The sequence below is a fragment of the Microchirus variegatus genome (assembly GCF_963457635.1).
Source record: "Microchirus variegatus genome assembly, chromosome: 4".
Classification (NCBI taxonomy): domain Eukaryota; kingdom Metazoa; phylum Chordata; class Actinopteri; order Pleuronectiformes; family Soleidae; genus Microchirus; species Microchirus variegatus.
In genome coordinates, this window is record NC_139805.1 from 21,478,833 (window position 1) to 21,550,324 (window position 71,492).

At 39.6% G+C, this 71,492-nt stretch overlaps 6 protein-coding genes across 7 annotated transcripts; 3 read left to right on the top strand and 3 right to left on the bottom strand.

Annotated features, from left to right (window-relative positions):
• Positions 1 to 752: 752 nt before the first annotated feature.
• tmem161a (transmembrane protein 161A) lies at positions 753 to 16,191 on the top strand (the record flags this gene model as incomplete). Its single annotated transcript, XM_083888227.1, has 11 exons — positions 753 to 815; positions 12,184 to 12,287; positions 12,370 to 12,453; positions 12,551 to 12,642; positions 12,732 to 12,888; positions 13,118 to 13,333; positions 13,421 to 13,564; positions 13,653 to 13,766; positions 13,887 to 14,061; positions 14,175 to 14,271; positions 14,448 to 16,191. The coding sequence occupies 11 exons, from the start codon at positions 753 to 755 to the stop codon at positions 14,750 to 14,752; spliced, it is 1,551 nt and encodes a 516-aa protein (XP_083744353.1). The 3' UTR covers positions 14,753 to 16,191.
• A 3,562-nt stretch (positions 16,192 to 19,753) lies between these two features.
• Positions 19,754 to 36,117, bottom strand: mef2b (myocyte enhancer factor 2b). Its single transcript, XM_083888468.1, has 9 exons — positions 35,927 to 36,117; positions 28,771 to 28,865; positions 27,368 to 27,571; positions 25,930 to 26,058; positions 25,651 to 25,828; positions 24,482 to 24,630; positions 24,219 to 24,333; positions 23,222 to 23,324; positions 19,754 to 22,203 (listed from the first exon to the last, which is right to left on the bottom strand). Exons 2-9 carry the CDS (start codon positions 28,822 to 28,824, stop codon positions 21,852 to 21,854), a joined length of 1,284 nt encoding a protein of 427 aa, XP_083744594.1. The 5' UTR covers positions 28,825 to 28,865; positions 35,927 to 36,117; the 3' UTR covers positions 19,754 to 21,851.
• An 8,336-nt stretch (positions 36,118 to 44,453) lies between these two features.
• tmem221 (transmembrane protein 221) lies at positions 44,454 to 47,900 on the top strand (the record flags this gene model as incomplete). The annotated part of the gene is made up of 3 exons (XM_083888742.1): positions 44,454 to 44,755; positions 46,048 to 46,133; positions 47,377 to 47,900. 3 exons carry the CDS (start codon positions 44,454 to 44,456, stop codon positions 47,898 to 47,900), a joined length of 912 nt encoding a protein of 303 aa, XP_083744868.1.
• Positions 46,393 to 51,217, bottom strand: borcs8 (BLOC-1 related complex subunit 8). 2 transcript variants are annotated; one of them, XM_083888744.1, is made up of 5 exons: positions 51,096 to 51,217; positions 50,771 to 50,883; positions 49,290 to 49,354; positions 49,090 to 49,192; positions 46,393 to 46,710 (listed from the first exon to the last, which is right to left on the bottom strand). In XM_083888744.1, exons 1-5 carry the CDS (start codon positions 51,130 to 51,132, stop codon positions 46,642 to 46,644), a joined length of 387 nt encoding a protein of 128 aa, XP_083744870.1. In that variant the 5' UTR covers positions 51,133 to 51,217; the 3' UTR covers positions 46,393 to 46,641. The 2 variants fall into 2 exon arrangements, with proteins under 2 accessions (XP_083744870.1, XP_083744869.1); XM_083888743.1 differs by having other exon boundaries at positions 49,090 to 49,197.
• A 216-nt stretch (positions 51,218 to 51,433) lies between these two features.
• Positions 51,434 to 54,071, top strand: rfxank (regulatory factor X-associated ankyrin-containing protein). Its single transcript, XM_083888651.1, has 9 exons — positions 51,434 to 51,533; positions 51,644 to 51,754; positions 52,335 to 52,430; positions 52,545 to 52,610; positions 52,935 to 53,035; positions 53,129 to 53,254; positions 53,654 to 53,720; positions 53,813 to 53,893; positions 53,980 to 54,071. The coding sequence occupies exons 2-9, from the start codon at positions 51,649 to 51,651 to the stop codon at positions 54,039 to 54,041; spliced, it is 705 nt and encodes a 234-aa protein (XP_083744777.1). The 5' UTR covers positions 51,434 to 51,533; positions 51,644 to 51,648; the 3' UTR covers positions 54,042 to 54,071.
• Positions 53,932 to 55,987, bottom strand: nr2c2ap (nuclear receptor 2C2-associated protein). Its single transcript, XM_083888652.1, has 5 exons — positions 55,947 to 55,987; positions 55,681 to 55,771; positions 55,355 to 55,460; positions 55,162 to 55,231; positions 53,932 to 54,665 (listed from the first exon to the last, which is right to left on the bottom strand). The coding sequence occupies exons 1-5, from the start codon at positions 55,982 to 55,984 to the stop codon at positions 54,545 to 54,547; spliced, it is 426 nt and encodes a 141-aa protein (XP_083744778.1). The 5' UTR covers positions 55,985 to 55,987; the 3' UTR covers positions 53,932 to 54,544.
• Positions 55,988 to 71,492: the final 15,505 nt, after the last annotated feature.

Consider the following 71,492-nt stretch of genomic DNA (forward strand, 5'->3'; position numbering starts at 1 on the left):
AACTATAATTACCGACAACCCACAATGACTGATTATTAGAATTATTATGGGGCTAAAAAATATTACATATTCAAATATAAATCACACAACAAAAAAACATATATACTCACAGGCCAAAAACTTGGACTAAATTCCACATCTCCGGTTTAAGTCCACGCAGTCATTTTACGCAACTTTCTTTTTTCTTTCTCTTTTTTAAAAAATATCTCACGTGCAACCACATAGAGCCTCAAAGTCCACGGAGACATGACAGAGAGAGAGACGCAGAGTCGTCACCTCACAGTCTGACTGAGCGTAAACCTGACCCAGCATCACTGAAATCTGTCATCGACTTTTACTTTTTTTTTTTGCTTTTTTGGCCGAAGAGGAGGGGAAAAAAAGTCAAGGCCGAGGAGGGGACACATGCTGCCGGCATCCACTCCTTCATCCCGGGGCTTCTCCTCCTCAGCACCACCACCTCCACCAGCAGCAACAGCAGAAGAAGATAATGATGACAGTGTGCGCGGAGCTGCTGCGTCCCTGCTCTCCCTCTCTCTCTCTCTCTCTCTACACACACACACACACACACACACACACACACACACACACACACACACACACACACACACACACACACACACACACACACACACACACTCGCAGAGGACACAGTGAACGACGTGTCCAGAAGCCCAAACATCTGACCATTAAGAGCCGGCGTCTATTGTTCTGTTTGAATGACGCGTCTCTCTCCTTGGTTGCATGAAGCGTCAATGTTGGCAGCCTTCAGTATAGAGATGGTGGTGGAGGTGGTGGCTGCATGGTGGGAGGGTGCAGTAAGGGGTGGAGGAAGGCACAGAGGAGACAGATGCAGCGAATCTAAAAAAAAAACAAAAAAACTTGGAGTCTCAGGGTGGAGGATAAAAATGCAGCAGGAGTCTTTAGCTCGACGCCACACACACACACACAAGTAAGGCACATATATATCACACTCTCCTCCTGGTGAGGTTCACAAACGCCGGCAGGAAGATGGAGACAGACCTCGGCAGTGAGCTCCAGGCACCTGCTGTGTGACCAGCTCACGCGGAGGAGACAACGTGAACCACATGTAAATATAGCAGTTTCCAAGCGTTGGTGGTGGTGGGTTGATTTTAAGATGCGTAAAAACGAAACGAGAGCTGGAGTCAAGGGAACAAACAGCGCGCATGCAGCGGCAGTGACGCGGGTGTGTGTGTGTGATGCTGATGTTGCCGCAGCCTCAGCAGATGCTTCCTCCACCACGGCTCCTGCGGGGTCACGTTGTTTTTTCGTGTTGCGACGTCTCCCTCTTTCTTCCCTTCCTTCCCTCCTCCCTTGCTTCCTTCCCCGCGCGCTCTCTTTGGCAAAAACGCGCCTGTGCCAAATGTCAGAGCTGCTGAATTATAGGTCTGTAAAAATAGAATGGAGTGAGGCTGCATGTGTCCACAGGAGCGTCAACGGGGTGCGCTGCTAAAAAAAAAACCGATCACATGTGTTAAACGTGCTTGTTTTTGCGCGCTGACGTCACGCGCCGCGATAGGTTACTCGACGTTCTCTATGTCCAATACGAGCGCGCGTGCAGAGCCGCGGTTTGCATGGCTCAGAAGCTCGTGCGTGGAACTCAACCACGATCATTTGTGCCATTTAGAACTAAGCTGCTGCTACACGCATTCACCCATTCATTCATTAAGAAAAATAAAATAAAAAACGGTCAATAAAATAAATTTTGAACATATATTTATACCATACATAAATATGTCCAGTGTGTGTGTGTGTGTGTGTGTGTGTACATATTTTAGACGAACAATAATTGAACAAGATGCTCAGGTTTGAATTACTAAAGGATCATAATATAAAATATTTAGGAATGTATTTTTGGACAATAAAGGTAAAACACAAAAAAAAAATACAATTAATTATTTGCCATTATGTTAAACTTTGGAATGAAGGTATTATATTATATTTTAATAATTATCAGTCTTACATGCTTGTCACTATACATTAAATGAAATGAAAATGATCTTAGTCTTTTTAAAGTATTTAAAGTCTTAGTCTTTTAGAACTTACTATACAAATTATGTAATGAAATGTATACATGCAATTATCATGAGTTATTCATCTGTACATAAATGTATCTTTTGTTTACCATGATTACTTTTATTTTATCCGTTATATTATTTTATAAGATCGTTTTATACATTATCATAAGAGTCTAATAATTCTCCATATTCAGAGGCACCATCTTTCCTTCTTTCCTTGTTCTTGTCATAAATAAAACTGGGCCTTTCATGAGCTGTTGTTTCTCAAATAAAACTAAACTAAAATGGTTTGAGGAGGAACGACGAAAAAAAAAAAAACGTGGTGCTGCTTTTATAGATACGACAAAATGATCGTCAACCCTCAATGACCGTCCAGACTAGTGGAGCTAAATAGTGACACCTATTGGCTGAAGAGCAGCACTGCAGCAGCAGCGCTCAGGCCTATGTGTCAGGTCTGATTGGCCTGAATCATCAACACGTTAAAAACCTCATTTAAAAAAAGAACTACATCGAACATTATTATAAGCATATCACAGAAATACAGAGGGCAAATTTATCAGATAAAAACATCAACATATTGAAACTCTGCAGATAAAATTAAGAGCATTTGATTTAGGAAAGCGTTTTCTAATTTGTAAATGTATTCACATAAAAAGCTAACGAAATCTGTTGAATTTTCCAGTAATGATTGTCTTAAAATGCTAATAAAACATATATAATGTATCAGTGTTGTTTAATTATCTTATATGGGTGAGGAGTATCGAATACATGTGCAGGTTCAGGCCTATGATGATGATGATGCACAAGCGAACAATTGCACTGATTTTACGATAATCACGTGATTCTGCTTGAAATACTGAAGGTCTAACCCCGAGAATAAAACAAAACAGATTTCCTGATGCAAATAAAATATTAACATATTAGATTTATACAAAGTATAAAGCTATGTAGTGTACAGGATGGACGGAAATCGGTTTTAATGTGTTTTAAAAATTACGCAGGTGTTTTTTGTTATATGATTTATGAAGAACAAAAACTACATGGTTTCGTTTCAATATAGGAATTTAAATCAGTATTTTAAACTGACTTCAGGATAATTATAATATTCTCATAATTTTTTTTTCTATCTATGCAGCATTATCATTATTTTAGTAGAAGTTTATTTTTAGCAAATTCTTTTACAACAGATTAACGAGTAAATAAATAACAAAAATAATCAGTCTTTATATGGGTAAAGTGGAGTCATTTACACGTTTTTTACCTACAGAAAAACTGTAAAATTAAGCGAAAATTACATGTCAATATATATAGTGTTACACTGTTAAAAATACATTTCTAATTTGCACTTATTATATTATAATGCACTTATTATATTATAATAAGTGCAAATTAGAGGAACATTTGACCTTGAAATAAAAACAGATAGAGTTGTTCACGTGGTGAACAAATGACATTGAGGTTTTAAGGTGTTTATAAATAATATCAACACGTTTTGTTATTATTTAATTTATAATTTGATTTTATCACTTTTTGCTTATTTTAGATTGTATAAAGACAACTAATGCTCTTCTTTCAGGCAAAAATAATGAGAAAATGTAAGTTTCTTTCTTTTTTTTCCTTCATCTTAAATGGCACCATAAAACATAAAATAAATCTCCCGTTTTTCCCCCCTCCAGAACGTTTAAAAAATAATGTTGAAAACTTAAATAAATAAAATAATGTAACACACACACACAGTGGCAGAAACCTTCAAAACCAGGTCTCTTCCTCCAAACAGTAAAATCTCTTACAGTTTCTCTCAGATTTGAATGAGTGCTGCTGTGACCTCGTCATGTGTGACCACACCGAGTCCCGTTTGCTTCAATTGCTAATAACTGACCAATTCAAGTGGCCACTTCTGGGAATTGTAATAGCCGCTGTTCAAAGAGGCTTGACCTGACGCAGTGACATTAAGGTGTCAGAGGTCACCGATGAAGGCCAACAAGGAGCAAATATTTGTCCTTCCCTCTGTCAGGCCAACAAATTAGCACTCGCAAGCATCGCACTTAACTGTTACAAATTGTTTTGTGCTGGTTGAGGATTAGTCCTCAAATGCATGTAAATGTTGGCTTAATGTAACAGCTATGAGTACATACTGAAACACATAATATATTATCATATGTTTAAGTGTTTTGTGTTTATGATTCTTTTTGAACCTGTTCTGTTTAATCTTCAGGAAACTTTAATAATAATAATAATTTTAAAAATAAATCTGACTGATTCAATAATGAAAATATAGAACATTATTATTGAGCAATTAAAAAAAATAGCATTAGATTTCAGCTAGTTATTTTTAAAATGTTATAAATCTAATTATTGGTCTTATTTCTCAGTTGCAATACTAATTCACAGAAAAACTAAACTAGAATAATGCGAAGTGGAATAAAAATCAGTGACAGTCACCTACGTTTTCAACAGACACACGTGCAAGTATAGGCTAAAGTATCAGCTCTAAAGAGAATATCACATGAGTGTATGAACAGGGAATCAGGGAAAACACTGTCACCACAGTCAAATAATATAATATTGTAAATGTGTTATGATGCAGTTCATATTTAACTTACACGTGGAAGCAAAAGACAAACAGCAGGTGTCATGTGTTAATTCCAGCATCAACAGTGCAACAAAACAATATTTCAAATGAAAAAAAATTGGAAAACATTTACAAAATAATTCCAATATTTGAATTAATTCCAACCTGTGTTCAGATGCTGAGTTTTCAATTAGAGGAATGAACGTAGATGATAACAAATGAGATTAAAGTTTCAAACACTTACTGTACTTGGGGTCTATGTCTTGTGCGGAGAGGGTAAGAGATGTTGGTCCATTGGTCGCCATGTGAAAACAGACTGGTGTCCTTACTGCTTTCCAGGTTTAATTGGGAGCAGGCTGGGGTTTATGCTAATGAGCACTGACATCAGTCTAAACAGCCTCCTCCTCATAAAAGGAGAGGAGCAAAGGGCTAAAGTCGCGCCTCTTTTCCCAGGCAATTCCATCGGTCAAGTTCAAGCTCAGCGCCAGCTCGTCACGATTGTCATTCAAAACACTTTAATGCAACAGGAGTGAAATCACTGGGTGGGGGGAGAGGAAGGGAGTCCTGCAAATACGTGAAATTTATCAAATCTCTGAAACGTGAGAAAATGAGACACAGTTTTACTTGATCGTCCATAAAAACAATAGCTGTGCGTGTTCATACAGTGGGCTTTTACGAAAAAGTTGTGGTCAAATGAAAAAGACTCACCTGACAAAACATCTTTTCTTGAAGCAAGATGTCAACGAGACACCGTCATTTGATTAGTTTCCAAAGATTCAATCCACATCCGCACATATGAAGAAATGTTATGATGTGATATAAATATGTGAGAGATTCTATAAAACGAGTTGCAAGTGTGTAGTCCCTAATCTGAGTGTAAATGCACATCAAAAATATATATACATTTTTTTTTATGGATTTTAAAGGTAGCAAGGGATTGTAGAAAATATACATTGATAGACCTTACAGCATTAAGAACCATGTATTTTGACTCCTCCAAGGTGTAAAGATATGAAGAACAACTTGAAAACATACAAAATATGTGTATGCATGTGTGTGTGTGTGTATGTGTATATATATGTATATATATATATATATATATATATATATATATATACCCACCTGTGCAGACTGGACTATTAAAGATCATTGGACATTTGTGTAAATGTGAAAATCATTCATGCTGCTGAGATGTGTAATTCTCCATGAATTTGAAAACACTGTGATGAGTCGCACAGTTCAGTCGGTGAATATGCAGATACACGAGACCTGGATTTCACATTTTAAAGGCTTTGTATGTGTGTTATTTTAATGTGAATTTCTCTGTGTGTTGTATAAATGCTTGTTAAACGATATCGCATGGATTGTTTAACCAAGCTGTACACTGCCGAAAAAGGCGAGTGTGTGATACTATTTGTGTTTTTGACTAATCAGACTCTGATTTTGTGATTTACTGTATGTCTTTTAAAATAATGCGTTTTAAAGGAGACATAATCACAGATTGCTTGACGTTCAGAATGGTTAAAGGTAAAGAAAGCATTGAAATCCCTATAATCTTAATAAAGGTTTTAAGCAAATGTCAAAACCTTAACATCACCACAACACCCAAATAATCAGCTAGTCACATTATCAAACACATCATTCACTTGCTGTTACTGATTATGCTTTGACTGAAAACATGCATCTCCCTCACATGATATTGTATTTCATCATATCATGACCATGGTATTTTATTTTATTTGATCACGCAGGAGAGATAATAAAGAGCGACCGGGGGTGAAAGGACTGTTTATCACCAGTGTCAAACCTTTACCGACTTCTTTTAGTCTCTACCACATGATATACAGTATGTCCGTGCCTGGTAATTAACAGTCATGAGTCACTTCTCTAAATAAATCCCCTGTGACAAAGCAGATCTGGTCGTCCTTTCGCTGGTTCCCACAGCTCACCCTCCACTGCAGAGGGAAAAGACAAAAAGGAAAAGAGCGGGGAAAATGAAGGGAGACGGGGAATAAACCACACTGGTGTTGGGAGTTTCCATTGACGGAGCACCATTGCAACATTTGCATATATTTAAATCAGGCAATGAATACCGCGCACGGGGGGAGCAAACAAAGACGAGCCAATGGGAGGGCTGCGTCCCTGCTGCGGGCTCAGAAGCAGCCGCCAGCAGCGACCTGGGAGAGACACAAGGAAGTGGTGTGGGAACCGTGAGGCCCCCAGAGCTGAGCAGAGGGAGGGGAGCCACTTGTAGACCTCGGCGAATTAGCATTTTATTTGTGTCCATTTTCCTCAGTAATTTCTGCCCCGCCACTTCAGCTACAGATGGCGAACATGGCAGAGGGATTAGCATTTGTGTCAAAGATGATAATGATGGAAGTGTTTTTCGAGCCAGACAGAGGCACGGTTCTTCTCACGATGGGTTGGGCAAAATGTGCAGAACATTAAAATTGTCTTTTCTGGTTGTGATCTTGACTAATTTCGGCATTTGGAAAGTACATTAGATGATGGTGGTATATGAGGTTATGGCAATTAATATCACAACATAGCAGTGATTAGATTTACTGTTGTGGCATTTCTGACTTACTCAAGTCATAAAGACACACAGTAATGTGCAAAAGTCTTAGGCCACCATTATTATTGTTTGACCATAATTGTTTCTCAATCACTTTATAGGAACATATCCAGAAAATACGGGAAACGTGTGAAATACTTAGTGTGACCTTGCACTCGAACAAAAGCATGATTATATTAAAACTGGTGTGCAACCCTAATTAATGTAAAAGTTAAAAACCTATGTTTCTCCAAATCCAATGCACATTTAAAAACAATAAAGTTGACCAAAGTTTCTCTACTATTTCATGTATCTGTTGTGGAAAAAAAAAGTCCATTACTCCAGGTTTATTCAAGATATGCTTGAGCATTAACATCCACACGTTGTTTGAGTTTGACTCATTGACAGTTTGACCCACTTTCAGTCACGTCGTTCCAATCCAAATGTCAATGATCACAGAATTGTACAGCGCACAATAATAAGAAATGTGGTGGTTCCCTGCGACTTTTGTACAGCACTGTAAAGAATAATTGAAAATAAGCTAAACATTGGGGCTGCATGGGCAATAGCTCAATAACAATATTTATCAGAATTGTATTTAATATCAGTTGAACAAAGGTTCATTATATAGCAATATAATGTTTATTCGCTGATCAAACACACAATGAATGACTGAATAATTGCTGCTACATGATTTGCATCAGCTTCTCTGTTCAAGAAGGTTTCTTTCACTGAGGAGAAAAAGTTAATCTTTCAAAGTTTCAGTTAACATTGACCATTTTTAAACTTTTTTTAATATTAACGCTTCTGGCCATATCACCCAGCCCTAGTTTAAAGTCAAATTAATAATGATACGGAGTCATAATTAGTAATTTTGCACACGCACCAATTAGTGATGAATTTGTCCTTACACACAGATTGGGTGCCTTGCTCAGGGGCAGCACAACACTTACCCTGTCCCAGGAGTGAACGGTGACCTTCCAGCTATACGAGCCCAATTCCTTTCCTCTTGGCCATGGGCTGCCAGTGATGAGCCACAGCACCTTAAGTTGAACTTCAAAGAAAATATGCAAAAGTGAAATTAAAAAAATTAAAACATGATCTCTTCTTTCACCCTCGCTCTGAATCACACACTTATCAGCGCAGGGTTTTACACCACGGTTGCGTGATCGCACACATGAAGATCAAACAGCATCACAGAGTTTGATATTGAGCCCAACGACTAATTTTATGTGATTTATGTTTACAGATGCCTGCCCGGCGATGCATACACGCCCACTGGAGAATCCGCTGCTTCATCGCACAAAGCTCTGTTTGATTAAATCCACGGCGCTCATTGAAATGTCATGTTCTTACGCACAAATACACAGGGCAAAGGATCAGACACATCTTCTTCGGCAGAAGGGGGTGCCACCAATTAGCAGGAGAGAGAAAAAAAATGGGAACGCAATCAAACCCTTTGGCAGACCACCCAAATAACATGGACGCACATGCTAAACACAGATTTGAATGTGGTGAATGGTTTTGGTAAAAGATTTTCAGAGAGTGTGCCTCGGGAAACACTGTGCACCGCTGGAGGCATATGGCCTCTGCTTTTGTACAGAGGAAGAGCTGACATTATGATGCATGTACACAATCTCTGTGTATGTTTGTGTGTGATGCCAAGTGACCACACATGGAGGATGCATTGATGCATCTAGAGCTGTCATCCTTCACCACATTTCATACCAAACACGTCACTGCTTATAATAATCTTAGGCTAAGAGATCATCTTAATGTATTAATAAATTATAAAGATTTTGTGTTAAATACTGCATGCACACTTTCAAAGATAAGTATGTTGTTGTTGTACTGTTCTTCCCCGTTTTATCCATCTAAATCAAAAAATAATGCTTTAATATATCCTGAAATTAAAAGGTTGCCCTCCTCTACATTCCCCCCATCCCAGGAGTCTGTGTTTTAATTCCTAAGAAGGAAGAAAGAGAAGCATATTAGAGACTTTAAGCCTCGCAATTTGCATTGCGTTTGTTGTCATCCAGTGAAATGTTGAGATCCACGATGGTGTGAGCATAAAATGTGGAGATTATCATTAGTAGAGCATTCAGGGGTGCTGAGGAAAAACAAGGAACTAAGTTGGAAAACATTTTTTGCATTTTAATTAAAGATCAGGGTCGTGAGCAACCTGGTAATGTGAGACTGCTGCAATGCTTTCCTAAGCAAATATGATTAAAATGTCCATGTTTCAAATAGAATAAGCAAGAATCCATCCTAAATTAATATTTTAAAAATCATAATAATATATTTCGACAGTGGAGGACGTGTTGGTTCCTCTGTGGTGACTCAAACACCTACAGAAATATTGCTTGATTAGTTAACAACCTGATGAGAACATTGAGCAGCCACATTGTTAACATTATTGATTGGAGAATAACATTGAATATCTGTATCCAGTGACACTCCTTAAAGCAACAAATACAGAGTCAGATTTGAAGTCATGAGCACTTTGGCTATTGTTGCAGTTATTAGACAGGATTTCTGACCAGTGCCACTTAATCAACTGGATGCTACTGTGATTTTCTGTTACGGAGTGGTGCTAGTTGGTTAGTAGCAATGGCAGTCATGGCATAAATTACCTTCTAGATCTAGAACTTTGTTACAACATTACGCATGGACATAGCTACATCAAAATGTATTTTAAAATAAAATACCAAATATACATGCATCAAAATAAACTACAAAATACGGCAGCCAAACCATGTATCAAAATTGTATTTTCAAAATCCTAAAAATACTTCCTTAATATATGGAGTTGTTAATCACAAATCTCAAGTATGCATTTCATAGGTTGCACTGGCCCTTAAAAGGTTATTCCTTAAATTGAGGAAAACTAAGTAAGTAGTTTTAAATCACAACAACCAAATTAATGCACGAGTCTCATTCAATTAAACAGTCGAGTAAAAATAAATCACAGATAATTTACCAAAGTACAGGACCATTACATGCCAGAGGTGTCATTGTTTTGCAAGTCACAAGTAAGTCTCAAGTCAAGTCCCAAGTCCTGCAGTTTGAGCTTCGAGTGCTTTCCAGTCCTTTAACCACAGCGTAATAACATATTTACACAAATCATGTATGCTTTTAAAATCTGTATTTAATTATTGAAATAATTGCAATTGAAATAGTAGAAAACATTAACAATGACATTGCATTCCCTATCCCCGAGTCATTTTTAACATTGAACTCATATTTTGCGTTTCGCATGCGTGTTTCTTGTTACGTGTGTCTATTTAAAGTTATGTCCGACATTACACACCTTTGCCGGAATTTTTAAATATTAAGGGTCACATTGACCGTCAAAAAATATTTTTTAGCTTAAACTCTGCTACACACAACGCAGACACAGCTATGTTAACATTGAGTTTACGACACTGCTAACTTAGTTAGCCCATAAACGTTAGCTTTCATTCATAATTTAACCGCTCTTTGTGTAACTTCAAATGTCGAATGAAGTTGGAACTTGGAGGTCTCCGTCTGTAATCCTCGACTCGCATGTTTTGCGTACTACAAAAAATTTTTGTTGACCACCTCGTAGTTTTTATACGGGAACGAAACTATCTTTGGTATATTTCTTTGCTAACCGGCGCGGTGTTTGCTCAGGGACACATTTCCGCTTCGTTGGTTGTCCTGCAATTTGATTGGACGGATGCTGACGGATCAAAACAACGTAGATCTAATTTGATTGGACGTTTGGCCGATAGCGCATACACGCACACACACAATGAAAGATACAGAGCGATGATATATTTTATAATTTTTGGGTTTTCGGGAAAGTTGCAAGGCCAAATGAAGTTACGAGTCACTGACGTTAAAGCCCAAATGCAAGTCTCTTTACATTTTTGTCAAGTCCAGTCTAAAGTCATCAAATCCAGAGTTCTCAAAGTCATGTGACTCGAGTCCACACCTCCGTTAATGCATGCTAATGTAGCTCGCTCACCTCCTGCCATTAGGTTGAACAAGTTTAAAGTTTACAGAGCTTTTCACGGAGCACCTGAACGCAGCGCCTGACGCCGCTAGTACATCCGGGACACCGTTTCCATGTGTCTGTTGGCTCAGCTGTCAACCCTCGACTCTTCTGCATGAGAAGGAGAAGCTCCCGTAGATAATCTGTGTACTAGAACCTCGTCTCCCGAGAGAAGAAATGGTAATTCGCACCTTGCTGCACTTGTATCTGATCATCGGTGTTAACAGTCTGCTGGAAAAAAAGTCTCTGTCGAGTCCATTTTGCTCTTGTCGGTTACTCAGCAGCGCGAGCTAAATTGCTAATGCTAAGTGGCTAGCTCACGTTTGCAGCAGCTTTGACAGGTGGTCAAACTATAGCTTCAACTCAACCTGTATTCAAGGTTATTTAACGCAATATTCTGCATATGGTTGTGTTGTAACCATTGCTCCCCCTTCATTTGATATATGGGAGTTAGTTTAATATTTTATTCAGAGAAACTGAGTTTCTTGTTGAAACTTTGTCGTGTCTTCTTTGCTGAGTCAACAAATAGTACTGTCCTGACAGACTGCCACAGTTGTAAACGAGACACTCCTGCTGCTGGGGGTCTCTGTGCCCGATGCTTACTTGCATTACTGACACATGCAGATGGGTGCAGGGTTGCCAGGTCTGCGTGATGAAACTGACCTAATGACCATTGAAAACCAGCCCCTTAAATAACCAGAAGTCTAACTATAGCAAAAGCATTACTTATACAAAGACGGCACACGCACCTTAAAAGGATTACATGCAAGTTCAACATAAGCAGTTATTTAAACTAAGTAAGTTATGATATTAAATGCAAATGTCTTGTGCATATATACAATTATATTTTGATTGTCCACATGTGGTTTTCCTTAGCTTTGTTTGGTCCTATCATACATGCAAAATAATAAGAAATAATTCAACCTGCAATATCGCTTCCCTGGATTGGGAGCTCCTGGGTAGGATCTCATAATTAACTGATTGTGTGTTTTAACTCTGACAGGCGCTGATGGGCATACAGTTAGTAGTCAGCTTGCTGGCTGCTAGCATTATGCAGAGGATGGCTCCACATTGCTCATTTGCACGGTGGCTCCTCTGTAACGGCAGGTATAGTCACTCTTTCACTGTTTGCGCACATAATGTGCACTTTGTGCAGCGTTTACAAATGCATGGCTGTTGTTTCTTCCAGTTTATTCCGGTTCAAACATCCATCAGAAGGGGAGCTGTGTGCACTGGCAGGGAAGCAGATGCCCAAACTGACCAAGAGAGACAGGTAGGTGATGTTAAAAGGTCACAACAAACAAATTCACTTAGTGTCCTTTTTTTTTTTTTTTTACGTAGTCATTTGTTCTCTTAATGTTGTGTCTTAGGAGACAAAATGGGGAAAACAAGCCTCTCACTGTGCCCAAAGACATCGACCTTCACCTGGAAAAAGCTCCTGTCAATGCTATTGACGCTCTCGGTACAAGAAACACTGCTTGATTGTAATTTACAAACACTTTAATCATAAAAACTGTAGGGGCCTGATCATTTTCTGTCTCCTTGTTTCAGTGCTGCGTTTCTTCCTGGAGTACCAGTGGCTGATCGATTTTGCAGTCTATGCAATGGGTGTCTTTCTGTTCACCGAGGGTTACTACAGTGTGGTAGATGCCACCAAAGAAGTCAATATCGGCTCCCTTTGGTGTGTTTTGACCGTGCTCTTCAGCCTGTATCCTTCAACAAAAAGCCAAAAACAAATTTTTGAACATCTACACTGATTAATTTTGAAGTTGCAGCATCAAATTAGATGATTTCTGATTTATAAAATAGTATACACTGGTACTAGTATACAGTGTTATTGTGTTCCTACTTTGGGTTCACAGCTAACATAACCTCATTATGTTATGATTACTGCTTTTTCTTGATGGTTCTGTTTACACTTAATGTGCAACACTCAGAAAGACCCTTCACACTCTCATGAGTCACTACTTCCGCTCCGAAGAAGGTGGTGAGCGATCGGTGTGCCTCGCCTTTGGTTTTCTCTCTCTGCTCGTGGCCATGCTGGTGCTGGTGGTCAGAGAAGACTACCTGGAGTTCGGCCTGGAGTCGGGCTTTTCCAGCCTCTTTGACAACTTTGAGGTGTTTGTCAAACAGCAGGGATACGCAGAGTGGTCGTAAGTATCTATCGACGACAGACTGTATCTGACAAATCTCTTGTGGTTTGATGTTGACGTGACAGCCGTTGTTTGTTTCCGCTTCAGAATCCCAGTAACTAGGCTCACGCTGAAGCTTGGTCTCGCCGCCGTCTGTGCGTACATTGGTGCTCTGTTGGCCTTCCCTGGACTGCGAGTGGCTCAGAGTCACCTTGACGCTGTGCAAATGAACTCAGGCCGGCCAATAATCCAGTAAAAACTCATATGTTTTACACTGCTAAAAAAACACTAATTTAGTAGTATTTATTTCTCTGAGCTGTGCTCCTTATCTTCCCCTCAGGATTCTGCTGCAAATTAGTTTCCTGTCTCCAGTCATTATTCTGCTTCTCTGGGTGAAACCTATTGCAAGAGACTTCCTGGCCAATGCACCCATGGGGAAGACTTCAATCACACTGTGAGTGCAGATAAATATTTGCTCATTTTTATCCACTGCGAGTAGCCTCATTTCTCAGAACAGAAATGGTTGTTTAGCAGGCTCGTGTTGACTTTTGCCTGATCTGATAATCTCTCTCAGAGTTCCCAGTGCAGTATTCGACAGCGTGCGCCTGTGGATCATTGTGGCACTGTGCGCGCTGCGCTTAGCGCTGACTCGCTACCACCTGCAGGCCTACCTCAACCTGTCTCAGAAGTGGGTGGAGCAGATGAAGAAGGAAGCGGGGCGGATCGCTGCCATTGACATTCAGAGAAAGGTCAGATACAGTATTTGTTTACGTCGTCGAGGAACAATGGAGAATCTATCGTCAACTGCCTACCTAGGCCGTAACTGCTTGTAATGTGTGACATAAATATTGTTATTTTTCAGGTTACACGCGTGTTTTGCTATCTGACTGTAGTCACTCTCCAGTATCTGGTCCCAACGCTGCTCATCCTTTTCTCCACACTGGCACTCAAGGCACTCGGTAAGTAAAATGGCCACTTTTGGACATCATCATCATCTCCTCTGGATAAAAGAGGATCTATAGGATAACACTCTCCTCCATGGTGTCTGATATCACCGTTCTCACTCATGTCACGTGGATTCAGCTTCATAATCTCAACGTAGCTCATATTAACTGATGTCTTATGATCCCTGCAGGCGACTTCTCCTGGGGAATGGGTGCAGAGGAGACCCCCGGTGTCACTCCGGCACTCGTGATCCCCACAGCAGCACCAGTGGTGTCGACCAGTTTCGATGAAGACGAGGAGGGCGTGGAGGACATGGAGGAAGACATCCAGGCCACGGTAGCTCACCTGTCGGCGATGTTCTCTGCTCTGCGCGCAGTCCTCACGCCGCTTTTCTTCCGAGGCTTCTTCGCCTTCTTAACTTGGTGGGTGGCTGCCTGCCAGGTCATCAGCTCTTTGTTTGGCATCTACTTCCACCAGTACCTTATGCAGAACTAACCGAGGAAATCAGAGAGAGCGAGAGAGAGAGACGTGCTGCTGCTCCACCTGCAGTGCAACTGCAGCCCTCAGATATTATTAAACAGTTCCAAAGGATACTTTGCTGCAGAGGTGGGACCTTTTTTTTATTCAAACACAACCACAGTCAAAAGCGTGATGGTGGTCACTGTTGGCTACCCTTTTTTTGCTCTGATATGTTCTTCAATGACCAGCAGGCTACTGGTGTCGAGACACTGAGGGAATTACAGCCTGTATTGTGAAGCCAGTTGACTACATCTGTTTTTATTTTTTTTTATCTGGCTTTACTGGGTCTAACACTGGCAGTCTTTGAAAAGTGTTATCAAAAAGCTGTCTCAGTTCACTCTGGGTTTGACTGAAAAACAACTGTATAGTATAGCTATTGCTTTAGAATATGTGAATGATATACACTATATACAATTATCTGATAAGAAGACTACTGACAATCCTGCAATAAGATCACACCATCCTTTTCAACTCGTGACCAATGAGTACTCTTTATTACACGAGTACTCGGTACTCACAGCTGGAACTGCACCCATCTTTTGATACTCGCAGTACAATATAGTTAGACGGAGGAAAGAGGAAGAATCGTTTCCAGTTTTTCAAAGTAAAGCTATAAATAATATTATAGACATGATACAAATGTTAAGCAGAACAAGTGTTATTTTAGTGCTTTTTTGTCTTAACAAAAAATGCCACAATATCCTTAAACAAGGGTTGCAACTAATGGTTATTTTCACAAGTGATTCATATATCAATTATTTTCTCTATTTATTAGTTAGTAGGTGCAGAAAATGTCAGGAAATATTGATTGATATTTTGTCCACAGATTTTAAAATATCCACTGTTAAGAAGCTGAAACTTGTTTTACATTTTATTAACTAATGATATCATCAGACCTTAATGCTGAGCATGTAATTTTCCAGAGATACTATACAGCATGGCTAACCCTAACCCTTTCCCACTTGGTCATGTTACCATGGTGATAGTTCCCACTTTTAAAAAGGTGAATCTGTTGCGTGATAGCAGAGTAAGGTTACTTGGAACATTAGGTTCATTAGAACATATCTACGCCAGTGTTAGCCAGATGGCGTTTAAGATATGAGACACTTTATTTTTGTGAGGATGTTTGATCTCCCGCAAAAGAAACCGATTCAAGAGTGCTAAGTGTTTATTTTTTCTTTTGTTTTTATAAATCATCTTTTTTTTTTTCTGCTGTAATGTTTTGATTGTGGATATTTAGTAAAACATAGATCCAGCCTATTTGAATCTGTGGAAACTTTTACTTAAAGCTGTGCATTTGCCAAGAGTTTGTCAAAAATCCTTAAGTGCCTGGAGGAGTTTGTTTTAAAAATCCCTGTGAAAAGGTAAAACCAACGCTCCTGAAAACTCATTTGTTTCGTAAACGCTAATCACAAGTTATATTTTAGTTGCTGTGTGGCCGATTGAACTTGTAGCTGGTACATTTTGTTTGCTTTTAACCAGTTTTGCATCCGTGTGTTGTATTTATTTATTTATGGATGTACTTCCTTAATAAACCTTTGGTTGTGTAGAAATGATACAGGTGTTCCAGATCTGTACTTTTGTTTTAATTCTGTTTTGTTTTTGTGTGATTTTTTTTTTTTTTAAATTGTAGAATGTATTTGAGTTGAAAGCTCTGTACTTTTCTTTTTTTTGATTTTCTGAATGCATGGTTTGCAAATGTTTGGCTGTAGTTTTGTTTGTATGGCTTAGTAAAAAAAAAAAAAAAAAAAAAGATACAGTATTCATGTCATTTTGTCATTTGTGCTGCGTCCACTTCACCAGGGAGCGTGGGAGACATCCCAGACAAAACATTTCCTTTTCAAAATCGGTGCTCCGCTTCACAAAAGACATCACGACTCATGACAAAGGAGTGTCTCGCCACTGAGCCGCCTCCTGACCTCTGACCCCGACCTCCAAAAGAAGATCATTTTTTAATCACTGTTAATTACTATGAACCGAACGACACTGAAGACAAAGGTGGGAGAAAAATTCTCCTCCAGCTAAGATACCAAACTTCACTGTTATTTTTAAACAAATGCGTTTGAAATCCAATCCAAATGAGATGAATTGGCTAAATGACATCATCAGACCTGGAGGGCCTCTGTTGTCTGAAAGCTGACGTGATTTATTGGCATAATCGTTTGAATTCTTCGTGCCATGAAAAGGTCGCTAACTTTAGGACGGAATGACCATGTCGCGGTTTCTTTAAAAGCACCTGTACATGCTTTGCTGGATGATAACAATCACATATGACAGGACACCACTTCATACCACATTATTCTATATACTTGATGTATATAATTTAACTGAAAGGTGACATGGTTGTCATATCGATAACAGAGATCTAGATAGAATGAACAGATGTTGATCTTTCAATGCAGCCAACGACCGATGTATGGTGTCGATAGATTTCCTAACTATCTAATAAATAATTTAAATAAATTAAAAAGATATATATTTAGTGAACAAAACGTATGTTTTCTCTTTTTTATTAAATAGTTTTTCGCCTGTGTTTATGCCCCCTTTTTTTTAATGTATGTGTTTTTTTCCCTGAAGCACTTTTATTTATTTGAAGGTAAAGTGCTTTATACATAAAATTTATTAATATTAAAACACTGGTCTGCACCTCCAGTTTTCTCCATCTTCTCTCTGTACAAGTACAAGAAAGAAAGTATAAATTAAATGTTAAATACACCAAGCAGGTCATAAGAAAACTACATTCTGACATTGGAACAATCAAAATTTTGAAAATGAAAATTGAAAGTTTGAGAACAAAAATGTGTCTGTTTACATACATTTGCAATCAGAATTATTCAACCCCCTCGCCTTAAAAGACATTATAGTGACGTGGATGAAAGATAATGACAATAAATGACCCAAAAACCTTTTAATCAACAACAACAAAATTATTGATACATACGAGTTATTTTGAGAAGTTGACCTGACTTAGAAGTTGAATTGAAACATGTATCTCTTCTAATCATTTTTAATGTTCATGTGCAGTATTATTCAACCCCAGCTTCAGTATGTTGTGGTACACACGCTTTTATAACTGCTTGTAAGTGCAAAAGCTTATAGCTCAGTGATATATGACGGCTTCCTTGCTGCGACTGCCTTCTTTAAATCCTACCAAAGATTTTCAATTTAAAATATATCTGGTGAATGAGAAGGCCATTCCAGGATCTTTTACTCAACCAAGCTTTGGTTGACTTGGAGGTATGCTTTAGATCATTGTCTTGCTGGAAAGTCCAATGATCACTCAGGTTCAATTTGTTAACAGAAGAATCATCACTGACTCACGTCCATGCTTGACCGTGGGGACTGTATTCTCCAGACATACTGCTGGTCCATATGTCCAAACAGTTCCAGTTTGGGTTCATCAATCCACGGAACTGTCTCCCAAAGCTCTGTAGTTTTATCCAAATTCCTCCTGGCATCTAGTCAATATCTGATGTTCCTGAAAGTCCTTGTTTATACAGGTGTTCTTTAAGTCTTAAACTTCCTTAAAATGCTCCCAATGGTGTCTCTTTGAATATTACATTTTTTGGGGGAAATCTTGTTATACCCAATGTCCTTCAGGTGCCATGAAATAACCTCCTCCTGTGTAAACTCCTTTGTCTTCCCTTTGATTGTAACTCACCTTGAATACCTTCATGGGTGGAGTTTTATGTTATGCATCACAGCTGAAGCTAATGAAGGATCATTATAGAGTTCTCATAGTCTTCATTATGTTTCAACTGCACTTTAGGACATAAGAGCTGTCACACATAATTGTGACATGGGTGTTTTACTCAAATAAACACAGATACTACATCATGCATGTTCTATGTTGATTTTGCGTATCACTCGACTCATAAAGAAGTTATTTAAAGCAGGATCTTGCTCTTTGAGAGAAATATAACTGATAAATCCTTTATATAAGTAATAATCAGCATATTAATCAAAAAATACAATTACAAAAATAGACATTATAGTGACATGGATGAATAAAAATGAGAGGAAAAAAACAGTTGTATCACGTTAATTCTGTGCTGACCGTGCAAGGCTGCTTAGAAACCAGTGTGTGTTCTTGTATGTGTGGCTTTGTGAGGACCATTGTCTAAACCACACAGAGTGAGGACATGTAGGCAAAGTGAGGACATTTTGGCTGGTCCTCACTTCTTTAAATGGCTTTTTTGGTGGCTTAAGACCTGGTTTTAAGGTTAGGAATATAATTGGGTTTAGGTTAGGGTAGATTAGGCTTAGTTGTTCTGTCTATGAGTGTCGTCACTATGAATGAACATGTGTGTGTCTGAGTGTGTGTGTGTGTTTGCAGGACCCAGACATGCCCTACAGACTGGGCCAGGCCTCGTCTCAGGGGACCAGACCAGACTTGACCCCGGTGAGAAACTCTTCATTTTGGGGAGGAGAGAAGACAGAGTGAGGGCTGTGGCCTGACGGAAGGAAAACTGCATCATAGGGTTAGCAGGAAAAGAAGTTAGAAGTGAGACATCCAGCTGTATTAATACTGTTTTTCTTTTACACATATATATATACATAAAAGGTCTCCATGCTTTTAAGAAGTCCATTCTGATTCCTCTCATTAGCTGAGCTGCGTGGTGAGCTGCCTGTCAGGAGCCAGACGTGATAATGAGGACTAAATGTAATGTGTGTGTGTGTGTGTGTGTGTGTGTGTGTGTGTGTGTGTGTGTGTGTGTGTGTGTGTGTGTGTGTGTGTGTGTGTGTGTGTGTGTGTGTGTGTGTGTGTGTGTGTGTGTGTGTGTGTGTGTTCAAAAAGACTAAATAAATGCACACATGAAGGCTTTGCCAGAACAGAAGGCACTTTATCTGTCTTTGGACTGAATGTATACATGAAGGAAAACAGATTCACATTTGTCTTTCAAGAGAAAGAGACAAGAAAATGTCCTTTTATGTAGAAAAGAGAAGAAAAGAAGCAAACATACAAACCCTTTTTATTTCAAAGGAGTCGCCACATCGCGCCTCTGTCTCTGTCTCTGTCGTGTTAGTGAAGCGTTCGGCAAACAATGAAAAGCAAATCCAAAAAACATCAGAATACTGTTTTCTTTTCATGCTATAAATGACCCACAAATCATCATTTTCATTTGACAGCCAACTCTCTAAACCTCTGCATGGTGTTTCTGTTCAATGTTAATGAGCTAATTCATAGTTAAGGGTGGTTTTCTCTTGTTTTTGAACAACAGGGTGACCCCTTGTGGACAATCAGCGTAATTGCGTTCCACATATCCACCAATTAAAAAAGTATAATCTGTTTTTTTTTCCAGAGAACTATTTTATGAACTAATCCATTCTAGAGATATTTATAAATATCAATACACTCGTACAAAAACCAAGCCCTTCTGAGTTCCTACGTCATTATACGACTTATCCATAGACTTTGATTGCGATGCATATCAGGACAAAACTGGGTCTTTATTGGAATCAGATTTTCATACATTTTTCGACAAATTAAATCAAGAAATCGAGAAACACGCGACTGAAATGTAGCTTATACGCAACTGTCGTCGTACACACAAACACGGGAGGAAATGATGATGAGGATTTTAAAATTTGAAGGAAACAGTCATCCAAATTCCTGAGATCCACCAATGTCAATCTTTTAAAGGGTCAGTTCACAGCTTCTTCTTTTTTTCATGTCTATACCCACATTTTTTTAAAATATGCACAATTCAGATTATGGTTTTCTATAATTCTCTCTTAATTTGATTCAAAACAAAACAAAACAAATGAACTTGACTGACCCTCCCTCTAACACACGTAATACAGGACCATTTCAGTTTCATATTAGCTGAAAATGAACCACACTCTTCTGCAGAATGAACGGTTTCTCTCATTTCTTTAAACTGTAAGAGCAAAATAAAGGAATATTCTTCATGGACAGGACAGATGACAGCTTAAAAAAATAACACGTACCTCTACTTTAATAAATGTGTCAAGGCACATTTTCATGCTTTCGAACAAGGCCAAGGCTTCAGTGACAAAACAGACACAAACCCCATCGTCAAGAGAAGTCGGGACACTTATTAATAATAATAACAATAATAATAATAATAATAATAATAATAATACAATAAAAACTATAAAATCTCTAATTTGTTGAACGACTTGAAGCTTTTATTTAAAAAGTAAAATATATAAGGAAAATAAGGATATACACATAAGCTGTGCCCTTTGGTGATGTTATATAAGAAACGGTCATGCTATCATGTCATAGTTTGATGACTGATGAATAAAATGTAAAATAAAACTGTGTGGAAAGCTGTATTGAAGCTCCCTGGATTTTTAAGGTCAATTTTTGAATGAAATGTTGATATTCCACACATTTATGTGGGTTCTTGTGGAGCTTTACTGATTTTATGACATTTATGGGTGCATATAACTGTCTACTATGGGATAAGGATAACAATGTATTTAAATGTAAATGATGACAGTGGAGTGTTATTTTATTTTTTAGAAAGTGGCCCGACTTCCCTAAAAGATGGGGTTTATAAAGTTTTACAGGTGTTTTTTTTTTTGCTGGTGTTACGATGGTGTCATTTCCATTCCTGTCTGCTCTTCATTGTAGGCAGTGTGGAGAGTAATATAACAGCTATTTTCCAATATTTGTACCAGACCATGTACTGAAAGCCAAATATATATTGTTTTGCAGAAATTCAGTTGGTCCCACTGTGCTGCTGACGCTGCTGCTGACGCTGACGCTACCCTTCGACAAAGTCAACAAAACAAAAACATTTTAATTTCCTTCTTTTCTTTTTTTTCCGATTCACATAATCTCCACACACACACAAAAAAAAAAATCAAATAATGTCTTTTTGCATCACATGATCCTCAGTGGATCAATCGAGGGATTGCCCAGGAGAGACCAGCTCTGTGTGCTGAGACAAAGAGAGACATTCCTTCCTCTGCGGGAGGACGATATGATATATTCACTGTTACATTTGTGTGTGTGTTTGTGTGTGTGTGTGTGTGTGGGTGTATTACGAGCACTGCTTTTAAAGAGCAGAGAGGTGACTGACGGGGGGGAGACAGCAGCCAGCTATCTCTGCCAGCCATCACTCATCTCTAACCGCCCCAGTGGCTGCTGCTGCTGCTGCTGCTGCCCTCCTTCCTTCTCGTCTTGTGGGTAGCCGCTGGCTGTGGGGAATTCCTTCGTGCCATTGGCTGGTCGGCTTTCCGGAGGCGTGCGGCGAGCCGACTCGAGGTCGCTCATTGGAGAGGGCTGTCTGAGGAGGTGGTGCTGGTGCTGGTGGTGCAGAGGGGGAGAGGTGGGCGAGGACATGTGCTCGGGAGAGCAACGCTCCGATTTGATGTTGCGATTGAGGGAGGGCAGATGTGGAGAGGTCGAGGGGCAACATTGGGAAGGGAAGGAGCACCCTCCAGTGGACGTCCTGGGAACAACAAGAGCATGAAATCACAAAATACTGGAAATATGCTGAGTCCATCAGGTGCAAACTGGGTGATATTTATTTTATTTCCTGGTCATTATGTTCATGATTAAACTGGGAAATAAATAGCATGACATATTATATTGTTTGTAAGCAATTACAGTCCTTATATGGACATCCTTGGTGTGTGTGTGTTTTTTTATCACATCTTGTTGTTGAGTCAAAATTATGATTGATTTTAAGTCACATATTCTTTTTTTTAAAAACTGGGAGAAGGCAAAAGTGACAAAACAGACACTTTAGTTCATAAAAAATTAGCCACGTGAACGTTGAACTTCCAAATTTCACCAATTCAATCCGATTTTAAATCCAATGTTTAGTACTTTTACTCATGTGTGTTTATATAGTTAGTGAAAATGGAAAAAATCAGATTGCCTATAGGTTGTGCTGACACTCTATGTAGCACATTCTTATAGCCTCTGTATATACGTACGCAGCCTGAATGCTCTGTGTTCTATAACACAGAATACATGTAGCACCAGTAGATGATACAACACAGAAGAGATGCACAAAAAACTTACATAAATGTGAGTAAAGTAAATTTTAAATTAGTAGTAAATTACAAGTAAATTACATTGAAAACCAGAAAACTTGAACACAGCCAAGCACTTAGCTTTATATGCAATTTTATTCTATGCAAATATATTTTAAAAAATGGTCATTAAATATTTGAATGTATATTTTCCAATGATATTTGTTTATTTTATGAATAAAAACAATTTATTATATTTTTGATGCCTATTGTTTATACATATATATATATATATATATATATATATATATATATATATATATATATATATATATACCTGTATAAACAATTTGAGATACTGTATACAATGTGATTTGTTTGTGCCTGATCTTATTGTTTAAAAAAGTTGAATAACAAACACATTGTAGGAGCAAAGAGGAACATGTAGATTAGATAATCTCACAGTGGTATATATATTAATACACTTACCCCGGGCTTGTATGAGGCCCATGGGGCTCCTGCGGCAGCTGAGCTGTTTGCCACGGGTTCACGGCTCCTCTGACAGACTGATAGAAGCCAGACTGGCTGTACTCTGGAGACAAGACAGGGAGGGAAATATTTTTTTTTTTTAAAATAGAAATAAAAATTCTATAAATGCTATCAATGAGTAACACAATCTTAAAGAAAGCTGTATGTGATTACGTTCTGTGTAAATAATTTTTTACCACCACTTAATAAGGAGTTCTTTCTGTACGTTATTTTTATCAATAGATTAATTTTGCATCAAAAATACATAGCTATTGTGAGCTATACGTCGTTCCATATCGACACAGGCACTTTTATTTTGAAATGATGTGAAATATTTTATCATTGCAATATCATGGTGGAATTTTGTGATATCATTTTAAGCTCATATCGCCCACACATTACTACTGAATAGTTGCCAAAAACTGTTTTTCGCTTAACTGGCCCCCTACTGGCCAGACTAGATGCTCAGTGGCCCTAAGGTCATTTGAGTTTGAGAGGCCTGTTCTAAAGACTGGAATTAAGATAAGCAGTGATATAAATTGCTGTGTGCCCTTAAATAACCACTAAATTAAAGGGTTGTTATTGTAGCTTAGCATACAAACAGGAAAACCTCTTCAACATGCAGTTTGCCATTTCTGCCACTAGAGGTCTCTCAGTAAAAACAACAACTAAAAAACCTAGTTTAAAAATGCAAAAACACTACATGGTAGTGCAGAATATTTCCTTCCTCACGCTCATGTTTCATAGTGAGCATAGCCGTCATATATAGTAGTATATAAATGTATGTAATTATTGATTTATACGAATTTAAAGAGTGGAGGAAATATTTTGATATATCAGTGCAGAAAAGTTACATATTATGGCTTTTCCATCTGCATCTAACTACAGCAAATAATTCCCGTTTCTGAAACAACACATTATATAAAGCTTATGTATTTAAAGTCATTTGCAGACGAACCAGGGGTTGCAGGAGACGGGAGGCTGTAGGCGCCAAGACTGTGGCCCAGCAGTCCTGCCTTGCTCATGGCGATCATGGAGCTGCCGCTGTGCAGACCCTGGTACAAGAGCCCCCTCTGATGGACAAACACAGAGAGAGAGAGAAATGGTCAAAAATGGCCCAAAAACACATCAACTTCCTACATTTGTGAGTCAGAAAGCACGTGTCAGCCGCCTGTCACTGACACCTGTTCGGTGTCACACCGTTAAGTAACAGCGACTTACAGCAGAGCTGTGGTTAACATGTGTGGGGGCCATGGCCTGATTCGCAGCATCTGCCCGCAGGCTCTCGCTGCCCAGGTTCAGAACAGGAGGACTTTTCATGTCCAGAGCTCGGTTCAGGTTACTGTGGGACAACACGGGGTAGCCGATACCTGTGGAAGGAAGGAAGGAAGACAGGAGCAGGAAGTGAAAGGAGATGTGAGCTGGTTTCACGAATAGAAGAATGGTTTATTTTCTTTAATTTTCTGCAGTGCATTGAAGAAATCTATGGAAAACAACAAGAAAAAACTGCATTAAAGTAGTTTTATTTCAATCATTCCTCTTAACAGTAATTGCAAAATGAAGCCCATTTTCATTTGGTTTGACCTATAAATTATTGAGTGTTTTCTTTTATTTACTAAAGGGCAATTATTTATGAGATCATACATCAATAATATTTGTCTGGTTTCCTTCAGACACAACAGACACCATTTTTAATTGACTACCAACCAGTGTCAGTTATTAAAAGATTATTGACACAGTTTTTAATGCCAAGTGCCAAAGTGTGCCGAGGCATTTGTATATAAATATACGGTGCGTTATTATTATTAGTATTATTATTATTATTATAATTTATAATAAACGCTATTTCTGTCATTTACGTCAGGATGTGTCCAGTAGTTGAAATACTGTAGAGGAGACAGGTGTGATCCGTTCTGTAGAGAAACCACAGATCTGGTTACAGCGGCTGTGAACGCTGGTGGAGGGCCAGTTTCACAAAACAGGCCAAATGTAGTGTGTGTGTGTGTGTGTGTGTGTGTGTGTGACACACACTTCCTGTGTGAGTTCACAGCCAGCTGCACACAAGGCTCACAAGAGAACGGTACATGTGAATTTTTTTCAGCGAGAATTTAGTGAGAAAAAATAAGCTGCTGCTGACGTCTCTAATACCACTGATTTAAAAACTGCGGCTGTGTTTGGTTCGCTGGCTTATTTTATATACTATGTATTTTTATTATGTATGTATTATATTATACTATTGCATTCACTCTGTATGAAATGTGCTGTACAAAAAAAAAACTGATTTAATTCCATATCAACTTGTCCTCAGGATTGCTTTTTGTGCCTAAAACATTTTGAACTATACCAGTCATAAATAAATCATAATAATAAGACTGATTCATACAGTTCACCTGAGTGTGCAGACATGAAAGCAGAGTGCGTGTGCGGCGCAGCAGGACTAGCAGAGCCGGGTCTAGAGCTGATGGATTTAAAGGCCGGCGGTCTGTGGGACGCCACGATGGATCCAGAAGAGTTGCTGAAGCCGTTTTCGCAGCCGGGAGAAACTTGCAACTGAGACTCTGACGGAGCCTGAGAAACAAGAAATTAAAAAACGTATGTTATTGCATTTTTTTTTTTTTTGTCACTTTTTTCCACCACTTATTTATGCGATAAAGGCGTAAAGGACTGACGTAGAAGCGCTGACGAGTCAGAGACAGATCCATGCCTTCACACAGGGGGTATTTGTCTGCAGCCACCTGTGCGCTCCCCTCGCTGTCGAGCTCCGAGGCCTCGATGCCGAGGCCTTTCCTGCGCAGGGTCTGAGGCGGAACACAGAGTTGCACGATGATGATGATGATGATGAATGTGATTTATATAGATATACGCAAAAACAGCAACAACAATCAGCTGCTTATAAGTGTGGTGAATAATGTACTAATTGAGTTGTTTAAAAAGGTTTTTACGACAACAGGGTCTTTAATATTTAATGGCTATCGCATCCTATCAAAAGGAAAATGCATTGGGCGTGCTTGATGGGTTGATATGATTCGATAGCCATGAAATATTAAAGCTGTTTTAAGCTATCATCCTCGACTTAATGCAAGCAACAACTCAAGTGCAAGTGGATTTAGAGAGAAGTTCGACACAAGACGATTACAGGGAAGGAAAATGAAGTGCACGGTTAAATATAAGTGTTAATATCCATGGCTTAACCCTTTAAGGTACGCACAAAGGAAAAATAATTTATTCACATTTTTTATTCACTTATGCTAACGATAACGACAATAAATACATATTTGTTTTAATTAGAGCCTACAATATTTACGATACAGTCCTCTACCAAACGGTTGAGACGTCTGTTCATAATAAAAGCACAACATTCAGGGAAGTCACCTTAAGTGCAATTTCTTGATCAATAAAGTAATCATTTTAACAACACTAACCCTTTTTTCCCCCCTAATTTTACCAACATTAGCTAACTTCTCTACCTTAACCATAAAATGACAAATCAACTATTTAGTGGAGCATGTTTTGAAAAAAATATTTGAACCTTATAAGACTTATTTTTGTTGAATTAAGCTACATAATTCTGTACAACAACTCCTCTGAAACGATAATACGCCAACAAAATAGTCCTAACTCCTAAAGTCCCGCCAATATGTGTCATCAAAGGACAGGTGAATTTTCGTTGTGTCACTTGTTGTTTGAAGGAATGCTGTAAAAGCATACTGCTCGCAGACACAGTGCCATCTAGTGGATTTTTCTTTTTTAATTTAGCATTACGCAACTGCACCAAATGGTAGAGATGGCTCATTCAGGTTGGGTTCAGCTTGATGCATTTTTCAATGAGATATAGTGACTTAAAGTGTGGTCGACCAAATGGTTGAGTAGTACCTTAAAGGGTTAAACGAAATGTACATACAAATCACTACATGACCATCAATTTGACATAGATGGTATATTGCAGACAAAAGTAAATAAATCATTAACAGTAAAAGGTCAATTAAAACAAATCGACGTGTGTTTCGTGAAAGCCGTCCACACTTCCTTTCCACTATATGCAAAACAAAAAACCCCTTCTTTGTGGTTATTTTCTTGAACAGCAGCTGGGACAGTACCCTACAGTACCTCCAGGATGTCCGTGTTGGTGCGACTCTCGTGCGGCTCGCTGTACTCGGTGTACTTGAGCAGCACTTTGTCCATGTCCGTGCTGGCGTACTGGAACAGGCGGTTGGTGCTGTTGAAGATGATGAGGGCGATCTCGCAGTCGCACAGCACGCTCAGCTCGTACGCCTTCTTCATCAGGCCGAACTTACGCTTGGTGAAGGTCACCTGTGGTCATAAAAAAAAAATCAGGTTTTAATCTTAATGAATCATAATGAATATGTTTTTCCCTCAATACTACAACCATACAAAGATGCTGTGTTCAATAAGAAGATATATTCATGTGCTCGTGCCAGCTGTTTAAAAACCACTGAAGGTTACATTTACATTAGAATACAGAATATAGAGCAGGCGTCTGCTACCGTTTATATTAAAAGAGCCATTTTTATCCCCTCTTCACCTTAATAAATCTAATCTGTAAACCCATGTGACCCATAAAAAGTAGATATACTATATATATATAATAAAAGTACAAAAAACGAAACTGTTTACTGTTTTTACCTCGCATGAAGTGACGGGCAAAAACACACACCGACACATGTAGAGGCCTACTTTGAAATAAAACACTCGCAGATCTATTTGAGTCTCCGCATTGTTGGCGGACAATTAATCAAATAAAAAGTAACCCACTTTGAAAGACTCTCCACATTTCAAACGAGAAAAAGAAGTGTCCACTTTCAAAGAAATAATGAAAATAAAATAAAAGAAATGAGTGTTTTCTAAAGCTACAGCTGAAGAGGTTGCAGACCCCTGATATAGACAGAAGCACTTCCTTCCCTCAGACTCTCAATCCAGATAAGAACAAATCTCCAAAAACAAAATTAATTTACAGAAAATAAAAGATCAGAGAAGAGAGAGCACTTTGAACATGGTTTATTGCATTTATTTGCTGCCTAAACTGATTCAGATTCAATTTACAGCAGTGCCCTATTTTTCCAAACGTCCATAAAGTCATAGAGTCGCCAAGTTAATAACAATAATCCCAATATGACGTTTTAGTATAAATTTATACATTTTCACTGTCAAAGATTATGCTAAAAGCACAGTCCAAACTATTTTTAACATTCACTCACGTGCAATTATCTCTGAACTATATCATCCAGCTGTAATTCATACTATTTGAGTGTAATTCTGTCGTAAATATGCAAATAAGATGTCCTAAAACATTATATTACATATCCTGCACATTTGCACGAGCGAAAGCTGCTGTAAATCAGTAACCATATTTAATATTACTTATAAAATATCAGAAAACCATGGGAATAATTGGGTTGCAATGATATATATTATATTTTGAATGAACTGCACACAAACTGGTTCTGGTTAAAACTCGAATATGATATTTTTTAAATATGAAAGAAACCCACCTGTCTATTCCTCTGGTCCAGAATGGGGGAGATTTGTATTTTCTTTCTTCCCATTTTTCGTCTGCCGTCTGTAAATCTGTAAAAAAAAAAAACACCTGAAACACAGAACAAAACCATGTTAAAGCGAAAGGAAATCACACATTTGTGTTGATTTTTTTGTCACATTTTCCCCCCTCTTGTTTAAGGATAAATTACATTTTAGCATCAGGTTCTGGTGGGAAAATGTCATCCATTGGTTCAGGTCCTTGAGCCCCTTCCCCCTCGATAATCGTAGGGTGTTTATTTTTACCGCCGTGAGGCGATGCCGTCTAAAGTTAGAGCCAGCCATCCACAGCCAGTCTAACACCCCCAGAGTCTGGGTTACCCTCGGGCCAGCGGCACAGCGCTCCACGGCTCACTGCGGCCCCCGAGAGACAGGGTTAAAAATACAGCTGGTGGCTACTTTTAAAAGGTTCAGCTGGCAATCGCTGAAAACCAAACAGCAAAAGGAAAACGGTGTGTTTTTTTGTGAAAGATGGCTGACACTAAAAGCCACCCACTCCTCTCTCATGAACAGCCAGGTTCTGGAACAAGAAAAAGACATGGACGCCGGATTTTGTGGTTGTCATGAGAATGTCCGTTTTTTTGAACTCACACACGAAGTTTGTGTGTTTTTTCTAGAAAAACTCTAGCTGCACTTGTGAAAGACCATATACAAAAGGGTTCTTCTACAAGAGCTGAGGTTCTACCTGGAACCATTTGCTTCTGAAAAACCCTTTCCGGAAGAAAGGGTTTTTCAAGGGTTCTTGGTAACACTAATGGTTCCAATAAGGACCATTTTTATCCAGAGAACCCTTTAAAACCCCTTTCTTGAATAAAGGGTTTTAGAAGGGTTCTTGGTGGAACCCTCCAAAAAGGGTTCTCCTATGAGGAAAAGCCGAAGAACCTTCTACTTAGCACTTTTATTTCTAAGAGTGTAGAGCTGCACAAAGTGAAAATCTGAATTATTAACTCTTTACATCATGAGAGCCAGACATTTAGACACTCTGCTGCTCATTCCCACGGCACTAAATCCAACACATTTGCACTTCACTTATCAGCCACTTTATTAGGTACATCTGTTCCACTGCCTGCTGCTGTTCTCTGAAGAGTTCTCAAGTCAATTATTTGCCCTTTCAAAGCTTTACTTACTCAGGAAGAACAAGCCATATTTTAGTCATCACAAGAGCTAATTTTTTTACAAACAATAATGTGCTATTACGCCACTTTATTAGGTACACCTGTTCTATTGCTTGTTAACACACACACACACACACACACACACATATCCAAACAGCCAATCACACGGCAGAAACTCAACTGCAGACGTCGTCGAGATGACCTTGAGGGGGGATGAGGGGGAAATAAGGGGGGATAGAAGAGACTTTGGACACGACGTGGTTGTTGGTGCCAGACAGGGCCGCTCTGAATATTTCTGTCGATCTACAGGGATTTTCCACACACATCGTGCTCTCTGACAGAAACACTTATTACCATAGATGACCATAGCTGTCCAACATATAGAGAAGGAAGTTTCTGATGACAAACCTTGAATCAAGTGGTCGATAGTCCTGCTGTAAAGTGGCCTAAATGACTATGTTTAAGTCTGACTCGTCTGACCTGAGCGTACACAACTTGTCTAAACCCCCCCCCCCTCCCCCCCAAAAGGAGTTTTCACTGGTTTTCCCCTTTAATACATATTGTCTGCTTCTATATTTAATTCCCTAAAGCGGATACGGCGCCCGTGTTCCCACGACCCCTTTAAAGTGCCCCGCCGCCCCTCAATGTAAGCTTGGCACACAAGGCATCTGGGGCATTTTTTTTTTTTTTTTTTTGGTGGAATCCACCTCTTTGCCCTCATCATTATTACCTTATAAAGTCCTGTGATGTGATGCAATGATGAGACTAAACAAACTCATCATTGTCTGTGGAAAAGCCTGGGGTTTCTCACTCCTGGTCCTGGGGGGCACTGTTCTGCCTCTGTGTTTTAAGTGTTTTCCCCGGCTCAAACACACCTGATTCAAATGGTCAGTAAGCGACCCATTTATTTGAATAATGAATGAATCAGGTGTGTTGGAGCAGGGAAACACACTTAAACCATGCAGGGCAGTGGCTCCTCAGGACCAGCAGTGAGAAACTCAGCACAGGCGATGATGATAATTCTCAGATTCTCTCACTACGGACATTTTAAATCCAATTTAATCTTTTCAGTCTTACTTTTAATGCTTTAATGTCTTATCTAAACTAAATTACGTTCTTCTTTAAAGCACCTTGACTCAACTCCCGTTGTTTTAAAAGTGCTACTTGATTAACCATGAGGCATTTAATTGTTTTTAAAATAGAAACCAATTAAGATTGTATTCATTATTTAAGCAGCGTGGTGCTAATTCCTTGTGGACCACTAGTTTTTAAATCTAAGAGTGTGGAAACAGAAGTAAAAACTAAACTTCCTCTGCGACAAACTCGACAAACTGAATGTGCAGTAAAGTTAGCGAGGTCAATATCTGTGTGTGCCACAAACATCTGTGTCATGCAGCCTGACGTGAAGAAAAAAAAACATTTAAACTCTACGTAATGTATTGTTCTGTTAATCAATTCAATTATCAGTTTCAAGAAAAACAGCATTTCAACCTCCCTTAAACACATTAAAAAACATGCAGAATATTAAAAATGCACTGTAGGAAAGACCAAATTTAAGAGTCAACAATCTGAACTCACAGCAGGTCCATGCTGAGGTATAAAAGTGAGACAAATGAACCTCGTACGAACGCACCATAATGATGAGATGAGGGGGGGGGGGACGCAGTGTGTTCTAAACAGGGGCCGCAAGATCTTTATCTGGCAGAGTTCCTCTCCTCCTCCTCTTCCTCCTCTCAGATATAATCAAAAGGACGAGCAGCATCACAGCCACACAAAGCTCTGTGAGACACAGCGGCAGGATAAATATAGCTGCACCTCCACAGTGTGTAGTGTGCGTACTTGCACGCGTATGCGGGCGAGAAGAAGATTTGTCGCAAGGTTTTTTTGGTCGGGGTTCTTAAAGACAAGACAGGAAAAGGCAGGCTGTGTTTCGCACATCAGTTCTGGACGTTTTTACCCCCACACATGAGCCTGAACTCTATCTACTGACTGTGTTCTTTCATGTTTGGGCTCTTTATATTATAATTATATATAATAATATAATAATACAGTATTTGTACATGAGCAATCCCTCACACTGATCACTATAAACACATTAATATTTATTTTTTCCTGTAATTTCTATAACTACTGTTGTGTTTAGAACTGAAACATTTATTGTCAACTATTTTTATAATCGATTAGTCAAGGTTTGAAGCTTTTTTTTCATGATTAAAACAAGATTTCTGATTGTTTTAGCTTCTTAAATGTGAATATTATCTTCTTTCTTTGCTCCACATGACAAAGAAATCATTAAAACTGAAACCTTTTTGGTTTGTGGACAAAACGAGACGTTCGAGAACATCTTCGTTTCCAGGATTGATTAACACTGATCAACGTTTTTTAACATTTTATGACATTTTAGGGACTTTCTTTTTGACTGTCTGCACTACACTCTTAGAAATAAAAGTTCTCAGTAGAACCATATAAGGTTCTTCGGCTTGTCCTCATAGGAGAACCCCTTTTTTTTAATAAAGGTTCTACCTGGAACCCTTGCTAAGGAAAGTGCTATAATGCATTTACTGTTATGTTAATAAATGTTTCTTTATTATTATTCTTCCACCAAATGAATCGCATCTTTGAGGGCCTGAACATGCCCCAAAACTGACAGATTTTTTGCAACCGCATCAATCCTGGTGAAAATGTACGTATTTAAAAGGTTCAGTGAAAAGTGTGGGGAAATTGTGGAAGTGGGAGGGGCTAAAGCGTGACGCAAAAAAAGTGCTAGTGTGGATTGGATTGAACGCAAAAAACGGAGCCGTTTTTGGCAAATTTGCACCAATGCTACACTCTTAGAAATAAAAGTGCTGAGTAGAACCATATCAGCTTGTCCTCATAGGAAAACCCTTAGTGTTACCAAGAACCCTTTTAAAACCCGTTATTCAGAAAAGGGGTTTTAAAGGGTTCTCTTGATCAAAATGGTTCTTACTGGAACCATTAGTGTGACCAAGAACCCTTGAAAAACAAATGGTTCCAGGTAGAACCTCAGTGCTTGTAGAAGGACCCTTTTGGAACCCTTATTTCTAAGAGTGTACAAAATCTATCTGGTCCTACAGTGTTTGAGCGATCACCTTCAAACTTGTTAACTTTGTAATTATATAAATGCATTGATGCAATTTGTGTTCAAAAATGGACATAACTGTCATATACACTCTTAGAAATAAAAGTGCTAAGTAGAACCATATAAGGTTCTTCGGCTTGTCCTCATAGGAGAACCCTTTTTGGCTCCAGGTAGAACCTTTTTTATAAAGGTTCAACCTGGAACCCTTAGTGTTCCCAAGAACCCTTTAAAACCCTTTATTCAGGAAAGCGGTTTTAAAGGGTTCTCTGGATCAAAATGGTTCAGGAAAGGGGTTTTAAAGGGTTCTCTCGATCAAAACGGTTCTTACTGGAACCATTAGTTCTTACTGGAACCATTAGTGTTACCAAGAACCCTTGAAAAACAAATGGTTCCAGGTAGAACCTCAGCCCTTATTTCTAAGAGTGTACTGTCACTTCTCTGTGGTGGGACTAATCTTATCTTATCTTATCTTAACAGTTTTGAAAAGTTATTCTTCTTATAGGACACTTCATTGGACTTCCATTCACATGGAATGGAGCTAAACAAAGCATTAACCTCACCTTAAACTCACCACCATTCACATCTTAGCCCTAAAAAGCTAGTTCCTCAGAACAAACACAAGCATACATAACTCAAGCATCTTTGTCAAACACCTTCCCAGAGGCGTCTCAGTGGAAAAAACCCCAGGCACCAGTCGGCCTCCTCTATGACATATCCTGGGAGTGTCTGTCTAATTACCCACAAAACAAATGGTAACAGGTTCGATCAGGCTGCTGTGACGACTCTCTTGTGATATGTCGCAGTATAGACAGACGCTCGTGTTGCTGCAGAGGGAACTGTATGCATATATGACAGGGTGAGGTGGGGGGGGTGTCAAAGTAGGGCATTCGTAGGGAATCGGGCGTTCTGCTCTGACCGTTTTCTTACTGTGAGTCATTTAGAGCATGTTGGTGTGTGTGTGTGTGTGTGTGTGTGTGTGTGTGTGTGTGTGTGTGTGTGTGTGTGTGTGTGTGTGTGTGTGTGTGTGTGTGTGTGTGTGTGTGTGTGTGTGTGTGTGTGTGCAGAGCAACCAAAGTAAATATGTCTCGTTGTGTGGCGGCAAAAGTATAGCAACAGTGACACCTCCAAAAAAAAAGATATATATATGTTGAATATCCTCAACATCAACAACAACAAAGAGTCATGGCGAAAATAGATTAGGGTCATTTCATTTGTAGGAGAAGCTGCGCCTATTTTATTATGATTGTTGCATCAGAGAGCTATACTGGAACTGCAGCAGCATTGTTTCGTTAATCATTTTTCCTCAAACATCTGAGCCCTGTGCGCCTTCAGCCATATTTGCACTCACCAATACATGAATCAACCAAAACCCCAAAATCTGAAATTCATTTTAACCCTTTATTTATTTGCATTTTTTATTATTTCATTTTATTTCCTTATGATAACCATAATGAAAAACAATATATATATATATATATATATATATATATATATATATATATATATATATTATTTTCTTTTTTTTCTTTTTAATTAGACCCTACAGTATTTCAGATACAGGCCTCTACCAAACGGTTGAGACGTCTGTTCATAATAAACCTGGTTTGCGTAATTCATAAAGTACAACATTCAGAACAAGTCACATTAATTTAGTGTTAGTGAGTTCAGCTTGATGCATTTTTCAATGAGATATAGTGACTTGAAGTGTGCTCGACCAAATGGTTGAGTAGTACCTTAAAGGGTTAAGATGGAGAAAGTGTATCACACTCTTCAGCCCGTGACAGAACACCTTCATTTATAGGAATCTCTACGTTATGCGGGACTATACATTGACTGATGTGTCCGTATATGGCACAACATCATCATCATCATCATCATCATCATCATCACCTCAGGGTTCACTCACTCACTCACTCACTCACTCACTCACTCACCCGGGGGCCTTTGCAGAGTCATGGTGATGAAGTATGGCTCTAATTTTAACAGGAGATAATCAAAATGCCTCGATATTTTCTGACTGTGCCAGAATAGCAATAGCACACGTGCAGACGTGAGCTCTGCATTTTTTGCTTTCCATGACAAAAAGTGTCTATCTATCTATCTATCTATCTATCTATCTATCTATCTATCTATCTATCTATCTATCTATCTATCTATCTATCTATCTATCTATCTATCTATCTATCTATGTCCAGGTAAGAGCACCTTTTAGAAGACATTTTCTTCATTTCTTTTTCTGTTTTTGTATTTTCCTTCTCCCTGTAGTTTTAATTCTCAATTAAAACACTATAATAAAGCCCCAAACTTCTATCTATCTATCTATCTATCTATCTATCTATCTATCTATCTATCTATCTATCTATCTATCTATCTATCTATCTATGTCCAGGTAAGAGCACCTTTTAGAAGACATTTTCTTCATTTCTTTTTCTGTTTTTGTATTTTCCTTCTCCCTGTAGTTTTAATTCTCAATTAAAACACTATAATAAAGCCCTTCTATCTATCTATCTATCTATCTATCTATCTATCTATCTATCTATCTATCTATCTATGAGCAAATAATGCATGTGCACAGAAACACAGCGAGGTTTTTATTTATTTATTTATTATTCACTATGTTTGCAGAGAAGTAGGCAAAATAAAGTGCTGACGTCATCCAAAACAGACCGTTTAAGAATAGCCTGTCTGCCTCTGAGTTGCCAAGGATCCCCGTCTAATATAGCTTCGTCTATTCTATACGCTGCTTTCAATGACACAGCAACAAGTACTCACGGCTGTACTGCTGTGTCATGCTTTTTTTTTTCTTTCCTTTTTTTAAAACCAATGATGACTCACTATTATTAAAATTATATAATAATAATAATAATAATAAGAAGAAGAAATCATAACATGTCTCACCTGTTCCTCAGTCTCCTCCTCGAGTTTCACCCTCTCACGAAAGACCAACGGGGAAAAGCAGAAAAAGTTGCTAATAATAAAAAAATAAGAATGTGGAAAACCATCAATGTCTTGAAGTGAGAGTGAGAGTGAGAGTGATCCTGGTCTCGTGCCGTGCTCCTGTGTGTTCCGGCCTGCACGCGCTGCCGTGGACGCAGATTCACCTGATGATGCAGCAGTAGATGCAGATGGTTCGGGATGAGCGCTGCTGCTTTCTCTCTCTCTCTCTCTCTCTCTCTCTCCAACAGCTGGCGGCTGCAGGCAGCAGAGCAGACCGCCCGCCTCTCCCCTGCACCACAGCCCGCCCTCACGGCTCTGCTATTGGACACTCTCCTCCACCTCCCACCCGCCGCTCACTCACTCACTCACAGCAGCACCGAGACTTTACACACACACACACACACGCACGCACACACGCACACACACACATACAAAATGGAACTGTACACGTGAAACTCTTGAAGTCAACCTCATTAATCTCACTCAAACAGTCTACACTCTTAGAAATAAGGGTTTCAAAAGTGTTCTTCTACAAGGGCTGAGGTTCTACCTGGAACCATTTGTTTTTCAAGGGTTCTTGGTAACGCTATGATCCAGAGAACCCTTTAAAACCGCTTTCCTGAATAAAGGGTTTTAAAAGGGTTCTTGGAATACTATGGTTCTATACCTTCTCCTATGAGGACAAGCAGAAGAACCTAATATGGTTCTACTTAGCACTTTTATTTCTAAGAGTGTATATGACAGTTATGTCCATTTTTGAACACAAATTGCTGTTTTGTACACTCTTAGAAATAAGGGTTTCAAAAGTGTTCTTCTACAAGGGCTGAGGTTCTACCTGGAACCATTTGTTTTTCAAGGGTTCTTGGTAACACTAATGGTTCCAGTAAGAACCATCTTGATTCCTTTAAAAACCCTTTCCCGAATAAAGGGTTTTAAAAGGGTTCTTGGTAACACTAAGGGTTCTCCTATGAGGACAAGCCAGAAGAACCTTATATGGTTCTACTTAGCACTTTTATTTCTAAGAGTGTATATGACAGTCACAAATTGCATCAATGCATTTATATAATTACAATGTCAACAAGTTTGAAGGTGATCGTTCAAAAACTTTAGGACCAGACAGATTTTATACACTCTTAGAAATAAGGGTTTCAAAAGTGTTCTTCTAAAAGCGCTGAGGTTCCACCTGGAACCATTTGTATTTTAAGGGTTCTTGATAACACTAATGGTTCCAGTTTAAAACCGATTTCCTGAATAAACGGTTTTAAAAGGGTTCTTGGTAACACGAGGGTTCCAGGTGGAACCTTTATAAAAAAGGTTCTACCTGGAGCCAAAAAGGGTTCTCCTATGAGGACAAGCCGAAGAACCTTATATGGTTCTACTTAGCACTTTTATTTCTAAGAGTGTAGCATTGGTGCAAATTCGCCAGAAACGCCTCCGTTTACGCGTTCAATCCAAAATGGCGGCCTTCCCGTAGGATTCACAGGACACTTATCATCGACTTTTATTTAAAGCCCAACCTAATGAACACGTGTACCAAGTTTCGCTCATGTACGTCAAACCCCGTCAGGAGATGACACACTAGCACTTTTTTTGTGTCACGCTTTAGCCCCTCCCACTCCCACAATTTCCCACACTTTTTCACTGAACCTTTTAAATATGTACATTTTCACCAGGATTGATGCGGTCACCAAAATCTGTCAGTTGTGGGGCATGTTCAGGCCCTCAAAGATGCAAATCATTTGGCGGAAGAATAATAATAAAGAAACATTTTTAACATAACAGTAAATGCATTATAGCACTTTCCTATCTTTCTGCTACCCAGTGATGTAATGTAACAAAGTACAAATACTTTGTTACTGTACTTAAGTACAAAATTCACATATCTGTTCTCATATCTTTGTTACTTATATTTCTCGCATCTTTTACTTTACTCCACAGCATTTCCTCTAACTATCTTTGTTAATACCAAATAAAATCAGAAGAAGAAGAGTTGGTATTATTGCCTGTATTTATATAGAGCTTTTCTAGTAAATATGTAAATAGACTATAGATTAACTTTTTGATACTTTGACTTCTAAAACTTACATTCCATATCAGTAAATGACTAGTTTAAATACAGTAAATGTCATATACTTTAAGACTTTGGTTTGCGTATGATAACATTTTTGCAAGGATAAAAAAAGTTAATAAGAGAAATAGTTAGAATATACACTTTGAAGGTCAGAGCAATGTTTGCTGAATGATGCCATTATGTTGGAGCGATATTTAAACGAGCTTCACATTTTCTGAATCGTGTGCATTAATTATAAAACTCCAGAAACTCAAGTTCAAGTTACTGAAGTGCTGTGGTATGTTTGTGCAGCCTCTTAGAGACGACGGTTAAAAAATAAATAAATAAATAAATGAAGGCATGAAAAACAGAGTGATTAAGAAAAAAGCTGTAAAATCTGGATCACAATGAAATACAACACTTACTGTAAGTGTTATTACACATTTTACATTTGTGATGAGTGTGGACTAAAGTACAGATACTGTGTACACACACTCTGTAAATTATGCAAATTAAACCACTGGCATAACTAAGAAAAGTCTTTGATTTTTCTTTTCCACTTCCTCTTGCCATCACTCTCTCTCTCCCTTTTTTTTTTTTTTTTTTAATCCCCGAGTAATAATTTGTCGTTGCTGTAGATCTCATGTAATCCGGTGGGAGCACGTATATAACCAGAATGGCACGTACACTAAGTGGCTCGGCTTCTGTGGTTCTTGTGAGATTTTTTTTATTTCCTCTTAACTGACGTGTGTGAAGTAGAGATGTCTGAACGTTTTTCGCCTGCGATCCTAAAATACATATTAGCGAGCTCGGGTCACGCAGACTTCATCGGATCGTGAGAGTGATTTCCCCTTTGAGGCCCGAAGAGATCGAGCTATTTAGAAGTCAGCTCTTCAGTAAAGGGGAGAAATTAGCTGTTAGATTATACAAAACGCAATTTTGTGGAGCAGATTATTCTTATTTTTTAATTTTTCTAATAAAATTATAATCCCATGACTCATTAGGTTAGTATCAGGTCCTAAAGACACATGTACAACTGCATATTGTCTTATTTTATTCGTTTTTAATGTCATTTTTGTCTTGATATTTTCAGTGGATGTTCAAAAGTCACTTGAACTGTGTTAATCCTGTATCATTTTTGCAGTATTGCATTAGATCTGTTGTCTCAAAGGTCAACTCCAATTCAGGTTTCACTAAAGGTGCAGTAAATGTCTAATCCCTGAATGTCAGAATAATTAGAGAGTATTATTATAGCAATTTAATTTAAAGTAAAATTGCAGCCAAATTTAAAAAAGGTGCATGTTGTGCGATGTTTCCCTTTGTTCAGCCACAAGAAAAAGATTCCTGCAACTTAGTGACAGGAGTTGACTCTGCTGAGGTGCCCTTTGGCAATTAAACCTAATCCCCGCAGATTAATAAACGGCCCCACGCGATACATGCTCGAGCCACGGCTGCTGCAGACATAAAAACAGCAATCCTGCAATCCTGATTTCAAAGAAGTGGACACGATCTTATCCCAAACACCTCATCCAGGACTGATCTAAATAATCTCACAGTGGATGAGATCAGATTATAAATCAACACCAGGTTTTTTCTTGTCCCGTGTTGACACGTTATTCTAAATAGAATAAAAAAGGAGAAAACAGGATAAGAGTTAAAAACCACAATAACAATCCACACACACACACACACGAGCACTCCTCGGATTAAATGAAAGGGAAATGATCAAAGACACTGATGCGGAGCAGACGCACTGTTGTGAGCATAAACGATATATTTAGCAGTAATAACTGAATGAGCCGCATTATCGACTATTTTTGGGACGTGACAAGTACTCCTAAAAATACTGCGGTGACAAATTATCTGTGGAAGTGTGGACAACAATTCTCTCTCTCCCTCTCTCTCTTTAAACGCACTGACAAACACACACGGATTACAATCCCAGGAGGTTTCTCAAACGATGAGTCTGATGCAATAGTTAGTAACATCCCTGCAGACTCCCACAGCCTTTACCTCCAGGATTCATCTGTGCAGGGCTGCGTGGAGCTGCCAGAGGACGGTGCAAACCCCCAGCTGCAAATACAAGCAGCTAATCACCTGTAGCTAAGGGGAAATTAGAGTTTCCTCAGTGTGGTGTTTACGCACGTCTTGGAGATGTATCCCAAACACTGTGAGACGCCTCAGTCCACAAACAAACGTGTCCGATTGGCAACCATAAGCAGCCACAGTGTCACACACACAAGGACGGAGAGAGAGATAAACGTGCCCTTTGAGAACTCTCCGCGTCGAGTCCATTTCTTTTTTTTCTTTCTTCTTTTTCCTGAAACTTCTCACTTCTGCTTTTGACAAGATCAGCCACGACCCGTTTTAGAGCATGTGGTGAGGCTTTCAGTCGGATTCAGAAATAGCCTCCACGGTCAGTGTACATGTGTGAGAGCAATTGTTCACATTGTGTACCTTAATAGCTACATTCTTATCTACATCTCAACAGAACGAGGGTTGCACCTTTATCCCACAAGACCAAACCAACAACCTCTCACAGACAGAACAATAAGGCGTCTGCAGCACCGGTCACAGAACCTGAAGTTGATGCTCGCGGTTGTGCAGAATGAACTGATATTTAATATGAATTTTATTAAATGAAGCACAAAGTCTGCTGCGAGGGTGAGAACTTGTTGCAGGAATAATAGAGGTATTATATAGTTAGGAGTTGGATAAGGCCATTGCTGCAAATGTGAAGTCCTTTTATTCTTCCGGTCTTGCACGGATAACATCTGTGTTACGCACTGCAGTGGGTAAGACAGTTAGGACACTTGATAAGTGTTTGCCTCTTCTGTTGAGATTAGTGCGAGAGGAGAAAGAGGAAAAGGAAGAGGAGGGATTGTCAGGTTGTTCTCCTGACAATGCTGCAGGAGACCAACGAAAGTTTTGATGTTTGCCATAGGTCAACAACTGGGTGAAGTCTTTGGTGATGACACATTAGCTGCCCTGTTGAGGTTAGGTGACGTACTGTGTTTACAAAGAATGGTCCAAAAGAGAGAAAATGTCCAGTGACCAACAGTTCTCAGAGGAAAAATGTCCGATCAATGTCAGAGGTCAACGTAGAACGACCAGACTGGTTTGGGATGATGGAAAGGCAACAGATGACTATCTCTGAATGCATCACAACTTGACACAGACGGAGCTATATTAGTGTTTTACAGTTCAGCATAATAATATCAAGGTGTTAGATACAACTGTGGACAGGAACATCTGTGCTCAGTATGTACCTGAAGGTACCATGATCAGACTAAGGTTGGTCGAGAATGATCAACCTAAAGGTCCCGTCTCTTGTGGGACTTCCACAAACTAGTGATGGTTGACCAACGAGACATGGTGTTATTCAAGGTAGCAGATCCCAAGCAAAGGCAACACATCAAGAAGAAGCAATGTGAGAAGCTCCAGAGAAAACAAGGAGCTGAGAGAGGAGCTCGACATGTGATGTTGGGGAGTAGAAGGATCATCAGAGCATTGGGGCGCTGCAGAAGATTCCAGCAACAACATCTGAGACATCTGTGTCCAGAGGAGTGCAGTCTTAAACACTGAGGTAGGAGGAGGCCCTGACACTGAGGAGAGGAGACACAGGTTTACCTTTATTCCAATCCAATAAAGCACTTCAAAACAACCACAGTGAACCATACTGCTGTACAGAAGAATAAATAAAGAGGCGAGAAGATACACCTAAAGCAACTAAAGTGCCAATGAAAAGAGGTGAGTTTTAAGAAGTGACAGGGACATAGAGTGCATTACAGTAATCCAGCCCAGAGGTGACAAAGGCCTGGATTACTGTTTCAAAGTGCTGGTGCAAAAGAATTGGGTATTTTTTTGACAAGCGTTCTATAAATAAAGACTATTAAAGCTGCAGTGTGTAACCTTTGGTGATTCTTGCTGTTGTTGATGTTATTATTGTTCCTCTGTTTGGTCTTTGTTAACAGGAAGGGTGTAACGTTGTGTGCTGTGTCCTCCTGTGTGTGTGTGTGAGCAGACGGGGGGCAAGAAGTGTTTATGGGAGCCCATGGTTCTCCTGAGGTTAGTCAGAACCAAAGCAAAAACTAACATTAAGAGAACGTTCCCTCAGGGTTATACAGAAGCCCAATGTTCTCTAAATGTGGAGGGAACCAAAAACTGAAAGGTTCTCCTGTGGTTGCACCGTGGTCTCGTTACAACATTCTCATTTGGTTTTATTTTTATATACCCAAAAGAGAAACACAGAGGAATATATGTTTACCCCACTTTCTAGATAGATATTTTTTGGGGTTGACGAAATTGGTGATTTAATAATTATGAATATGAAAATAAATCTTTAAGGAGTATTTATTTAAAAACCGAGCGTATCACGCGCAAGCGCACTTTGCATTATTGCAATTACACAACGGTTTGTGCAATCTGAAACATTCCAGCAGTTCCTGAAAGCGTTGCAAGGCGAAGCCATCGTGTGGTTGTTACGGTAATTTCAGCGAATCAGCGTCTTTGTCGCCATAGAGGGAAAAAGTGGGAAAAACGCCTGCACATAGTTTGCATTTTTTGGCCTGTATATAGACAGTGAGAATGGCATTTTAAAAATGTTTTATGTTGTTCAAATTTCTAATTTAACATGCAAAATCTGGTGTTCATGTACAACTACAGTGTTTTCCTTCATTTATATTGAAAGATATTGAAACTTATTCTGGAAAAAATGGGCAAGAATCACTTACTCACAGGACCTATTATGGGATTTTTATGGTTAAAATAAGCAAAAAAAAACATTTTGAGGTTTTGGTCTTAAAGGGTTAATGGTGTCTCACTGTCCTAATCCTCTCTGTTTAGTGTGAACATCCAATCATTTAACAGCTGATGTAGCTGGATTATGAACAGCAGTGAAAACTGTTTTATTGTCTGCCTCGCTCTACTCGCGCAATGTTGCTCTTTGCTCCATCTGTTTTCACCTGAAAACATTTCACTTCCTGTGTGCAGTGCAGGAATGTCACCGGGCGACATGAGATCGAAACAGGAGCTCTCAGACTCACACTCTTAGAAATAAAAGTGCTAGGTAGAACCATATAAGGTTCTTTGGCTTGTCCTCAAAGGAGAACCCTTTTTGTGAGGGCCTGAACATGCCCCAAAACGGACAGATTTTTGCGACCGCATCAATCCTGGTGAAATTGTCCGTATTTAAAAGGTTCGGTGAAAAAGCGTGGGAAATTGTGGAAGTGGGAGGGGCTAAAGCGTGATGCAAAAAAAGTGCTAGTGGGTCATCTCCTGTCGGGGTTTGACGTACATGAGCGAAACTTGGTGCACGTGTTCATTAGGTTGGGCTGTAAATAAAAGTCGATGACAAGTGTCCTGTGAATCCTACGGGAAGGCCGCCATTTTGGATTGAACACGAAAATGGAGGCGTTTTTGGCGAATTTGCACCAATGCTACACTCGGACATAACTGTCATATACACTCTTAGAAATAAAAGTGCTAAGTAGAACCATATAAGGTTCTTCGGCTTGTCCTCATAGGAGAACCCTTAGTGTTACCAAGAACCCTTTTAAAACCTCTTATTTGGGAAATGGGTTTTAAAGGGTTCTCTGGATCAAAATGGATCTACTGGAACCATTAGTGTTACCAAGAACCCTTGAAAATCAAATGGTTCCAGGTAGAAGAACACTTTTGGAACCCTTATTTCTAAGAGTGTGGACTTTTCATTGCGTGAACTCACTTGACAAATAATCTTTTTAACCCTAACCCTGTAGTGTGTAACTTATATTTAAAAGTTACATACTACAGCTTTAATACAGCCTTCTTCCCCCCTCCCTATTTACTTTACTTCATAATTTCATTTTAGATGATCTGTTCTTACTGATAAAGAATCCAAGTGTTAAAGCAAGCTATATAATCCACATCACTGTAGGTTCATCTGAACAGCCCAGATTGTCATCACACCAGATTATAACATCTGAATGGTACTTTCTTATCCATCAGTTTAGCTTTTGCTTTTATGTTTGTGTAACTTTCTCATTTAAAAACAGGTTTTAAACGCAGTCTCTTTGGGTTAATGAAGTGATGGTGTGTCATTGTCAGTGAGCTCTGTCTCTCTCTGGCTGCAGCGCGTCGTCGACGCATTGTTGCAGAAGAACCAGGAGGAGAGAAAAAAAAAAAGTCCCATTGTTGTTGCGAACTTTTTAATCTGGAGATTTAAATCCCATCACATGCTCAGACGGAGGCAGCGGGCGCTCGATGCGGAAAAACACTGCAAACATTTATTCTTGAAAGAGACAAAGTTTTCCTTTTGGACCTGAAAGGACGGACACACACGACAACTTTTTTATTGACACGCTGCGATGCCAGCGCTGTGCCGTGGGGGAGTTTAGGATCCGTATTTTTAAAAGAGCTTTTTGTTGGTGAAGTGCTGCAGGTTTTTAAGCACAAACTATGACGCACAAGTACAGCCAGCGCTCTCTCGTAGTTCTGTCTCTGCTGGGGATTCTGTCCGCCATCATGTCCGTGTTATCGGTCACCTTGATTTTCCAGCTCCACTCTCAACGGGCGTCCGTGCGGGACTCTCCCCCCTCCACGTCCACGCTGCTCCCCGCTCCTGTGTGGACCGTGCTGCTGCCGGTGTCCACGGTTCTCTGTGCTCTGTCCCTCACCCTCCACCTGTGCTCGGTGGTGGTTTGTCTGCTGCACAGTTACTTCTGCACAGAAGTCTGCAGAGGAGAGCAGGACACTGACAGGTACTGGCTCCTCTTCTTCTTCTGACACCTGTTATAATAATAATAACAATAAAAACAATATTAGAGGATCCCCATTCATTCAATTGGGTCACCTTAAGTGCAAGACTGAGGGTGTTATAGTCAATTCTTCCTCTTAGAAAATGAAGAGGAAGTTACCATCAAAAAGGGATGATTAGGTACTGTTAATTAGTCCATAAATTAAAATTACAGCTGAATTCAACTAAATTGTATTGTGCCTACCTTACCTCCTGCAAAAATAAGGTTTAAAATTGTTACATTCAATGCATTCATACAGGTTGAGACTTGACTTTTAAGTAAACTTGAACCAAACTTAATCTGAAGCTTGCAATCTACACCCCCATCTTCCTTAAATGTCCATCTTATGTAACCAATGGTTTCTGATGCATTCCATGCATACCTAGATGTATGCCACAGCCGCTGGCTTATGGTGGCTTGAGTTCATATGAATGTACACTGCACATTACTTTCTAAATGTGCATTTTTGTGCATAATTTTTCCACTGAAAGTTACATCATTGTATCATTGTATCTGAGCCAGCAGTTACATAAACTTATTTAGAATAAACTCTGATAAAAATCCAATACAAAACAGCTCTGCAATTAACTTTTTATCCCTCCAACAATTCATCTTTATCTTACCTGTTATTTAATACAAAGCAGAGCAAAACAACATTTGGTCCTATATGGGTAAATTTTTGTGAACTAAATAATAATTAAAAAAAAGACATTTAATCTGCTTAGTGTGCATTTCTCCTCCTTTAATCGATCGGTGTAAAGTTCAGTCTTATCCCGGACCATACATTAAGCTGAAATAAGGTTCATTAAAAGAAAACATGGCTTCAGAGACATAAAAGCCATTACGTGTCAGAGTGCACAGGCCCACACTGCTATGTTGTTGGTCTACCCCCACCTCCGCCCGCCTCTGTGAACCCCGTCGAAAAACAATGGCCTTCCTCTCTTTATGCACTCAGCGCACGGCCTCTCGCTTGGCCCTTTCCCACGTCGGCTTACAAACCCAACAGCATGCCCCATGACCTCCCGCACTGACAGAGAGCACATTCTGATGAAAAAAAAAGCGAATAACAATGAGCTACGCTCAACATACCAGAATAATCAATAACCAAATGTTTTTCCTAATCCTGATATGATGACGTCTCAGTAGAGAAATTAAAACAGCAAAAAATAAAATAGTGTTCATATATTAATATAAAAACATAAGCAGCAATGGTGAAGTGTAAACATAATGTATCTGACTCAACATTTCTTCAACAGAGCAGACTGGTTCCTTTTAGATAGCAGAGCTGTGCGACACGTGGCTGTTGGACTGTTCTGCCTGGGTGTTTCTGTCTATCTGGCAGGTAAGAACAGAACAGGTCGAGGTCAAAGCTGAGATCCTGTTCTTGCCTTCTTCCACACTTCTCCATGTTCAGTGTTTAGCTTAGGAACAAACTCAAAACGCCCCCCCCCCCCCCCCCCCCCTGAAAACGATCATTCAAAAACACTGGCACTGCAGTGGATTTTCCAACAGCAGAGGCAAAAACCAGCACTGCTGCTGCTGCTGCTGCTGCTGCTGCTTTCCCTCTGCTCCGTCCACTGAGTCCAAGAGAACAATGCATTCTTTGAGCGGAGTCCATGACTTAAGAGTTTTTAATGCTGAACCTGGCAGTGCTGTGCGTGCTCTGTTCCACGGAGCGGCTTGTACTAGTTATTGGGGTCAGTCCAGGCAGTCGCTCCATTGTGAGGAGGAAGGTGTTGTCTCTATGACCCCCACCCCCCCACACACACACTTCACTTCATCCACATCATGCAGCCGTGAGGCAGTAAAGCAGGAGACTGTAGCGAGCGACACCCCACAGGCTCAGGAAGTCACGTCACATCCCAGAACTGTGCTTTTCTCCTCCTTCCTTTGGCACACCAGAGTCTGTGGTCCTTTTCCTGCAAACAAACACAGGACAAATCAGATCAGAACAATTGTCCTATATGTCTTTTTTTTGTGAGACACAAAAAAGTCTTAAACAGAAAGATGGATGATGAGAAGGAATTCATTGGTCTGCTTTGTGTGAATTTATAAAGCTATTTAAAGATGAGCAGTAGGTGGGTTTCAAATATCGCATTGAAGTTTTCACACTTGACAGAGGCGATAAAGTGGCGCATGAAGAGAATGCAAATTAGTACAAAGTAATATTTTTCAGCAAATAAAAGAGAATGTTTACAAATCCTGTGACTGAAATGTCCCCCCCCCCCACTTCCGCATTTTGTTGTACTGAAAAAAATAAATAGAGGAAACAGCAGATAGAGCGAGTGAGCGGAGGAACATGTGGAGTGGAGCGACAACATTCCTTCACTTAGTGCATAATGAACTGAAGCAGCGACAAAACACCTGCATTGAGTTGTGCCTTGTTGTCCTTCTACGGTGATACCAACACCACCTACTGCTCATCTTGGTGAACTAACTCCCAATATTAGCTTCACAGCAGGAAGCACAGATGAATCTGTGGAAATTTTGTTCACATTTGCAATTCAAGTTACATAGGGTAACATATTCAGTAATTCTGTGTCATTTCTCTGACTTTCTCCCTTCACTTTGTCTTTTTTTGCCAGCAATGTCCATCTACATGCTCCTAACATTTGAAGTGGAGACAGGTATAGCCAGTGCTTGTGTCCTCGCTTCAGGAATCCTGATTTTGCTCCTGGTTGTAATCCACTCTCTGGTCAGAACCGCCTGCAGCACTAAGCACTATCACAGAGACCACGTCGACACACTCTTCCAGAACGACCACGGAAGAGGCAACGCGCCCGCGCCTCGGCCCTGCGAGCTCAATATCGGCGTGGACAAACCGCGCATGCACCGCAGCCAGTCTCACCTCCAACATCAGCTCTCCTACACTCAGCGAGAGCAGTACCAGCAACAGCAGTGTTCTCCTGCTAGAGGCTCACAGGGCCACACCGGTGACAAAGATGGCTACAGCAGTGGTGGAAGCTGCCCCCGAATGCACAGGACCCTGTCTACTGAATCTGGTATACTGCAGGCTCAGGCTAAACCCTGGAACGGAGTCAACAATGAGATGAGGAGCGTCCTCGCTCGCAAGTCAGGGATTACTGCTAAAGATTCTACTCTCGTGTGACGGAAAGAACGCTGATCTTTTGGGTGAACCAATAGGTTACGGCACTGGTGACTTTCATGTACAGTATATCAACAAACACTACATACAACAGTCATTTCAAACATACCTGTCAATTTGTAGTGTCTTGCACTCATGGTTATTCTTACTGGTTATACACTGAACTGAGATTGACAAACATTTCCCATTTATCTGCTGATTTCTCCGGTTGGGATTATGAAGCATTCTGGGCATATTTTGTATAAATTGTAGTGGTTTTTTTTTATGTCCTGACAAAAGAAAATGTAAATACTTTATTACACTATACATAGTAGCTTTTTGCCAAATATTTTCGCTCAATGTGCAGATGTGTTTTGTTTATATAGAATGACGATTAACGATTAAATACGACATTAAAACGATGTCCACGAAATCTGAAAAGGTCGTTTTTACTGCATATTTCGCTCATGTCTAACTGAGTGACAAAAGATCTCAAGTATTTCCAGGGACCCAAGTGAGATTTTGTATGTTCAGAGATCACTAGGAAGTGTGCGGGGCGTGTGGAGCAGAATAAATTTGCTAGACGAGGTCAACATCCGGTAAGCTGGATGCAAGTGTCAGTGGTAAAACAAAAATGCAGAGAGCAGAATTGCTAGAGAAATAGACGATTGATGTTTTATTTCGCAGAACATTATAAACGCTAAACATTTTAAGATTGCAGATTTCTGTCCTGAACTCCAATGAGCAGAGACAGATGCACTCATGTCATACTTACAGATGACCTGAGGCAATCTTACCATCTCTGAAACTAAGATGCAGAGCAATGCTAAAAGTGCAAAGAGTCACTGCACATGTGAAAGTACAAGAGCTACAAGAGAGGAATAGGTGGACATGGAAATGGCCAAAAGTTACATAATTATCTTCTTTTTTTGTAAGTGAATACGTTAGGATTATTTTTGGAATGGATAAAGATGGCCACTGTTCCCGAAAGAGGCACAAATAGAAATTCCCTTTATTTTAATCGGGCACATGAGCAATATGTGCATTTTACAGAAACAGATTTGCAAAAATGCTATTAATACTGTTTTTGTGTTTCCTCTTTTTCTGATCAGGAGGACAGTTCTGCTTCATCCTCTCATCTAAGATTTAGCAAAACACACCCACCCTGAGACTCTGGACACTGTCACGTCTCGTGTTCACTGCTGCCTCCTACCTGCGTCCTTGCGAGTTGCTGATCTGATCCTTCATGTTGATGGCTTGTCGCAGGAGACCGTCGATGTTTTTGAAATACATGCTGCTGTTCGTCATGCTCCTCACTGCACTGCAAAAAAAATAAATCCAGCAGATCGGTTAAAGTGTTAACAATCGTAGGAGTGAGTCACTGGGATTCTGGAAATACGGGGCTCTTCTCACCTGCATGCGTACTCTACGGTATAGATGGCTCCTTGACTCTGCTCCTCCCAGCTCTGCATATCTGTCTGTTTGGAAGTGACAGAAAGTAAATCTCTTATACTATTAGGTGTGGCCACTGTGTCTAATTCAAATTGTGTTTTCATAATCAAGCGACTGTACACAAAAAGTAACAGAACATTGAAGAGCAAATTGGTACATTATGAGGCAAAATAGAATAACCAGTCATAGATCATGCAAATCAACATAACCAACAAAGCGTGGAATTAGACAGTAAGTGAACAGACATTTCTTGTAGTGGATTTGAGGGCACATGTCCACAGAGAAAATCCAAAAATGTCCCAAACAACAAGGTTGAAGTACCTTAGAAACAGCAAGGTGCCCTCAGTTTATTGTGGTGAGCTACATCCCACCAGCAGTGAGTCAAAGGGGGAAACAAAATAAAGCTATCCTATCTTGTCTAAAGTCACATAAGGTAGAGGTGGCCAAGATACATCGTCTAAGATAATATCATGAAACGATGAGGCAAGGCACATGAGCAGAATTCAGTTTCACATGACCACACATGACACACAGTTTAGCTGTGTGTGCCTATGTTAATAGGGAGAAAACGGAGAAACCAGCCCACACAACAAACAAACAAAGGTGGGTTGTATCTTCTGCAAGTCTACCCCTTACAAAGTGATCGCCTCATTCACAGCAGACATTTTGTCAGGTAACACTGTCAACATTAACAATGGCTCCATTCAGTTCCTGAAAGTTAGGACAGTCTGACAGTGAGTCAGCAGGCACCCTGAAATTGAGGAACCTTTATGGAACCACGCCAGTATTCCTGTGATTATAAAAAAAAACGTCCTTCAGTGACTTCAAAACCAGCTCTGAGGTACTCACAGTCATGCCAAAACAATACAGACCCTGCCCCAAATAGTTACCACAACATTAGAAGCACAGAATTGCTAAAATAATAAGAATTCCCTGTACTGGACCTACGGGGCTATGAGCCAATCCCCAAATAAAACAACCCAAAACAATCAGACTGCCTGTCCACAGAAAGTGTTTCCTCTGCTCCAGACACCAACAACTATGTGGTTTACGGCACTCAGCGCTGACTTGTTGTAAAGTTGACATCCTATTACATTACTGCAATCAGAATTCAGTATGCCTTTTTTTTGCAATTGGACTGAATGAAACATCTGAATTCAACGACTAAGAGGTGAAATGTAGTATAATTTTTGTATTTGCATTGTTGGTATGTACATATTTTGTTAATTATTAAACACATTCTAGCGCTTTTCAATTATGATTGACCATGATGATAATAAAGGTTTTAATTTCACTGTGATACATGATGTGGGCGTGGGCCTCGGACATTGTGCAGTTTTTTCTCCCACTGGCCTCAAACCTCGTATCTTTGTAAATCTCTGGTCATCATTAACGTGACAGTGTGATAATGATGATGATGATGATGATGATGATGGTGATACCTTGTGCTGCACCAGTTCAGGCAGCGACCTCCTGACGTGTTCCTGCAGTCTGTACAGAGCCACCGACGGCTCGTTAGCCAGGACGTACATGCTCTCCGTGAACTTGTCCGTCACTGCAGTCAGAGAGGAACAGGCACAATGATAGAAAACACGACCAGCGTTAGAAACCAACAAAGGAAAAGGCAAAAGGCAGGCGCCATAAACAAAACGACCACGGGACAGCTGCAGCTACGTTAGCTTAGCGGTTCATGCAAGCTAAAGGCTACTAGCGTAGCTACAAGGTAGCAACGGGGTAAGAAAATGTCAGTTTTAAATAAATGTGTACCTCGTCTAACTTTCAGCTGCAACTCTTGGTCCTCCATAATGCGAGACAGTTATTATGCGGCAGCAAAACAAAAGAAACAATCCGTCAGCGATAGTTGTCAGCTGATTCCTGCTGCTTCCGAGTTATTGTTGTTGTGTGTCACACTATAACATTCCGGGCAGAAATATCGACTAGGAAACATAAAAACACCCAACCGTTCTTCCTCTGAAGAGTGGCTCCGTTCGCAGGGATACATGATTCATGTGTGTCTCGATAGCTTTTCTGTTATTGTGGGGGCAAAGAAATCGATTCTACGTGTTTCAAATGGACTGAGCGGCAAATGATGTACAGTGGATACACTTCGCTGGTCAGGAAGAGCCACCGGGTGATTTGAAATAATTCACTTTCAGTTTTCCCAAAAGGAAGTTAGCACAATTACTGACCGTGATGCTGGACGAGGTGAGTAGACTATTACATTCGCTTTTAAAGCACTTTCTCTTGACTTCTAGTAACACAGCCTTAATTCTTTCATGTCCTGTTTTATTAAATCTCAATTTAATTTTCTGCAGTGATCATGGAGGCCAGAGGTGATGATGGTGATGAGGTTGCAAATTGCCAAAATAACCAGACAAGTGACGCTAATGTGTATCCATGCGAGTCCAGAGATGACGGGAACATTGGTATTTATGCCCTAAATGTCTTTTAATGTACACGTTGCTTTTCGTGTAGTTGTTAGAAATACAGGCCTGGCTTCAGTGATTGAGGGTGCTTTTTTAATAAATAAATAAATACAAATGAGAGGGGGCAGCTTTTTCCATGAAATAAAAATAATTTTTTTAATCCAATAAATAGCTTCAGAAAGGCTAAACCACATTAGACTAGTTTTATATGAGAAAAAGGAGAGTGTTGCCTTATACAGGTGTTTTGACACAGGTTAAAAATTATATATTTTTAAACATTTCGACTCAAACAGTCCCAATGAACTTAATGAGCATAAACAGAGTGGACAGGTAATACAAGTGCAGAGGCTAAGTCTACAGTAGGGCTATAAGATTTGACATAAATTTACATAAAATTGCAGTTCTTCTGACTGATGTTTCAATTTCACTTGTGATATATATTTCTTAAAGTCAAACTCTTTTTTTTAAATTGTATAGGACACAGAAAAATATATAATAATATAAAATAATATACAGTTACCTCGTATAGTCCATTATATAATGCATATATTGTTTATGCTGACATGGTTGGTGTCTCCAGAGAACGTGGATGAAGAGGATTTGCTCATGCACGCCACAACTTTGACCAACAAACAGCGCGGGAACGAGGTGACTGTACGTCCCGCAACATTAGACTGTAAGTACTGGTAATGATGCCTCAATGGGGAAAAATATTGTGGCTTAGCATAAAACGATTTAAACATTTAAAAACAAATCAAATTGTTTTGTCCACGTGATTTATTTCCATCAGCTCTGTCAATACACCAGCTGGCAGCTCAAGGCGAGGTTTCACAAGTGGCTGCACACTTGAGTAAAGGTGAGGAATATGGATTTTACCACCGTCCACCAAGCTGTTCAACACAATGCACATTTTTACCCTAGTATACAATTGTGTAACGTTCTTATTTGGACGAAAGGCGGGGTACATCCTGGACAGGTCGCCAGGCTATCGCAGTGCCACATGGAGACAAACAAGCATTCACTCTCACACTCCGTCCATTTAGAGTGTCCCAAAGTCCAGGATGTACCCCACCTTTTGCATTATGTCAGCTGATGCCCCCCTCAACCCTTACGTGGAGGATAAAGCGGTAGAAGATGGATGGATGTTCTTATTTGGGCTGTGACCTATTTAATTTTGCAGATGGTTCCCTTCTGAGTAAGCAGGATGAACGTGGCTTCACGCCTCTCATGTGGGCTGCGGCATTTGGAGAAAAAGCCATGGTGGATTTTCTCTTGGAAAAGGTTAGAAGTAAGCAACTACTTGTCTGAAACAGATGCACATTAGTGATACTGAATCCACCGTCTCAGTGATATTGTGAATTTTCTTTTTTTTAGGGTGCAGACCCCAAGACAGTTGCGAGGGAGCGAGAGAGCGCCCTCACACTGGCCAGTTCTGGAGGTTACGTGGACATTGTCGAGTCCCTTCTCAAACATGGAGTCGACATAAACACTTACGACTGGGTACGAACTTTCTATTCACAACACTGAAATAAGAACAAACAAATCTGAACAAACTTTTATTTGACAAAGTTTTTAGATGATCAGTGTGCACTGCAGATTGGTGAGGCTGAAGTGTTGTTCAATATCTGCTGTTTTAAGTGATTTTGTTTATCATTTGTCATCAATAATTATTATTTATTAGGTGTTTATTTAGTCAGATGGAGAAAAAAAAGAAAGAAAATTAGCCAAGTATTTCAGCCCACAAATTGGAATTGCACATATCGACCATTAGCTGTGCCTATTTCTAACAATCAGCCTTGGCCAGAGAAAACACCATACCAATCAATCAATCAACCTCCAAGTGAATTTTAATTACTGCTCTTGAATGAACACTTGTATTTATTCTTTTTTTTTTTTTAGAATGGTGGCACTCCTCTTCTTTATGCTGTACGAGGGAACCATATCAAATGTGTTGAGGCACTATTAGGTGTGTTGCATGTCTGTAAGTCATAATAAGTTCCAGTAAATTCTGTTTTTTTTTTGTTTTTTTTAACAAACTGCCACTACACTCTCTTCCAGCCAAAGGAGCAGACATGACCATTGAGTCTGACTCCGGGTACAGCCCTATGGCCTTAGCTGTCGCTCTTGGACACAAAAAGAGTATGTATTGCACCATGATTGAATAATAGTGTTAAGATTACTGTCAAATATTGAAATTTTTATGTATTTTATGTTTTGTTTTCTAGTTCAGAAGGTGTTGGAGGACCATATTCTGAAACTCTACAAGCCAACACGCTCATCAACATGACACGGGGTAAAAAAAGAGTTGGACTCCTGTTACAGTTACACTGAGCAAACGGCATTTTTTTTTTTTTATTGTCCATTTATTCCATTTGAGTGCATTGTCCTGTATGCAACAATATGATTTTGTTTGGCTGGACGACAGCAAAAATGTCTGTAAACACTTTTTTTTATAAATAAAATGTATTTTTATACTGTTCATTTCCTGGAATGTCACTTTAGTCCAAATGCACCAACATAAGATCAGATTACAGATACATTTCATCATCACTGAAGCAGCAATTACCACTCACATCCAGACTCTATATCAAGCTCCCTGTCCATGAGTGATGGAGAGAAATGGCCGGACACATCCGTGAAAGGGACCCATTCCAAAAAAGGCCACATTCACATCAGCTGAGGAGGTGTTCAGTTCATGTTTTCCAAGTGCCACCACACTGTCCTGTGGCCTGTACTTCACTCAGAGGTCACTTCCTCTCTCATGAGAGGGTTGGAAAAAAAAAAAAACGGTCATGAAGCGTTTTCCCCCAGGATGTCCAAGGAATAAATAATTATTCTTCCAAAAAAGTCGGCACTATTCTCAAACATTATTTTTACTTTGTCCACTGCAGGGGCCTCCTGTATGGGAAAGCTGTGGGTGTGGAGTTAAGAACAAGATAAGCACAGCAACGATGAAAAGCATATCCTGGAAAATATTGTCACAGATACTTATGAACACACACAGTATGCCTAGAGTGACAGGTACAGCTTAAGCTCCTGATATGAGCCCTGACTGAAACTTGACCACACTAAATCAGAACTGCATTTAATCATACGACTGCTTTGTTGAGTAATTTTGGAACATAGGTTATATTTTTTTTCACCTTTGTGAGTCTGTGAGCAGCAAAACTCAAAAACTAGGGATGGATTTTGATAATGGTGGTGATCTAGACACATATTTTGGATTTTTAAATTCATTTTACTCGTTTGTCTGTTCACTGCCATCATTTCAAACGTTACAGTGGGAAACTGAACAGCCTTGGTGGAGGCTTGCACTCACAGAGTCCTTTCTCTAGTTAATCAAGAGCAGACCATTGTATTCTCCCTGTAACTCCCTTTGTAAATGCCGCATAATAAAATGAAAGGATATCTGAAGTGAGTTGTTGTCCTCTGGGTATAAATGGCTGATCACTGTAAAGTCTCCATCTTTTTGGCAACCTACACGAAAGCACAAGAGGACAATCATTGCAATAGTGAAACAAACTATAATTAGACGTGGGAGCTACGTTCACTCGTTATTTGTAATGAGGTTTTTACTGTAAATTGATCTTTTGTTTTTACCTTCTAGTCTGCATGTTTTTGCAGAGAAGCCTCCCTGGAACTGGACCTTTAGCTCCGACATCCTGACAGACTGAGGGAACCCCAGTGACACCCACTGACACTCACCCTGAATTAAATAATAATAATGATAATATTAATAAGCAACCTTTATTCACGATTGTACTTTTCAAAAATAAAGTCACAATGTGTTTCACATATTAAAATGATAACAACATACACATACACACAAAAACACAGCTGAAACAGTAAGTAGCCACGAGTTTAGAGAGGAACCTAGGACATGTTGTGTTAATGTGGAGCAGGGACACACAGTATTTGTACTGAACCTGGTCTGAGTTCCAGCACGTTTCTTCATCGCTGTCAAACATGAACTTCTTTCCAAACTGCTTCACATCTCTGTTCAACACTGAACTCACCCTGAGATGTCAACGACAAAACACACACAGCAGCTATTACTTCAAGCTAACACGAGGCTAATTTAAAAGCAGAGCACTGAAGACATTTACGTTGTCGTAAAGAAATAAAACACAGTGATTTTATTTTTCCAAGGCACTGATTCCACTCGTCTTCGTAGGAAGCTGGTGTTGTTTACCTGCTTAGAGTTTCTTTACAAATCATCGAGGACGCCATGTCTACAGTATTGTTTACTTTTCTAAATTATTACAATTTTGCCGTAAAGCGACGTCGCCACACGAGTTGAGGTTTTACGACTGTGACGTCACAGAGAGCTGTCCTTCTTTTCGCCAGGAGGTGGTAGCCAAGCACCATGGAGGTAAGAGGAAGGCACAGTGTGATGGCTTCAATGAGGAAAATTGAAAATATTGGTCGGTAATAATATCCACGTAAGAGTGTGGTCATACATGGTTAAATAGTGTATTATTCAGAACAGTCGAGTTTGTTGAAAAGGGGAAGTAAATTTGTGAGGAGAGGCTCAAATAATTAAACGTTTTGAAAAGTACTATGGACACATTCAACTTATCAAATGTGATAAAGGCAAATGAGCATATAGTTAAATTGATTTTTCCTTTGTATATAATACTTCTGAACAGCAGCAGGGGTTGTGTGGTGTATGGTAAAGGCCATACACCACAGCTCTGGTGTTAGCAACTTATGTTAGCATCCATGCCCAACAACTTTTACTATCATTCGGCATTATTATTGTTAATGCCATGTTAGCACGTTAGCATGTAAACCACCTACTTTGCACCCTGACACATAACGTAAACTTGAAAACAAAATGGCTGCCAGCAGAGACACAAGGAAGAGACAAGATTTTAGTCACTAAACAAAAGACTTAGCTAATAAAAACCTATGTCAGTGTCACGTCTTTATTCTACGGTTAGACAGACTTAAACAACAGGAAACTGAAGTTTGTAAACCACTCACTCACTGAAATGACTTCATTAGCACTACTTTGCAAAAGTTCTAACGAGCCACTGATTTGAATCAGGTGTGTTGGAGCAGGGCAGCGATTCCACAGGACCATGTTTGAGTGACACTGGGTGATACTAATGCAGGCCGGGCAATAATTCAGTAACAATATAATCTTTCTTCACAAATGTTCAATATGTTTGGATATCATAACACGGTTTTTAATCAGCTGAAGATGCAAAGAAGTTCCACAGTCTGTCTGCAGAAGTTACCAAGAGTATTTAATGTCCAATTGTAGGATTTAGTGGAGGCTGTGCACAGAAAGATTCAGAATGTGACTGACTTTTTCCCAGGCTGTACTGACCCAAAAAGAGACAATCTACTGTCAATCTAGTCTAGAGACTAGCGCATAGCCTTGGGGCAGAATAATCCCCAGAATAATCTACCCTCTATCGACTCTACAACTTAACATAAATACATAATTGTTTGTTAGTTTGGTTTTTTTTGGGTTAAGAGAAGACACAGTGTTGTTACTGTTTCCTCGCCTGATGTGAGTCAATATGGCAAACTTCCCTTGGACTCATCTGTCCTTTATTTATTGGTTGTACTTCAGTAACGGATCAACTATCCAACATTTTATCACGATAATTATTGATAGCGAGCAATTTAAATAATCATGATAATGTTTTTGGCCATATTTCCCAGCCTAACACTGACCTGACCAATTAAAAACAACAAAAAGGTTACAAAATGTATGTTATTTATCGCAAATCTTACTACGTCCTCCTTTGTAAGTTCAATGAGAAACGATACAAAGATAATCAGTGCACAGTCACAAAAATGAGTGTTATCTGACCCATGATTGTGTCAGTGTTTTTCCAGCTGAGTTTGGGAGTCCAGGTGCAACATGTCTGAGACTAAGTGTTGATCAGGGGTGTTGCATTTTGAAGGTCATTGTTAACCGTCATCATGTGACATTTACTAAATGGTTATTGGAGGGTTTGTTGTTTCGAGGTTATGTAGGTATCATATGTCAAACTGTAGAAAAGGATGGAACTCACACTGTGTGAGTACACATTCAAACAAACCTCAATCAGCAACCACTTGTGGCTAAAGGACTCAGTCATTACAAAGAGAATATAAGGTTTTTTTTTGCCAACTGCTATATACCAACTTGATCTTCTTCCTTTGTCTAATATCCCTACTTTCCATATCTAATACTACAGCATTAAACATAAAAGAATCCATTCATCTGTGAGCCCATGGGTTGTTTGGTGTGTAAAGATGCTTCTCTGGTGATGCTCACGTCTTGTGTTTTCTACCTGCAGGTGCAGCTACGTCTTCAGGAGGCTCAAAGGTCAGGGAAGAAATCGATCAGGTAGGAGAGCACTACACACACCGGGCCTCGCTAAAGGTGAATCGATCCGCTTAGCATCTCGACTATCAAATGAAACGCAGAGGGAAAAACAGAGGAAATTCAACCCACAGACATTACATGTGTGTTTAGCTAAAAGTGCACAGTGCTGTGAGTGTTTGTATCGATTCACAGCAGATTGGATCATCCTATAAAATAATAAAATAATACTGCACCTGCACAAGCTTTACTGCTTTTATTAGAAAGCATCGCCCTATTTCATAACCTGGAAAGCAATATCACAGCAGAGCAACTGTGTGTGTGTGTGTGTGTGTGTCTGTGTGTATGTATGTCCTTTTATTGGTTACCTCTTTAGAACTTTATTTCCTGGTAATAACTGTAATCTTGTCAGGACCAGTAGTCCTCATGGAGACCAAAACCAGGTCTTAATGAAGCCCCAATTCCGAGGAACTGGTTGAGTTTAGAGAGATTTGAATTGTGATTAGGTTAAGGGTTCAGGGTTTAGGCCATCCAAATGAATACAGGTCGATATGAGTCCTTCAAATGACAGCAACACAAATCTGTGTGTGTGTGTGAGACAGTCTGCATTTTGCACATGGCTCATTACAGATAGAGAACTCCTGCTGAGGTTTTGTCACACTGCCCCCTCACTGAAGATAATCAATAGGTCTGAAATACTAAACCTGATGAAACACAGCCTTCATGAAAATTGTGCAGTGGGGCTGGAACACACGGTTTATAGTGCAGACTGTTGTCATGTAATTTGAGATTGAACATAACTTTGTGATTTAAGGCTGCTGTCATATTTTTCATTCTACCATAACTGTCCATGACTGTCACGTTCGTATTTCTGTGAAGGTTTTGTTGGGTTGTTGTGCTGGCACAGCGCCACATCTGCCAGTTTCTCATATGCAGTATTTGCCTCTCACAACTAATTTTCTGGCCTGTTACCCTGTTTGACTGCACCTGGCCAACAAGCCTCACATGGGCAAATGATGAGCTGGCATTGTACGTCAAAAATGGAACATGTGTTGTCTGCTAATGCTTCTAGTAAGTCCAAGATGGGCCCAAAAGGGGCTCACATGTGCAATTATGTTAAGAACCCACATGGGCTCTTTTTGTCCAAGAAAGAAATGGTGAGCAATGCAAAATTTGATCCGGCACATGACAAAGTGTCCAGAAAGTATCTGCACCCGACCAAGAAATAGTCTGTCACACAACGCCCTGTGAAATGACAAGTTGACATTTAATTTGTATGCATCAAAAAACAGGATGTACCTTGTGAGAGTTGTTGTTGCTATTTCCCCCATTATTTTCCATCATCAAGCTAACCAGCCACTCCAGCTTCAACATATTTAACATGAAAGTGGCACTAATCTTTTCATCTACTGCTCTCTAAAATGTTGAAATAATCCTTTAACGTGGGCTTATGCCTGCATCAAAGTGAGCTAAAAAAGAAGCAGCTTTAATTTATTCTAAACTGTTCTTTTCACTCCCCATCTCTGATTAGTTTTGATGTCTTGAGGAAAAGCAGAAGATGTTAGAAGAACAGCCTCTGTTCAGACATCTTGGTGGTCAATATTTTGCACAATGAAACCGTTCTGGCTTTTCTTGGTCACTGAGCTTTTTAGAGGATTATGTTCACCTTTGTCACTGACGTCGTAAATCCTCATGTTCCCTCACTGGTCTTTGACACTCCTTCATCCCAGCAGCTGCTGTTGCTCTCTGTGATTCTGTCACCGCTGTTTCTGGGTAATGTCTCATGAGGCAGAAATAGTGGTAAACTGAACTTAGTGATGCAGTAATTCTTTTTCCTCTGAGAGGATCACCATGTTAACTTGGACACATAGAAACTCACACCAGAACCCATTTACTGACTTATTATCCACCATTATATCCTCATGTTATTCATTTGTCAATATTGTTTGTATTCCTAGTGATAGTTTGGGCTGATTTCTCCTTTAATGCAGCCTTGAAAGAACACGGGGCCATGTGCAAGTGCAAAACATCTTTTCACAAGCATAATGTAACCATTAAGTATTGTTTTTTTTTTTATAAAACACCCACTGTGTCTAGATGATGGAGCACTGAGAAGCATTAGAAAAACAAATCTATTCAAGTTGGGACCTTGTGTGAACTGACTTTCCTGTAAACAGGCAAAGTCCTCTGATGATGTATTATATATTGTGAAGCATTGAGGCGACACTGTCTGCAGTTTACCTCCAGCAACCCATCCCTAGCTCATAATCAGCTCCTATATTCTATATCTAGCTCATTTTAAAATAATTATCATAATAACTTTAATAACTAAATACTTTGTTCCTCTCTAAAGCAGCACATCATTATTAAAAACAACAACACCCCCCCCCCCCCAGTTTCAATTCAGTCCCTTCATTATTCACTAAAGTTATTAAAAATTAAGATTTTCTTTCAGTTATTCACAGGACCTTGAATAGAAAAACAGTGTCATTGGGTGATTCAATATACAGGCAGACCATTGAAATTCACAATTAATTCAGTGACTCAGTGACTGGCACAGAAGAAATATTTCCCTAGCATGGGCACGAGACATAATTGTTAGAGATTTGTGGATAAGGAACAGTTAATTGTCTTTGCTCTTGCTCATGTTTTTTAAAAAGCTAATTATTTCTTAACCATGTGAGTTAGTCTTAGTTATGGTCAGGCACAGTTACTTGGCACAGTTGCATCTTGATCCGAAGGACACATTTAAAAAATGCTGATTTGTAAAAATCAAGATTTTCTACGAACATTCTCATGGCTATTTACACATTAATGACTGAATAAGTCATCGATTTGTTCACTCTGGTCTTGTGTTCCCAATGTCAATTGAAACCTGAAGTGGATAAAAAGCCCATGTGCATTGCTGAGTAATTTGACCCAGTAGTGAATACAGATTTAACATATTCCCTGTATCTGCTGCAGTGACCTTCATTTTCCACTGTTATAGAACAAGTAAAGGGAATTTGGACACACCTTAAATGTACAGTACACGGTGCGTTTGTGTTTAAAGTAGAGCCCCCAGTTCCATGCCATGTGAAATGGGTGCATCAGCGTGGTTAACAGTACTGAGAGGCAAACGAGCAGATGCTCTAGGAGGTAAAACAGTCACTACGGTCAGAGTTTATGAGCTGTGGACATTTTGCTTTAACCAGTCAGGTGATTAATGCTTGCGCTGCTGTCAGAGGGCTGAGCACATCACTTTGTCCCATTTTGGTCTACCTCACTAAATTTCCGTCTAGTTTCATTTGATTAGAAGTCTGTTTGTGAAACTCTTTGAAGGGATGAAGTCATTTGGTGTTTGAAGCAGGTCTGGTCAGCTGGGTTGCGTATGCTGAGGTTGAAGGAAATAGATGTGGAACATCCAAAGTACCTGTTTAAGTTGTCATTCTGGATGTGAATCAGTACTTTGTGACAGCTGTGGTTAATGTTTTAACACAGGCTCAGCTGCCGAGAGCCGCAGACAGCATCATTTTCCATGTCGCTTAGTGGTCGTAAATCATTTAGTTTAGGAAGACAACAGTTGGCAGTTTTTGGGGTCGAACTAATTTTCATAAAGCAGGAAATGGGCAGATACGTAAGGTGCATCTGTCAAGTGCTGCAGCAAATTAACACGGGATCTTGAGCCGCAGTGCTGTTGTCTGGCAGAGCTCCATGTTCATCCTTGTGTTGAAAATGTTCTGCTCCAGTTTGAGTGAGGTTCTCTAATTAAATCATTAAAAAGCAGAGCATTTGCACAATATGCTCCACCGCCTTCATTACAAAACACAGTCACTTGTAATTTATTCATCCACAAAAAAAGGAGCATTGAGTTTGATTCACAATCTGTGGCCGCGTTTGTGACAGAGATCACTTTCCTCTCCGTCTTCTGTAATGATTTCACAAAGTGTAAAGGTGGACATGCATGCCATCGTTTTTTTTTGAATTACTCTGAGATTGATTGATGACCATATCATAATAGCACAGTGATGGGTCATTTATTATCATGTCTGAGAGGTTGGACACAAACATATTGCACCAAGCAGATGAATATTATGTTACAGACAACTTACCAAGAAGTCAGAGGTCTTGTGGAACTAAGAACAGGAATCCTTTCACTCACCCCGGACATTGGCATTCTTAAAACTGTTCAGGAGTAAAACAGATCAGTTTTGGCAAAACTGAGAATTAATTACATTTTATTCTGTGATCCTATATACATGACACAAGGAAAAAACCCACACACACACAGGGAGAACAATACTTCTTATCTGCTGAAGGACACGGGGTGGGTGAGGAAACCAGTCGCAGTTGGTATTTTTAAAATCTTGATTAGATTTATTTGACATAATGAAACTAAACACAGTTATAGCACTGCATCAAAAATATTTTTAAAGGTGCCATATGTAAGAATGTGGCCAAATACGGTTACTATACTCAAATTCAAAATACCAAGGTCTTTTTGGTTTCTCCGCCATTTTAGCTCAGACATAACTGGCAACCCGTGGTTGCTCGGCAGCTGAGACTCTACTGACTGCAATGATTGGTAGATGGCGGTAGGTGGCGCCACATGCCAATACATAATTTCAAAACATAAACATGATTTGCGGTCAGCAAAATATTTTTTTTAATGTGAATATTTTGGTTGTACTGTTGTTGGTGGTGAGTTCAGTATGTAATATGAATATTATTCCTGAGTTTCTGTGACATATTAGGAGGATTTTATGGCCAGTTGCTTTAGATTTATTATATAATGCACCCATAAGATAAACACACAAAAGTTATTAAACCTAAGACAGGTGAGTAGTCCATAGAGCACACAGAGATAAACAAGTATTCATGTTCACATTCATATCTGCAGGTCATTTAAAAGTCTCTTATTGACCTAGACTGCATGTTTTGGACTGAGTAAGGAAAGTGTGGAAAACCCACGCTGGCACTTGGAGAACATGTAAAACCCTCTAAGCGACGACTGTACTACTGTTCCACCTACTCAAGATGTACAAACATAACACTTGTGTTGCCTAAAAGCAGTCAGACAGGTATATGTCCACTCTCATAATAAAGCCAGTGTGTAAGAAGCTCTTGTTCCCTCAGGCTTTTACAAGCCCGGCTGTGCAGCCCTGCGATGGGCAGGATTTATGAACTGCGGCTGCCCCGGCTTCATGCTCCAGCAGCCAGAATCCCTGCTTGCTCATGATGTGGTTGGAGGCCCACAGGATATGCTTGGCTCACTCTTCTCAGCTTGCGGCCTCACTACCACAACCGCATGCATTTTCGAGCACCGCTACCTGAGCTAGGAAATGGGACTGAGCGAAAGCCGGCTTTCAGAGTTCGGCTGGCGTGTGAAGCAAAGCTAAGGCATATCATGGGGATTTGAAGAGATGAATAGGTGGAGATCATGTGGTTCAGGGAAGAGGCTTGATTGTTCAGGATCAGGGTACTGCTGAGAAGAGCAACCAAAGAGAAATTAGTTTTATGTGGAAACCTGCGACATTCTGTTGTCTTTAGAAGTTGCTTTTTTGCAAATTCACACCAATGTTGAGGTATTTTCCAAGCTGTCTAGACAAGGAGGCACTAATCCTTGTGCTCAGTATTCCAGTGGGCAATCTCCGCTGCATGCACGACCCCACCTCTCATCCTCTTAATCTCTTTGCCTCACTTTATTCACGGCAGCACTCCTCATGAACATGAGCATCAGAGCGGCACTTCACAGACCTGCCTTCTTCTCCTCCTCTCTGTTATGTCAGGTTAAGAAGAGGCAGTGCACTACATTGTCAAAGATCACACAGCTCCATTTGCCGGTTGTTGTTTTCCAGGCTGCTGTGGGGCCACTGAATTAGATTTTCTAATAGCTGGGTTCAGGTGATGCAGAAAGGACTGGGCAGACAGAGCTTTATTAACTGGATCTCCCAGTGGTTTGGTGAGAGTATAAATCCCAGGTTTATCACTAAGGCTGAATCAGCGTCATTAAAGCGGAATCAAACAGCCGCTGCAATACCAACCTTGATCCTGCATCACAAATGAACACAGCCAAGAAAAACCTACAGCACAGGACAACAAAAATCATGTCATTAAATGAAAAATGCCAGAGTAAGTGATAAATACAGAAACTGAGGTTCACAGCGACTCAGTAAAAGGGTGAAGGTTGTTGCCAGGCTGACGGCTGTTACAGTAAAAACTCATCTATGAGGTCATACTGGAGGATTGTGGTTATAACACTCTCACAATATAAAACATGATCAACAATGACAGTGTTATCTCAGGTATCAGCCTAATGCTAGAATCTACAATCATGTAATGATGAACACGGACAAGACAAGTCTTAAATATCTTGCCCGTGTTTCCTGTTTATAGTCCTTAGAATCTGGAACATGTCCATAAACAACAACATAAATAAGAAATGTATAATGATGTAGGGATGAGGGGAGCTTACCACATATCACAACAAACAGTGAGCTTCCTTTATTGAGATAATTATGAATGGGATAGCCATTGTTATTTCATGTAAATGATGTCTCAATTGTATACAGTCCTAGTGATTTATGAAATTTGGACATACCTTTTTCACATTGTCCGTTAACGAGGGACATTTAAGATCTTGTTCTACGTATTAAAATAAAAATATTTTAGAGCATGTTGCCTTGAATTCACCCATACACAAAGTCATCCAGGCACAGTTTCACACTTTCAGATGAGCAATATTTTCAGGTCATATTGAAAATACAAAAAAAAAAAAAGAAAAGAACAAGAACATCATTTTATATTGGGGGACAAATGAGGTGATTTCTTATTTAACTACAAGGCAGTTGTGCTCACATAAGGTAGATGATGGAGGAGACAGGCAAGTGAATGATGGGGACATAAACGGACAGTTATGGACTCTGACTTTTTCATGAGGTTGTTTCTTAGCGCTGTATAGTACGTGCCTCTGTGTGAGGTCAGTTGGCATGAACAAGATGAAGCTATTGAGTTTAACCTTGGCGAACTACAATTTAAAGAGATGGCATTTTAAATTAGGAGCGCTCATTCTCATCACGACTTGGTTTTCTCTGCAGATTTGACAGACAGCAATGATGAACTCTGTGTCGTGTGTCTTGGTGTATATAGTCACTATAGGGTCAAGTGTGTTAGGAGCTGATAGATGTACATGTGTTTCTGTGTCAGGTAAGTTGTTATGCTATAGAGCACAGGAGGCGCGGGGTGTGCCCGTGTGTGTGTGTGTGTTTAAGCTGCTGTCATATGGGCTACCTCTTTAATCAGTGCTGATAACTCTGTAATTGGATCACTGCATGAAGACATTGGACCTGCAGCTGATAGTACACACAGTCTGAAAGATGGAGAAATGAAAGAGGTGGAGGATGGGTGTGTGTGTGTGAAGGGGATGGGGAATGCTGGTGTTTGTGGACTGAAGGTCGAGTAGAATATTCAGAGTAGGGGTCTTGGTCTGTCACCGAGGCAACAATATCATTGTCTGGGTCAATTTTACTCGATCCCCGCCTGTTCACCCACTTATTCAGGTCCAAACCAGTTTAGTGCCCGTCTGAATGGATTCCAAATGGCTTTCATGACGATTTCCAATTCAATGCATTTCAAATGCAATTCAAACTGTTTCACTTTCAATTCCCTCCCATCACAGGGGCCTCCTCCTCCCCCATAGATGCACAACTCACCAGACAGGTGCCACTCTGCTCAGAATGATAATTTGCCTTTTGGAAATCAGGTGTTGGTTCTATTGTGTTGCCTGAAATTGAGTTAGCCCATCAGCAGACTCTCAACAGCTTCTACCAGTCCCCTCCTCCAACCCCAGTCTCTCTGCCTGTCTCTGTCAGGTCCTTTAATATGGGAAAAGCCTTGAAACTGAACTGTTTGTGAGATGCCTACCATAAAGGATAGTGTAAAAAGATTAAACTATATGGAAGTTAATGTCCAATAGTGACCTTTAGCATTTTAACAGGTACTGCAATTCCAATTCAGTACAATTTATGTGTTTTAGGAACAGGCAGAGATTGATAGTGAATGTGTAGTCGTAGTAACAGCAACAGATAATTATCACGTGATGAGAGGAGATGACAGGGCGACAATAATGTATGATCAATTCACTCCAGCATACCTGTCTTCACCTTCCTCTCCACATTTATCCATGTGTATTTTAATATTTTAACATCCTCTGATCAAGACAGTTTTTCAGGTCAAGACACTTTTTAGATTTGATAAAGTTCAGTATTTCTGACACAGCTGCAGCTAGCTGTGTGTTGAGTAACTCAAACCCCAACTGAGTTGCTGCGTTATTGGGTTGGGGACTGTGGGTGGGTGCAACAGACCAAAACACCAAACTACAACGGGAACATAGTTTACAATTTTAATTTCTGCACCATTGTTATCAGTGAAGCCACGTTAACAAATGGCCATGTTTTCTTAATCTCTGATGACATCATTGTACCTGTTGTGGTAATACAGTGTCCATGTGTATCTCCTTAAGTAACTGCCTAGTGCCTATAACTCCATTAGAGCTGAGTAACAGCAATTCTGAGATGTTATTTATGACCATGTCAGATAATAGACAGAGATGTGCTACTGCAGCTGGCCAACAGAGGCAAGGTCCTTGGTCAAGCCTAATTAACTGCAGAGTGGAAAAGCAAACGAGTTATCCATCAGGAGAAGTGGGTGAGGGATGCATCTATCTCAGGTCACCTCGCTGAACATATGGTCAGAGATTCAATCACATTCTATTGCACAGGTAGCACAGCTCACCTACAGTACTTACTGAAGTGGTGAGGAGCACATTAGTGCAGCGATGGCACAAATGCAAGGTTTGCTCCTCTGTTCGGTTAATTGCACAACAGTTTCAGGTAGGTAAATGAAATTTGCAAGGGCTTTTATTACGGTTTAAAACATAGAATTAATATAGCTATTAGATGTTTCATTAAGAGTTTGGTTCCTCAGATAGTCCACTTTGTTTGGGCAACTGTGAAAGCTCATCCGAACTCTGGTGTGGTTAGCTAAGGGATAGCTCAAACTCATATACATACTTTCTTGTGAAAAAAAACAATTAGGTTGGAACATCAGAGTAAAATCAGAAACTTAAAACTGCATACATTTGGTGTTGCTCCATTGTTTGTTTTTGTGGGGAACAAACTGGCTGAAGGCGATGGATTTTTGGTCCTGACCAATCAAAAAGCTGAGATTTCTTCTTCCCCGTGCATTTTTGTCTGCCGGGTCAGTGCTTGTTTCGGGCAGTACCACCCCAAACAAGCAGCTGTTTTTACTGCAGGTGGTTTGGTCCGCCGAGTCCCCCGGACTATCCTGGTGTGAATGTGCCTTTAAAAGACCTTGATTTTTGGCATGTTAATCACAAATTTAAATCCTTGCAAAACATATTAGATTTTTGTTGATCATACTGTTTTATTCTGGATCGCTGCGCTCTAAGATTGAACTGATGTGATTCTTTCTTCTCACAGTAGTAGGCGATTTTTTTTTTAGTCCTTTGAATAAAGTTGATGTTTTAGTGCTGACAGCAAAAAGGCTGTGTAGAAGAAAAGCGTTATCTAGAATATGAGTGGAGACAAGCTATGACAAAGCAGCGAATTACTTAATTGTCTCAACCCGCAGCATCGTGTAGAGTATGTGTGTGGAGTCTCTTTGCTTTGTGGTAAATACAGTTTTCTGTATCTTTCACTTATGGACATGCAGACAAGAGGAACTCTCTGGTTTTGTTCCTGATTGTTTTGATGGCTTTTTATGTAATGTACTGCAAAATCTCCACATAATGTACATACAGTTGTTATTTATTTATTAGAATGGATTACAGGCTGCATATTAAAAAAAATAAAATAAAATACATAGACAAAGTGTCAAGGTCAGGAAAGTAAAACCAGTGTTTAACTCTCTTGAATAACCACCAGGAGGTGAAAATGACTCTCACTTGATTTTTAGCAATTTCCTGAAGAGTTTATGGTCTCAATTATTAGTTTCAGGTGGTCTTCAGTACAGCATGATGACCATTTTTGCAAATTATGGTCCCATTTACAGTCAGGCAAATAAAAAAGAAAAGGCCACAGACTCGCTGATCAAGTTAATGGTGTGAGGACGAAGTTCCTGTTTAATTGTGTGTCGCTGTATACTGAGAATCTCTCCATTGTTCCTACAGAATTTTTCTACCGAGGGACCTTTTACTCTTGGTTTGGTTGTTAGATTTACACACTAGACACAACCACTGACTGGCTGAGAGAACAGATTTGTTGTAAATGCTAATTTTATTTCCTGATTGTTCATAAATATTGTGGAGATTAGAAATGACTCGCGTGTGAGAATGTTGTGACTGACACCTTCACAGCTCCAGCCGTTCCAAAACGGCCTCCTCGAGTCGGAAATTCATTTCCGATAGTGAATAATAATAATTAGTTGTAGTTCTGTAGATACTTATAAGACTTACGATCACCATCATCAGGATAGCTTGGCGTAGGACAGGAGAATGCCTCCGCAGTGCCCTTTTACTGTGTAACAGTTGAGTCTGGATTTTTTGCAAATGTTCTCCCTGAGCAGCGCTCACAATGACTGATCCTCACCGACACAAGCTCTTTGCCACTCCCCTGCTATCAACCATGTTATTGTCTCAGACAATATTATGTTATATGAGCCCCCTCTGGCGCATTTTCAAAACCAGATAATTGTATTTTTCTGGTGTGTTTACATTTCAGATTCTTCTCGGCCGTACGCAGGTGCTGGAATCTGAATGAAATTACCCATGGAGTGAATGGGAATGCTGGAGACCAAAGTAATACATCAATGTCAAGCAGGACTGAAATCTGCAGGTGAAATATGTTTTTCTCTCTCTATCTGTGGAAATAAGTTACCAACGCAGTAAAATGAAAATAAACTGCTATACTTGACAGACACGGACCACTTACCAGAGGGTGAATGTGGATGGAGGGTAAAATGATTAGATTTTTTTTAAAAGAAAAGTAAAACAAAGCAACACCTTGATGTACTTCACATCTAGAGGAAGCAGTGAAGTACACTAGATGTGAATACTCCAGCACTCCTTTCTCTTCACTAGTGAATATAATGATGATGAACATCATCACCAGCAACAAAGCTGGGTATAGTTCAGAGATAAGTACGTTTATTATTATACATGAATTGCCACAGTGCAACAGGGTAATATTGACAATGTTTTGAGGAAAAAGAAGTGCATGAGATAGGGGAGTTTGCTGGAAACCAACCCGCTATTGTCTTATGTGTGTTTTCTCCTATACAACACTGGCAAGCACCACAACAATCTTTAACTTCACTAATCTTTATTATGTTGATGTCCAGTAAAATATTGTTTACACTACCAGTCAAAAGTTTGGGGTTACCTATACAATTTCTTTGTGTTTTCCATTAAAAGTCACACTTTTATTCATCAAAAGAGTTGCACAATGAATAGAAAATATAGTCAAGACATTGACAAGATTAGAAATAATGATTTTTATTAAAAATTATAACTTTGCTTTCGTCAAAGAACCAGCAAAACTGTTTTCAGCTGGGCTAACATAATTGCACGAGGGTTTTCAAGGGTTTTCTAATCATCCTATAGCCTTCTAACGTGATTAGCAAACACAATGTACCATTAGAACACTGGAAATGTGCCTCTAGACACCTATGTACATATTCCATTAAAAACCAGACGTTTGCAGCTAGAATAGTCATTTACCACATTAACAATGTATAAAGTGTATCTCTGATTCATTTAATGTTTTATTCATTTGAAAAAAAGAGCTTTTAAAAAAAATAAAAAATAAGGACATTTCTAAGTGACCCCAAACGTTTGACTAGTAGTGTAATAACAGCATTAGTGTAACAACCCCTGGATTTATCCAGTTATCATTGGCCTTTTTTTCTGTTCTTCCTGTTTTGCTTCCTGTCCTGTCTTCTCTTATGATTGTCTGCCCCACCTGGATGTCTTTCACCTGTGCGTCTGAGTTACCTTTTCTCCCTATAGTGTATTTAGTCTCTGTGCTCCCCCGGTGTCTTTGTTGGTTCATTCCACATCATGTTTCAGTCCCGTGTGGTTGCTCTGTGCGTTTTCATTTCTCTGCTCCCCGTGTCTCTGCTCCATTTTTTGAACGATTTTTTCGGCTTGTGTTTAAAGACTCTTTTTGTTCATTTTTGCAACTTCGTTGGGGTCCTCCATTTTTTCACACCTCTGACAGTTAGAGGAAGATTATGGCACTTTTGAAATACACATGTAAGATATTTATCTTCACATGATAGCATTTACCTCTGAGAAAGAACAACCTTTACATTACATTACATTTACATTACATGTCATTTAGCAGATGCTTTTATCCAAAGCGACTTACAATAAGTGCAAGAACAAGAGCAAGAAGTAAGTGCTTCAAATATGCCAAACTATAGGGTGCTAGTCATAAGTGCAATGTACAGCAACCAATGAAAAATCAACCAACAAGAAAGACCTACTGAAAAGACACTTAACACACGCCCTGTAAGATACCCAGAAAGTCCAAATGCACACTGCATGTGTGTAAATGCACAACCTGTAAAAAAAATATAGGGCCAGTTACCAGAATAGTAAGGTCAACATTTTTAAAGCGGGCCTAGCATGGTCCTGTTGCACATATACTGTATGATAGTTATGTAGGTCTACTTACATACATTAACTTGTTTTTATGGTCAAAAACCTCCTAGTTGCTGTAAACGAGCCGAAAGAAATCCTCTTTTCTGACGCTGTTCTTGAGCCGCGAGATTTGAGACTCAACTCTCTCTCCCAGAAGACAGAGTCTTGTGATTGGCCAATACTATTCATGGATGCACTGCTCCTTATTTTCAAAACATTGATTTAACAATGTTTAAAAATAGCTTCGTCACGACTCCCCGGACTTTGACCCGGAGTCAGACCCAGAGTCAGAAGACACGCTCGTGAAACACCTCCACAACGGACGTTATTCTTCTTCTGCAGTTCAATGTACGCAACCGGATGTGCCCGGACTATTGCCCGGAGCAGGACGATCTGCTGTTCTGGAGAACTGGTGTTTACGTAACCGGACCGGGTTTTTTCAGAGATCTCGCTGAGCCCGAGATTACAATAAAACACAGCGTTCTCAGCAGTGGCTGAACTGTTTGTTTTGAACCTTCAGGGCTACTTTTTTTCTCAAAGATATTTTTATTGAATTTTCACACAAACATAAAATTGTAAAATGTTGACAGGAGCTTATAAAGTGTACAATCGACCCATAGGACAAGAGAAATTATCATAAACATTAATAAAAGCGAGAGAAAATAACAGTACAAGACAAAAGCACACAGTGAGAGAACTTATCTAGCCCTAACCCCACCCCCAAACATATCCTTACCTAGCCAGACATATTCACAAACAAATAAACAGAAAAG

Coding starts and splice junctions, on each gene's coding strand:
- mef2b (XM_083888468.1), bottom strand. CDS start 28,824: ATGGGAAGAAAGAAAATACAAATCTCCCCCATTCTGGACCAGAGGAAT. Junction 27,572..28,770: donor TGGACCAGAGGAATAGACAG/GTGGGTTTCTTT, acceptor TTATGACCACAG/GTGACCTTCACCAAGCGTAA. Junction 23,325..24,218: donor CCCGTCTCCTGCAACCCCTG/GTTCGTCTGCAA, acceptor TCTTGTCTCCAG/AGTACAGCCAGTCTGGCTTC.
- borcs8 (XM_083888744.1), bottom strand. CDS start 51,132: ATGGAGGACCAAGAGTTGCAGCTGAAAGTTAGACGAG. Junction 49,355..50,770: donor CTGAACTGGTGCAGCACAAG/GTATCACCATCA, acceptor ACTTCCAAACAG/ACAGATATGCAGAGCTGGGA. Junction 46,711..49,089: donor AGCAACTCGCAAGGACGCAG/GTAGGAGGCAGC, acceptor GTTTGTTTGCAG/GAAAAGGACCACAGACTCTG.
- rfxank (XM_083888651.1), top strand. CDS start 51,649: ATGGAGGCCAGAGGTGATGATGGTGATGAGGTTGCAAATTGCCAAAAT. Junction 51,755..52,334: donor CAGAGATGACGGGAACATTG/GTATTTATGCCC, acceptor TGGTGTCTCCAG/AGAACGTGGATGAAGAGGAT. Junction 53,036..53,128: donor TGGATTTTCTCTTGGAAAAG/GTTAGAAGTAAG, acceptor TCTTTTTTTTAG/GGTGCAGACCCCAAGACAGT.
- nr2c2ap (XM_083888652.1), bottom strand. CDS start 55,984: ATGGCGTCCTCGATGATTTGTAAAGAAACTCTAAGCAG. Junction 55,772..55,946: donor TGTAAAGAAACTCTAAGCAG/GTAAACAACACC, acceptor TTGACATCTCAG/GGTGAGTTCAGTGTTGAACA. Junction 55,232..55,354: donor AAAAACATGCAGACTAGAAG/GTAAAAACAAAA, acceptor GCTTTCGTGTAG/GTTGCCAAAAAGATGGAGAC.